At 44.6% G+C, this 72,089-nt stretch overlaps 4 protein-coding genes across 4 annotated transcripts; 2 read left to right on the forward strand and 2 right to left on the reverse strand.

Moving 5' to 3' along the window:
- Positions 1–12,944: 12,944 nt before the first annotated feature.
- On the forward strand, positions 12,945–13,811 carry LOC140123022 (olfactory receptor 2K2-like). Its single transcript, XM_072144273.1, has one exon. The coding sequence runs from the start codon at positions 12,945–12,947 to the stop codon at positions 13,809–13,811; it is 867 nt and encodes a 288-aa protein (XP_072000374.1).
- A 3,438-nt stretch (positions 13,812–17,249) lies between these two features.
- Positions 17,250–29,472, reverse strand: LOC140123023 (vomeronasal type-2 receptor 26-like). The gene is made up of 4 exons (XM_072144274.1): positions 29,381–29,472; positions 27,372–27,516; positions 26,726–26,921; positions 17,250–18,455 (listed from the first exon to the last, which is right to left on the reverse strand). Exons 1-4 carry the CDS (start codon positions 29,470–29,472, stop codon positions 17,548–17,550), a joined length of 1,341 nt encoding a protein of 446 aa, XP_072000375.1. The 3' UTR covers positions 17,250–17,547.
- A 1,376-nt stretch (positions 29,473–30,848) lies between these two features.
- Positions 30,849–41,243, reverse strand: LOC140123024 (uncharacterized). The gene is made up of 5 exons (XM_072144275.1): positions 41,046–41,243; positions 34,540–34,728; positions 32,008–32,235; positions 31,101–31,224; positions 30,849–30,919 (listed from the first exon to the last, which is right to left on the reverse strand). Exons 1-5 carry the CDS (start codon positions 41,052–41,054, stop codon positions 30,849–30,851), a joined length of 621 nt encoding a protein of 206 aa, XP_072000376.1. The 5' UTR covers positions 41,055–41,243.
- Positions 41,244–62,130: 20,887 nt separating this feature from the next.
- LOC140123025 (olfactory receptor 2D2-like) lies at positions 62,131–63,081 on the forward strand. The gene has a single exon (XM_072144276.1). It carries the CDS (start codon positions 62,131–62,133, stop codon positions 63,079–63,081), a length of 951 nt encoding a protein of 316 aa, XP_072000377.1.
- The last annotated feature ends 9,008 nt before the right edge of the window (positions 63,082–72,089 follow it).

The following is a 72,089-nucleotide window of genomic DNA, read 5'->3' on the forward strand; positions in this document are numbered from 1 at the left end:
TCTTTATGGACTTGTAAGAGCTACCGGGTGTCGGAGTTTAGATGTTGTATATATGAAATGAAGAAGTTGTTTCTGGCCCCTGTGAGGGCCGACTTACTCAACCACTAGGGAATATGTCCACAGTTGCAGAGTCTCAAGGCTCGACAATAATGATCCAAGCCGGCTGCTCAGGTTGTAGCTTATTACTGTGATGTTCACAGGGTGACAGCAGGATTGAAACTGTTACCCCGAAACTAATTAACAACCCAATATCTACAGTGATCTTACATAATATTGAATGCACAAAATTATATACAGCAATTCAGTTAGAGAATAAATTATGTGGAATGGCTTGTGAGAGATATTATATTTCTCTACAGATGCCATTTTGTCCAACCAGACACCATCTTGTCTTAGCCGGGGGTCATGCTGACCACTGTCAGCCATGTCATGTTTCAAACATCATGACTAGAGATGAGCGAACATGCTCGTCCGAGCTTGATGCTCGGTCGAGCATTAGGGTACTCGAAACTGCTCGTTACTCGGACGAATACTTCGCCCGCTCGAGAAAATGGCAGCTCCCGCCGTTTTGCTTTTTGGCGGCCAGAAACAGAGCCAATCACAAGCCAGGAGACTCTGCACTCCACCCAGCATGACGTGGTACCCTTACACGTCGATAGCAGTGGTTGGCTGGCCAGATCAGGTGACCCTGGGATAGACTAGCCGCTGGCCGCGCTGCTCGGATCATTCTGTCTCTGGATGCCGCTAGGGAGAGAGCTGCTGCTGCTCAGGGAAAGCATTAGGGTGTTCTATTAGCTTACTGTTAGGCAGGAGTGATTCTCAAAGAACCCAACAGCCCTTCTTAGGGCTACAATAACGTTCTACTTTTTTTATTTTAATTTGCATCTTTTACCATTTTGTGAGGAATTAGCAGGGGGACTTGCTACCGTTGTGTTCTGCGCTTAGTGGCGCACATATCCATAGCAAAGACCGAAGTGGGAAAATTCAGTAGGGGTTGGATTTCTATTAGGCAATAACTCAGTGTCATCTCATCTGGCATAGTAGTGTGCTTCCTTTGATACTTGGCTAGAAAATAGCCATAGGAGAATACAAACAGCTTCTTGAAGCCTACAGTAGCGTTCTATATATTTGATTTCTGGTTGATCTGCTGGTGGCTGTAGTTTCTGCAGTGCATGTACTTGCCAATTCTGAGCAATTTGTAGTGAGACTTGCGACCGCTGTGTTCTGCGCTTAGTGGCGCACATATCCATAGCAAAGGCCGAAGTGGCAAAATTCAGTAGGGGTTGGATTTCTATTAGGCAATAACTCAGTGTCATCTCATCTGGCATAGTACTGTGCTTCCTTTGATACTTGGCTAGAAAATAGCCATAGGAGAATACAAACAGCTTCTTGAAGCCTACAGTAGCGTTCTATATATTTGATTTCTGGTTGATCTGCTGGTGGCTGTAGTTTCTGCAGTGCATGTACTTGCCAATTCTGAGCAATTTGTAGTGGGACTTGCGACCGCTGTGTTCTGCGCTTAGTGGCGCACATATCCATAGCAAAGGCCGAAGTGGCAAAATTCAGTAGGGGTTGGATTTCTATTAGGCAATAACTCAGTGTCATCTCATCCGGCATAGTACTGTGCTTCCTTTGATACTTGGCTAGAAAATAGCCATAGGAGAATACAAACAGCTTCTTGATCTTGAAGCCTACAGTAGCGTTCTATATATTTGATTTCTGGTTGATCTGCTGGTGGCTGTAGTTTCTGCAGTGCATGTACTTGCCAATTCTGAGCAATTTGTAGTGAGACTTGCGACCGCTGTGTTCTGCGCTTAGTGGCGCACATATCCATAGCAAAGGCTGAAGTGGGAAAATTCAGTAGGGGTTGGATTTCTATTAGGCAATAACTCAGTGTCATCTCATCTGGCATAGTACTGTGCTTCCTTTGATACTTGGCTAGAAAATAGCCATAGGAGAATACAAACAGCTTCTTGAAGCCTACAGTAGCGTTCTATATATTTGATTTCTGGTTGATCTGCTGGTGGCTGTAGTTTCTGCAGTGCATGTACTTGCCAATTCTGAGCAATTTGTAGTGAGACTTGCGACTGCTGTGTTCTGCGCTTAGTGGCGCACATATCCATAGCAAAGGCCGAAGTGGCAAAATTCAGTAGGGGTTGGATTTCTATTAGGCAATAACTCAGTGTCATCTCATCTGGCATAGTACTGTGCTTCCTTTGATACTTGGCTAGAAAATAGCCATAGGAGAATACAAACAGCTTCTTGAAGCCTACAGTAGCGTTCTATATATTTGATTTCTGGTTGATCTGCTGGTGGCTGTAGTTTCTGCAGTGCATGTACTTGCCAATTCTGAGCAATTTGTAGTGGGACTTGCGACCGCTGTGTTCTGCGCTTAGTGGCGCACATATCCATAGCAAAGGCCGAAGTGGCAAAATTCAGTAGGGGTTGGATTTCTATTAGGCAATAACTCAGTGTCATCTCATCTGGCATAGTACTGTGCTTCCTTTGATACTTGGCTAGAAAATAGCCATAGGAGAATACAAACAGCTTCTTGATCTTGAAGCCTACAGTAGCGTTCTATATATTTGATTTCTGGTTGATCTGCTGGTGGCTGTAGTTTCTGCAGTGCATGTACTTGCCAATTCTGAGCAATTTGTAGTGGGACTTGCGACCGCTGTGTTCTGCGCTTAGTGGCGCACATATCCATAGCAAAGGCCGAAGTGGCAAAATTCAGTAGGGGTTGGATTTCTATTAGGCAATAACTCAGTGTCATCTCATCTGGCATAGTACTGTGCTTCCTTTGATACTTGGCTAGAAAATAGCCATAGCAATAGGATAGCATTGTTTGGTTTTAAAAACTCAAAAAAAAACAAAAAACACAAAAAAAAAAAAAAACACACAAAAAAAAACAAAAAAAAGTAAAAAAAAAAATAAAGTTATAACTCTCATTTTAAAAATGTTTAACCCGAGGGCTAGGGGTAGAGGACGAGGGCGGGGACGTGGGCGTCCAACTACTGCAGGGGTCAGAGGCCGTGGTCCTGGGCGGGGTGAGACACCACCTGCTGATGAGGGAGCAGGGGAACGCCGCAGAGCTACACTCCCTAGGTTCATGTCTGAAGTTACTGGGACTCGTGGTAGAGCACTGTTGAGGCCAGAACAGTGCGAACAGGTGATGTCGTGGATTGCTGACAATGCTTCGAGCAATTTGTCCACCACCAGTCAGTCTTCCACGCAGTCCACCCATGTCACCGAAATCGCCACTCCTCCAGCTCCTGCACCTCAGCCTCCTCCCCCCCAGTCTGCCCCCTCCCAGGAAAATTTGGCATTTGAACCGGCATACTCTGAGGAACTGTTTTCTGGACCCTTCCCACAGTCACAAACCACTTGTCCGGTTGCTGCTGAGCAATTTTCCGATGCCCAGGTTTTCCACCAGTCACAGTCTGTGGGTGATGATGACCTTCTTGACGTAGTGGAAGTGTGTAAAGAGGTGTCCGACGATGAGGAGACACGGTTGTCAGACAGTGGGGAAGTTGTTGTCAGGGCAGGAAGTCCGAGGGGGGAGCAGACTGAGGGATCGGAGGATGATGAGGTGACAGACCCAAGCTGGGTTGAGAGGCCGGGTGAACACAGTGCTTCTGAGACGGAGGAGAGTCCTCGACCTGAACAGGTTGGAAGAGGCAGTGGTGGGGCCAGACGGAGAGGCAGGGCCAGAGCTGGTGCATCAGCGCCACTGTCAACTAGTGAAGCTCCCGTGGTGAGGGCTCTTGCGGCGAGGGCTAGATCTTCAGAAGTGTGGAGGTTCTTTAAGGAAACACCGGATGACCGACGGACTGTGGTGTGCAACATTTGCCAAACCAGGCTCAGCAGGGGTTCCACCACTACTAGCTTAACTACCACCAGTATGCGCAGGCATATGAATGCTAAGCACCCCACTCAGTGGCAACAAGCCCGTTCACCTCCGGCCGTGCACACCACTGCTCCTTCCCCTGTGTCAGCTGCTAGTCAGCCCCCTGCCCAGGACCCTGCCACAAAAACCCCATCGTCGCCTCCACGATCCTCCACAGCATCCACCAGCGTTCAGCTCTCCATACCCCAGACGCTGGAGCGGAAACGCAAATATAGTGCAACCCACCCGCACGCCCAAGCCCTTAATGTGCACATCTCCAGATTGCTTAGCCTGGAGATGCTGCCCTATAGGCTAGTAGAGACCGAGGCCTTTCGCAACCTCATGGCGGCGGCCGCCCCTCGGTATTCGGTCCCCAGCCGCCACTACTTTTCCCGATGTGCCGTCCCAGCCCTGCACCAGCACGTGTCAGACAACATCATCCGTGCCCTGACCAACGCCGTTTCTGACAAGGTCCACCTGACCACGGACACGTGGACGAGTGCTGCCGGGCAGGGCCACTATATATCGCTGACGGCACATTGGGTTAACTTGGTGGAGGCTGGGACCGAGTCTGACCCTGGGGCTGCTCATATACTGCCGACGCCGAGGATTGCGGGGCCTACCTCGGTCCAGGTGTTTCAGGCCTACTATGCCTCCTCCTCCTCCCACCCCTCCTCCACCTCCTCCTCCGAACTACCATCCGTGGGCACGGCGCCATCAGTCGGTAGCTCTAGGCACAGCAGCAGTGCCGTCGCTAAGCGACAGCAGGCGGTGCTCAAACTGCTGAGCCTAGGCGACAAAAGGCACACCGCCCAAGAGCTATTACAGGGCATCACGGCGCAGACTGATCTGTGGCTGGCACCGCTGAACCTCAAGCCGGGAATGGTTGTGTGTGACAACGGCCGTAACCTGGTGGCGGCTCTGCAACTCGGCAGACTGACACATGTGCCATGCCTGGCCCATGTGTTAAATCTGATAGTGCAGCGTTTCCTCAAGACATACCCCAATCTGTCTGATTTGCTCACGAAGGTGCGCCGCATCTGTGCGCATTTCAGGAAGTCCAGCCCAGATGCTGCCACTCTCAGGGCAGCGCAGCGCCGCCTCCAACTGCCCGCTCACCGACTGTTGTGCGACGTGCCCACGAGGTGGAATTCAACACTGACCATGTTATCCAGAGTTTACCAGCAGCGCAGAGCGATTGTAGACTGCCAGATGTCAACTTCCACCAGAACTGGTAGTCAGGTCAGTCAGCTTCCTCAAGTCTACAATGAGGAGTGGACGTGGATGTCTGATATCTGTCAGGTGCTGAGTAACTTTGAGGAGTCAACACAGATGGTCAGTGGCGATGCCGCCATCATCAGCCTCACCATCCCGCTGCTTGGCCTGTTGAAAAACTCTCTGGTCAGCATGAAGTCGGAAGCTTTGCGCTCGTCACAAGAGACGGGGGAAGAATATTCCCTTGTTGATAGCCAAAGCACCCTGAGGTCTGTTTCTCAGCGCATATCGGAGGAGGTGGAGGTGGAGGAGGATGAGGAGGAAGAGGAGGAGAATGTTGGCGAGACACAAGAGGGGACCATTGTTGAGTCCTTCACTGTTCAGCGTGTATGGGCAGAAGAAGAGGAGTTGGAGGAGTTGGAGGAGGAGGAAATGGACAGTCAGGCCAGTGAGGGGAGTGAATTCTTACGCGTTGGTACTCTGGCGCATATGGCAGATTTCATGCTAGGCTGCCTATCCCGTGACCCTCGCGTTCAAAGAATTTATTCCAGCACCGATTACTGGGTGTTCACTCTCCTGGACCCACGGTACAAGCAAAATCTTCCCACTCTCATCCCTGGAGAGGAAAGGAGTGTGAGAATGCATGAATACCAGCAGGCCCTGGTGCACAAGCTGAAACAGTATTTCCCTTCTGACAGCGCTAGCGGCAGAGTGCGTAGTTCTGCGGGACAAGTAGCGAGGGAGAGTAGGCGAGCAGGCAGCTTGTCCAGCACTGGCAAGGGTACGCTTTACAAGGCTTTTGCCAGCTTTATGTCACCCCAGCAAGACACTGTCACCTGTCCCCAGTCTCGGCAGAGTAGGGCTGATCTTTACAGAAAGATGGTGAGGGAGTACGTAGCTGACCATACCATCGTCCTAAATGATCACACAGCTCCCTACAACTACTGGGTTTCAAAGCTGGACATGTGGCACGAACTGGCGCTGTACGCCTTGGAGGTTCTTGCCTGCCCTGCCGCTAGCGTCTTGTCCGAGCGGGTTTTCAGTGCAGCTGGTGGCATCATCACCGATAAGCGTACACGCCTGTCGACTGACAGCGCTGACAGGCTGACGCTTATTAAAATGAATAAAGCCTGGATTTCTCAGAATTTCCAATCTCCACCAGGTGAAGGAAGCTCAACCTGAATAATTGATCCACTCCTCCTCCTCCTCCTCATTTTCCTCCTTCTCCTCCTCTTTGTACAGTAAAGCAGAGGAAACTGGCTATTTTTTTGACAGGGCCCACTGGCTCTTGCTATAGTACTTCATGCATTTAATTTTTCTGGAGGGCCACCTACCCGGTCCTCTGTTTGAAACAATTTTTGTGAGTGCCACATACAGGCACTCAATCTATTCCATTTTTCTGGAGGGCCACCTACCCGGTCCTCTGTTTTAAAAAATTTTTGGGACTGCCACATACAGGCACTCAATCTATTCCATTTTACTGCAGGGCCACCTACCTGCTCCTCTGGTTTGAACAATTTTTGGGACTGCCACATACAGGCACTCAATCTATCCCATTTTACTGGAGGGCCACCTACCTGCTCCTCTGGTTTGAAACATTTTTGGGACTGCCACATACAGGCACTCAATCTATTCCATTTTACTGCAGGGCCACCTACCTGCTCCTCTGGTTTGAACAATTTTTGGGACTGCCACATACAGGCACTCAATCTATTCCATTTTACTGCAGGGCCACCTACCTGCTCCTCTGGTTTGAACAATTTTTGGGACTGCCACATACAGGCACTCAATCTATTCCATTTTACTGGAGGGCCACCTACCTGCTCCTCTGGTTTGAAACATTTTTGGGACTGCCACATACAGGCACTCAATCTATCCCATTTTACTGGAGGGCCACCTACCTGCTCCTCTGGTTTGAAACATTTTTGGGACTGCCACATACAGGCACTCAATCTATCCCATTTTACTGGAGGGCCACCTACCTGCTCCTCTGGTTTGAAACATTTTTGGGACTGCCACATACAGGCACTCAATCTATTCCATTTTACTGCAGGGCCACCTACCTGCACCTCTGGTTTGAACAATTTTTGGGACTGCCACATACAGGCACTCAATCTATTCCATTTTACTGGAGGGCCACCTACCTGCTCCTCTGGTTTGAAACATTTTTGGGACTGCCACATACAGGCACTCAATCTATCCCATTTTACTGGAGGGCCACCTACCTGCTCCTCTGGTTTGAAACATTTTTGGGACTGCCACATACAGGCACTCAATCTATTCCATTTTACTGCAGGGCCACCTACCTGCTCCTCTGGTTTGAACAATTTTTGGGACTGCCACATACAGGCACTCAATCTATTCCATTTTACTGCAGGGCCACCTACCTGCTCCTCTGGTTTGAACAATTTTTGGGACTGCCACATACAGGCACTCAATCTATTCCATTTTACTGGAGGGCCACCTACCTGCTCCTCTGGTTTGAAACATTTTTGGGACTGCCACATACAGGCACTCAATCTATCCCATTTTACTGGAGGGCCACCTACCTGCTCCTCTGGTTTGAAACATTTTTGGGACTGCCACATACAGGCACTCAATCTATTCCATTTTACTGCAGGGCCACCTACCTGCACCTCTGGTTTGAACAATTTTTGGGACTGCCACATACAGGCACTCAATCTATTCCATTTTACTGCAGGGCCACCTACCTGCTCCTCTGGTTTGAACAATTTTTGGGACTGCCACATACAGGCACTCAATCTATTCCATTTTACTGGAGGGCCACCTACCTGCTCCTCTGGTTTGAAACATTTTTGGGACTGCCACATACAGGCACTCAATCTATCCCATTTTACTGGAGGGCCACCTACCTGCTCCTCTGGTTTGAAAAATGTTTGGGACTGCCACATACAGGCACTATCCAAATTAAATTGTCTCCATAGCAGCCTCCACACGTTGTCTCCATTGCTACCTCCAAAAGTCGTCCATATAGCTGCCTCCATACATCGTCCCTTTATCAAACGAGGTGTGTCAGGCAGAAATTTGGGTTGTTTTCATGGATTCCACATCAAAGTTGTTAACTTTGTCGCCACCCTGCTGTGTTATCCACAAAATATACTGGCAAACTTTTACCATTTAGGGATATTATTTCAGCGCTTCTTGCGCATCTGTTTACATTCCCCTCACCCGGCATATCCTAAACTTATAAGAACGCTACTACACTTGATCTTATACAAAAGGTTCTTAGAAGTGCTGTTTGGGGAGTAGCCTAGAGACAGGGGCTTGGATTGGCGAAAGCTCGCCTGGCAGCGGAACGCCAGCTCCATGCGCATCATGCGCTTCTTGCGCATCTGTTTACATTCACCTCACCCGCCATATCCCAAACTTATAAGAACGCTACTACACTTAACTTGGTGCAGGCTGGGACCGAGTCTGACCCTGGGGCTGGTCATATACTGCCGACGCAGAGAATTGCGGGGCCTACCTCGGTCCAGGTCTCAAAGGCCTACTATACCTCCTCCCACCCCTCCTCCACCTCCTCCTCCTCCGAATTACCATCCGTGGGCATGGCGCCATCAGTCGGTAGCTCTAGGCACAGCAGCAGTGCCGTCGCTAAGCGACAGCAGGCGGTGCTGAAACTGCTGAGCCTAGGCGATAAAAGGCACACCGCCCAAGAGCTATTACAGGGCATTCCACATCAAAGTTGTTAACTTTGTCGCCACCCTGCTGTGTAATCCCCAAAATATACTTGCAAACTTTTACCATTTAGGGATATTATTTCAGCGCTTCTTGCGCATCTGTTTACATTCCCCTCACCCGGCATATCCTAAACTTATAAGAACGCTACTACACTTGATCTTATACAAAAGGTTCTTAGAAGTGCTGTTTGGGGAGTAGCCTAGAGACAGGGGCTTGGATTGGCGAAAGCTCGCCTGGCAGCGGAACGCCAGCTCCATGCGCATCATGCGCTTCTTGCGCATCTGTTTACATTCACCTCACCCGCCATATCCCAAACTTATAAGAACGCTACTACACTTAACTTGGTGCAGGCTGGGACCGAGTCTGACCCTGGGGCTGGTCATATACTGCCGACGCAGAGAATTGCGGGGCCTACCTCGGTCCAGGTCTCAAAGGCCTACTATACCTCCTCCCACCCCTCCTCCACCTCCTCCTCCTCCGAATTACCATCCGTGGGCATGGCGCCATCAGTCGGTAGCTCTAGGCACAGCAGCAGTGCTGTCGCTAAGCGACAGCAGGCGGTGCTGAAACTGCTGAGCCTAGGCGATAAAAGGCACACCGCCCAAGAGCTATTACAGGGCATTCCACATCAAAGTTGTTAACTTTGTCGCCACCCTGCTGTGTAATCCCCAAAATATACTTGCAAACTTTTACCATTTAGGGATATTATTTCAGCGCTTCTTGCGCATCTGTTTACATTCCCCTCACCCGGCATATCCTAAACTTATAAGAACGCTACTACACTTGATCTTATACAAAAGGTTCTTAGAAGTGCTGTTTGGGGAGTAGCCTAGAGACAGGGGCTTGGATTGGCGAAAGCTCGCCTGGCAGCGGAGCGCCAGCTCCATGCCAAGATCCAACTAACATAGTTTTAACTGCAGCACCTTTAATCTACTACTAGTTCACTGCCTCCATACATCGTCCCCTTATCAAACGAGCTGTGTCAGGCAGAATTTTGGGTTGTTTTCATGGCTTCCATGTTAACTTTGTCGCCACCCTGCTGTGTAATCCACAAAATATACTGGCAAACTTTTATCATGTACCGATATTATTTGAGCGCTTCTTGCTCACCTCCTTTGGTTCCTCTCTGCCACCCATTGGTTTGAAGCCTGAGTCCATTTAGGGTATGTCGCCATGACACTCTCTAGCCTGCTGCCGCTGCCTCTGCATGCCGTCCCCTATAGTGTCAGGGTCAATTATTGGATGTTTTAGATGCTATCTAGCTTCATTCTGTCACTCTGTCATGGCCATGCTGTTGCCCATAATTTTGGCATAATGGTGCGATTATGCAGCCTCAGAGGCATCCATGCATGCTGCCCCTGCTGTTTCCTGTCCATTTCCGTGGTGTTTCCATCCTTTTCTGAGGTTCCCAGGTGTTTGGCCAAGCTTCCCTGTGCAGAGCCTTGGTCCCCTTGAAAAATGCTCGAGTCTCCCATTGACTTCAATGGGGTTCGTTATTCGAGACGAGCACTCGAGCATCGGGAAAAGTTCGTCTCGAATAACGAGTACCCGAGCATTTTAGTGTTCGCTCATCTCTAATCATGACATGACAATCGGGCAGATGTCTGAAAGTCTGCCCATGGCAACCAATCATAGGTCAGCTTTCATTTTACCAGTGCTTATGAATATTTTAAAGGGGAGCTGTGATTGGTTGCCATGGGCAACTAGGAATATTCTGACTTTCAGACAGCTTGATGAATCTGCCCCACTGCTCATTGTAATGAATCTTGAAAAACCAGACATCCTCAGCTCATAGCCTTTGTCACAGCAACCGATTGCCGCCCCCCGATGTTGTTTGGGGGAGCGACAATCGGATACAAGATGGCGGTGCCCACCCACTGCCATCAGAAGAGTTAATAGACGCGAGCGGTGCAAACACCAACCGCAGTTATTAGTGTTGGAGGTTTGCTGCAATATGCAAAGAAACCCCACCTGTGTATGAAGAGGACTCAGCCCGTGATCCCTCTTCATACACCCCCCCGCACCTCTGCGCCATACAGCTACAGTGCAGAGCGTCAAGGGGTTAAGGTAAACAACTGGTGGTGTAGAACCATTGTCTATATACTGGGCTGTGTCCTTGGTCTCTGGGTAACAGTTTCCATCCTGCTGTCACCCTGTGAATATCACAGTCATAAACTACAACTGAGCAGACGGCTTGGATCATTATTGTCGAACCTTGAGACTCTGCAACTGTGGACATAATCCCTAGTGGGTAAGTGAGTCGGCCCTCACATATGTTCTTCTTATTTATTTATTGTATTGGAAAACACATTAAAAATTACTGGAGTAAGAAGGTAGACAGGACACAATCCAAGGCTGAAACTTGTAACAGTTCTAGAAAAGAACCAGACACAACTAAATAACAATAAGATGATGATGTTATTGAGGCCTTTGGAGGTAAATGTTACAACTAAAGACCTAGACCAGACCTTGCTTAGGATCAGGACAAGTCAGGACAGCAGATAGGAATAGGCACAGCACAAGGCTAGCCGTTGGAAAAGCTTTAGAAAAGTAAAAGACAAAACAAGATTAGACAAATACACAGCCAATGACTAAGCGCAGATTAAGAAAATGACTGGAGACAACAAGAACTTTAGTTATCTGCATGGACACCGCTGTATTCTGGCCATGTCTTAGGGACCCAGAGTGAATTCTGAAGAAGGTGAAGGTGGATTCCACAATGGACAAATATTAAAGAGCGTATGGAGGGAAACGGAGATAAGGCCTGGGTCCAGATGCCTTCATAACTTTATCTTTCTTACAACAGAGAACAAAAGAGAATTTTATTCGGAGATAGAAATGTTGGATGTTTTTAGCGTCAGCGTCCATTGATCCTCCAAGATCGGTCTAGATATCTTAAATGAATTGAATTATATTATAAGTTATTATTATGATCCAGGGATTTATTCTGATTGCTGGATTTGGCTCCTCCCTTACTCTGGAGCATTCCGTATTTGCCTCGTTGGGTTTTGATTTTCCGTTGTTTGAAGTAACTCAACTTTTTAATATATTTGAATTGAGAGACTTTTGTCAACAAGTGATAACTAAGAACCTGGCAATTCCAAAGAATAACTGCAGGTCCATGAAATAGTGTTACTCCTCCAGAAGTAGAAGTCCAGATCAGATTACACATGTCTTGCGCTAAGTGGTTTTTGGCATTGACCTGGCCGGTGATTTGTAGACTGGTCGACCCAAACTGAAAACTGGAGTGTCTAAAATAAGAAAGTTTAAGAAATTGGAAAAACCTCCAAGGAGCGTCCTATGTGCCAAAAAGATGGCCCATTAGGTCATCGAACATCTCAGAAATCTAAGGGCCTGAGATTCATGTTCGTCTGTAGAGACAGGACAGCAGCAGGACATGTGGTTCCCCTACGCTCTTCTGCATTGATGCCAACATGTATGCTCATCAATGAAGTCAATCAGGGACTTCATGGGTCATATATCCATGGAAGCCTAAAATATACCTCCATAAAGTGCTAATATTCTTAAAACATTAAAATTTGTCTTAAATATTTCTTTGATGAGCCACATGGAAACATTCATAGCTCGGACCTGTGTAGTCTATTCTGACAGCAAGGTTTTCAGTCTCCTAATGAAGGACCCAGCCCCCTCCGCCAGTGACTAGAAGCTGAATGGCTGCGTATAGTGTGTAGTATTATATATCCATCTTCCTTCCAGAAGAACAGTAAAATTATCATTTCAGTCCAAACCTGTCTAAGTCTACACAGCAAAGCCAACCACCCAACTGCTGGGGTAAGGAGTTGTTTGACATGATGACTCAAAATTTGGTGCACCTTTAACATGTAGCGTTCCACACACTTCTGTCAAATTTTGCATGTTAAATCTGACGCACCGTCCCACTGAGCACCGGAACACCCACTTTATGGGCAGAACGTGCAAGGTCCGACTAAAAACTGGCGCAAGGACCAGATAAATGTGTCCCAGTGCCATAAAAAACTTATTTAAATGAAATGCCAGCACAATCAGATGAATCCATCAAATCTTTTTAACTTCTGAAAATAATAAAATGGAAGTTTGGAATCAAACATTTCCGACTGAGTTTATCTTGACTGGATTTCCAGAAAACTTGAAGACATGTATCATGATATTCATCTTTTTCTTACTACTCTACATACTGACCATTCTGGGCAATAGTTTCCTGATTTGTATGGTTGTGGTCAGTCCTCGCTTACACAGTCCTATGTACTTTTTCCTTGTTAATTTATCCTTCTTGGACCTCTGCTATTCATCAAGTTCTCTTCCAAAGGTCTTACTAGCTATTTTTTCTAAAATAAGGAGAATTTCCATCATTGGGTGTTTGGTGCAGATGAACCTTGGACTATTCCTTGGAGAAACTGAATGTATTCTTCTGGCTGTGATGGCCTACGACCGATACATTGCCATCTGCTTCCCTTTGTATTACGCAACCATTATGAACAAGAAGGTCTGTAGGAATGTGGCAGTCGTAATGTGGTCAGGAAGTTTTATCTTTTCAACGCTTCCCACCATTTTGAGGCCCCTTGTGTTCTGCAGAAGAAATAAGTTGGACCATTTTGTGTGTGAGATCTTGGCTCTTCTGGAGCTGGCTTGTGGTGACCTCTCCTTCTACAAGACTATGATATTTTTTGCTAGTTTGTTCACCCTTTTAGCCCCATTTCTTTGTATCACTGCTTCATACATTTGTATAATTTGGGCTATTTTAAAAATTCGGTCCAAAGATGGAAGAGGTAAAATGTTCTCCACATGCGCTTCCCACCTCACTGTGGTTATTATGTTTTACGGGGCGAGTATGACCATGTACATGGGACAGGCAAAGACAAATTCTTATCAGTTGAAATATATTTCGCTCATGTACGGGATCATGACTCCAACCTTAAACCCTTTGATTTACAGCTTGAGGAACAGTGATGTTAAAGAGGCCTTCAAAAAAATAGTGTATCGCTATAGCCTGCCGAGAACTATTTCATGAGAACTTCACTAAAAGAACAAGTCTGAGGCCTCAACAATGTATTTATAGCTAAGAACAGGTAGTTACTACCTAGAGAAACTAAGTTGGGTTATTGGTCACTTTTGTTCCCTTTCTGTTTGGTGGGTTACCCCCTTCAGTCACGCTACTGAGCCTTTTACACTTACGTCTCTACAATAAGGGACCACCCAGTGACAGACAACTACTAGCATAGAAATTACATTTTAAGATTTTTTTAAATTCATTCTATGATTTGAATTTCTAAAATTGCAACTCTGCTCTGCAAAGGGATGAATAAAGCTGAGTTGCAGTATCAGCAGAAACCGGGATCTGATGAGGCAATGTTTTTGAAAGGAAAGCAGACATGTTTTTTCCCCTACGGATAACCCCTACAAAGGATCGACAGCTTGAGAATGTGCTATCTGAACGCAAAGCGGCCCGTCGCCAGGCCAAGCACCTTTCATGTACAGCATCATATCAATAAAGTTCTCTTCACAAGACTATGGTAAGTGCCACTTACTTATCTTCTCCTTGGACCTGTAAATGATATCTAGTATCAAAACGCATCCTCATAAACCAGGGACACTTACCCATGGATCCAGGAACCGGGACTGTGGAATCTTCTTATATTTGTTATCAATGGCCTCCATTCTTCTAAAATCAACTTAAAATTATTCTAATAAGCATGAGGGGTACTTAGCCCCTCTGTGATCTGGCTTTACAGGCTGTTATATGTCTCACCCTCCGCCCTGAAGGTGATACAGACTGCAATGCCAGATCACAGATGGGCTAGGGTAGACTTGATAGAGCTCATTAGAATAATTTTAAAAGTTGATTTTCGATGGAAGTAGGACATGTATAATAAACATAAGATTACCACAGTCTTAGCACAGGATTAGAGATGAGCGAGCACTAAAATGCTCGGGTGCTCGTTACTTGAGTGGAACTTTTCCCGATGCTCGAGTGCTCGTTTCGAATAACGAACCCCATTGAAGTCAATGGAAGACTCGAGCATTTTTCAAGGGGACCAAGGGGACCAATAAAATGTGTCATTTTATCGAGAAATAAGGAAGTCAGTCCTGTTTCTTCATTTTTTTTAATTCAATGGAATATTCATGGAACTTCAAAAAGGAGAATGACCCGTGTTAAACATCTGCAATGTGTTCTTCACACATATTGTTCTTCACATACTATTGTGAAGAACACCTTTCTGCACTAATGTCTTATGATAAGTTATCAGATGTATGGAAACATCTGCAATGTGTTCTTCACTGTGTTCTTCACCTAAATGATCCTGTGTTCACTGTGTTCACTGTTTTCACTGTGTTCTTCACTGTTCTTCACTGTTTCCTTAAGTGAAAGCTCGTTATCGAGCAGACGAAATACTCGTCCGAGCAACAATCCGTTTTGAGTACGCTAATACTCGAACAAGTATCAAGCTCGGACGAGTTTACTCAATCATCTCTACACAGGATCTATTAATAAGTGTCCCTGTCCATCCTAAGCCTCAACAATTTATATCTACTCTGCACAGAACTTCAGCTCTTCATGTCTAGCTAAGAACAGGGAGTTACCAACTAGAGAAACAAATTTTGGTAATTGGTTACCCAAAAAGCCGTAGTCACTTTTGTTCTTTTTTCTCCTTTCTGTTTGCAGTGTTTGCTGGAAATTACAATAATTTTAAAAGTTTATTTTAGAAGGAAGGATGACAAATATAAGAAGATACCGCCGTCCCGATGCCTGGCTCTCTGAGTAATGTCCCTGGTTTATCATGATTGATTATGCGCCTGATATCATCTTGAAAATCCAGATGCGGACGTATCAAAAGTTCACAATTTTGGTGCAAATCATGGTAACAAAGTTACACATAAACTCCAGTCCTTAAGAAACATAACAAAAACTTTAGAAGAGGTCGCAGGAGAGTTTGAGACTTTTGTGCAACTTTTCATTAAAAAGTCCAAAAATCCCCACAGACTTCATTGCCTGATAGATCAACCTCTTAAATAAATCAAACAAGTCCAAAACCAAGAAACTCAAGAAAAGACAAGCACAAAAGTCCTGACTCAGGAAAAATGACTCCAAAATGTATTAACACTTGATAACGGCAAAGAACTGGCTGAAGCGGGAGAAAAAGTAAATTGGCTAGTGTAAATACTAACATACACCTACGCAGTGCTCCAAGTGTGTCCAACATCTACGGAGAAAATGGACGACATTGTAAATAATGTCCATAACCTTCAACTTTGTCCTTCACATCAAAAGCCCAATCTGTGTCACCTCTCCAATCTTAGGAAATATCTCCGAATAGGTGGGGGGGGGGGATGTGTGGCACCAGCCAAAGACCCTCCTATCCACACATCCCTCTCTTATAAAACATAACCTTTATAGTTAAATCGTAAAAGATACATCTATTTATTAAGGTGCAAAGGAAAACATGGGGTGATTAATAAAAACTGGTCTGATGTCTGCTGATCTACAAATAACCCTTGGGGGAGGGGAGGAAAAGAAAGGAAGTGGGGGGCTGTGTGCACTCACCTCCAAGACAGAATTCATTTATTTCTATTGACTCATTGGGGCACATTTACTTACCCGTCCTGTCGCAATCCCCGATCCGGAATATCCAATGAGGGTTCGGAGCTGCCGCGATTCACTACGATCGTCTGTCCAATTTCCTGTATGTGCACCTTCTTCTTCCCGATGCATGTAAGTGCTGATCTTGCGACACAATTTGAATTTTAAATTCTGCGGTTTGTCCGAATCAGTCGGGTGTTCCGACGCCCCCCCCCCCCATTTGTGTTGCATGAAAGCCGATGCGCCACAAACCGATCGCGTGCATCAAAAACCTGGGACAATTCAGCGCAAATCAGAAATAGTCGGGAAACCCAACAGAATCGCGGTCAGCGGATTCTTAGTTAATGTGCCCCATTGGGTTGCTGGTCTGTATCTGCCACTTCTGTAGAAGTCCTCTGTCCATCCTAACTTCCTATAATGTAGGACTGTGGTTACAGCTTAAAACTAGAAGATAAATAAAGATACCAGATTTTCTATAGTCTCTCAGCGAAAACTAAAGTAAAGAAATTCAACCAGACCTGGTATTAGGTCAACTGAGGTCAACTAAGAAGCTGGAGCCTCTGCTTAAATATTGGTACTGGAGCTCTGTGAGAGAGGGTTATATAAAGGTGTAGACACTACTGTCAATTTTGGATTTGAGGCCATGGCCTGCATTTTTAAGCCCTCTAGCCACACCCCAGGGAGATGACGACATATGAGGCTACGGTCACACCTGGTGTAAACAAGTGCAACAACAGCTGAGAAGAGGAAAACACCTTTGTTTGCCCCATGTGTAACCAAACCATTAGAGTTAACCAATACAATGTGCATGCAAAAATGTATAGATTTAATTTAAAAAAAAAACAGCCAAGCTTTTAATGCTGGACAGTGCAAAATTTTAAATATTTAAAGCATGTGAAATAATTCCAATTTACATGTTAAACAGAGTTCATGAAAAGGATTCTTCTGGACCAGTTGCAGATTTGTGCCTAAAAAGTTGCTAAAATAAGCAAAAAAGGTGAAACATAAGTGAAAAGTTGCATTGAACATCTAGAACATAAGGCACAAGGTGCACATGAAAACAACAGCCAAAGTTGCAGTGAAAAGTTACAAAAATTACAAAAATCGCAGAACTGAAAGAAAAATACTAGCGGAAAATAAAGATACTTGTCCCCAATGAATAGGAAAATTAAGAAAAGTTTTTGTTTCTAAATAATGTATCAGATAATTTTCTCCTTCTATAATGTTCTGGATTTTTAAAAATGACATAACACTTAGGAAAGAAAATAAAAGTCAATAGTCCTGCACTAGAGGTCACGATGGCGAAGACCTCCACTGCCACCATGTTCTTCCCCTTCACGCTGAGATACGTGGGGACGAATGCCAGCCACACGCTGCTGAATACCACAATACTGAAGCTTATGTTCTTGGCTTCATTGAACTGGTCTGGGAAATCCTTGGCCACATAGGCCGCCCATAGACAAATCAAAGCCAACATTCCAATGTAGCCGATTTCCAAGAAAGTGGATGACCCTTCATTACACAACAGCAGAATGGTGTCCATGTCAGTGTCTATATCTAGATACGGAGGATAAAACACGATCCATGTAACTGATAACAGTATTTTCCCCATTGAGCAGAAGAAGACCAATGTTATAGAAAGCCTCGTACCCAAGAATCTCTTAATCTTTCCCCCCGGCTGTGTAGCCTTGAAAGCAATGATAACCGTTAGGGTTTTAGCCAAAATGGAAGAGATTGAGACTGTGAAGACAACTCCAAAGGCCGCCTGTCTGAGGAGGCAAAGTACCCGCGATGGCCGACCTATGAACAGCATCGGGCACATGAAGCAGAGAGCGATGGAGACCAGGAGGATGTAGCTGAGGTGCCGGTTGTTGGCTTTTATTATTGGGGTTTCTCGATATTTCCAAAAAATTCCCAAGACCACGCTGGTCATGATAAAGAACAGGAAAGAGAAGCTTGTCAAGATTAACCCTAAATCATCTCCATATGATAGAAAAGTCACTTCTTTGGGGACACAGTCGGTTCTCAGAAGATTTGAGTTTTCAGAAGTGGAACATTTCCAGCAGATTCGGGAATCTGTAGATAGAGAATCGTGTAGTCACTCGGGTCAGAAGGACTGGACAAAGCAATTATTCTATAGTTATGTATAGTCTGATATAAACATATAGAACTACCAGGAGAAGAAGGATTGAGTGGAGGTAGATGAAGAGAATATAACACAGAAGAAAAGGAGGAAGAGAAATGGAAGAAGAAAAGAGGTAATAAGGAGGATGAGAAGAAATTACATGAATAAAAAATGTAATACCTCATCCAGTATTTCATTATTCATATATACACACTACCACACAATGCAGGAGGAATGAAGCTCGGCTCCAGGTCTCAGTAGCCCCGGGGCAGCAGAGCCACTGTTGGGCACCTTTACAGTGAGCATATTTGATGGCAGGAAAAATTTAGATACTAACTAAAATTTTCCCTAGTTAATCATTTCCAAACAGCCCTGTCATGGTTGTACTATATAAAACCCTCCATGGATTTACAATATACAACCCCCATTAACCCCTCACCAGATGCGGCCAGGCTGCTAGGGACAAATACTCGGCCTATCTATCTACCTGTCTCAGTAAAGAGCTGCAGAACTTCAGGTAAAGGGGTGTGGATGACTAAGCACCTGGGGTGTGGATGGCTAAGCACCTGGAGTGTGGATGGCTAACCATCGAGGTGTGGATGGCTAAGCACCTGGGGTGGGGATGGCTAAGCACCTGGGGTGTGGATGGCTAAGCACCTGGGGTGTGGATGGCTAAGCACCGGGGTGTGGATGGCTAAGCACCTGGGGTGTGGATGGCTAAGCACCTGGGGTGTGGATGGCTAAGCACCTGGAGTGTGGATCGCTAACCACTGAGGTGTGGATGGCTAAGCACCGGGGTGTGGATGGCTGAGCACCTGGGTTGTGGATGGCTAAGCACCTGGGGTGTGGATGGCTAAGCACCGGGGTATGGATGGCTAAGCACCTGGGTTGTGGATGGCTAAGCACCTGGGGTGTGGATGGCTAAGCACCGGGGTATGGATGGCTAAGCACCTGGGTTGTGGATGGCTAAGCACCTGGGGTGTGGATGGCTAAGCACCGGGGTGTGGATGGCTAAGCACCTGGGGTGTGGATGGCTAAGCACCTGGAGTGTGGATCGCTAACCACCTGGGGTGTGGATGGCTAAGCACCTGGAGTGTGGATCGCTAACCACTGAGGTGTGGATGGCTAAGCACCGGGGTATGGATGGCTAAGCACCTGGGTTGTGGATGGCTAAGTACCTGGGGTGTGGATGGCTAAGCACCGGGGTATGGATGGCTAAGCACCTGGGTTGTGGATGGCTAAGCACCTGGGGTGTGGATGGCTAAGCACCTGGGTTGTGGATGGCTAAGCACCTGGGGTGTGGATAGCTAAGCACCGGGGTATGGATGGCTAAGCACCTGGGTTGTGGATGGCTAAGCACCTGGGGTGTGGATGGCTAAGCACTGGGGTGTGGATGGCTAAGCACCTGGGGTTTGGATGGCTAAGCACCTGGGGTGTGGATGGCTAAGCACCGGGGTATGGATGGCTAAGCACCTGGGTTGTGGATGGCTAAGCACCTGGGTTGTGGATGGCTAAGCACCTGGGTTGTGGATGGCTAAGCACCTGGGGTATGGATAGCTAAGCACCGGGGTGTGGATGGCTAAGCACCTAGGTTGTGGATGGCTAAGCACCTGGGGTGTGGATGGCTAAGCACCGGGGTATGGATGGCTAAGCACCTGGGTTGTGGATGGCTAAGCACCTGGGGTGTGGATGGCTAAGCACCGGGGTGTGGATGGCTAAGCACCTGGGGTGTGGATGGCTAAGCACCTGGGGTGTGGATGGCTAAGCACCGGGGTATGGATGGCTAAGCACCTGGGTTGTGGATGGCTAAGCACCTGGGGTGTGGATGGCTAAGCACCTGGAGTGTGGATCGCTAACCACTGAGGTGTGGATGGCTAAGCACCGGGGTGTGGATGGCTAAGCACCTGGGTTGTGGATGGCTAAGCACCTGGGGTGTGGATGGCTAAGCACCGGGGTATGGATGGCTAAGCACCTGGGTTGTGGATGGCTAAGCACCTGGGGTGTGGATGGCTAAGCACCTGGGGTGTGGATGGCTAAGCACCTGGAGTGTGGATCGCTAACCACTGAGGTGTGGATGGCTAAGCACCGGGGTTTGGATGGTTAAGCACCTGGTTTGTGGATGGCTAAGCACCTGGGGTGTGGATGGCTAAGCACCAGGGTATGGATGGCTAAGCACCTGGGTTGTGGATGGCTAAGCACCTGGGGTGTGGATGGCTAAGCACCGGGGTGTGGATGGCTAAGCACCTGGGGTGTGGATGGCTAAGCATCTGGAGTGTGGATCGCTAACCACTGAGGTGTGGATGGCTAAGCACCGGGGTATGGATGGCTAAGCACCTGGGTTGTGGATGGCTAAGCACCTGGGGTGTGGATGGCTAAGCACCTGGGTTGTGGATGGCTAAGCACCTGGGGTGTGGATGGCTAAGCACCGGGGTATGGATGGCTAAGCACCTGGGTTGTGGATGGCTAAGCACCTGGAGTGTGGATCGCTAACCACTGAGGTGTGGATGGCTAAGCACCGGGGTGTGGATGGCTAAGCACCTGGGTTGTGGATGGCTAAGCACCTGGGGTGTGGATGGCTAAGCACCGGGGTATGGATGGCTAAGCACCTGGGTTGTGGATGGCTAAGCACCTGGGGTGTGGATGGCTAAGCACCTGGGGTGTGGATGGCTAAGCACCTGGAGTGTGGATCGCTAACCACTGAGGTGTGGATGACTAAGCACCGGGGTGTGGATGGCTTAGCACCTGGGTTGTGGATGGCTAAGCACCTGGGGTGTGGATGGCTAAGCACCGGGGTATGGATAGCTAAGCACCTGGGTTGTGGATGGCTGAACACCTAGGTTGTGGTTGGCTAAGTACCTGGGGTGTGGATGGCTAAGCACCGGGGTGTGGATGGCTAAGCACCTGGGGTGTGGATGGCTAAGCACCTAGGTTGTGGATGGCTAAGCACCTGGGGTGTGGATGGCTAAGCACCTGGGGTGTGGATGGCAAAGCACCTGGGGTGTGGATGGCTAAGCACCTGGGGTGTGGATGGCTAAGCACCTGGGGTGTGGATGGCAAAGCACCTGGGGTGTGGGTGGCTAAGCACCTGGGTTGTGGATGGCTAAGCACCTGGGGTGTGGATGGCTAAGCACCTGGGGTGTGGATGGCTAAGCACCTGGGTTGTGGATGGCTAAGCACCTGGGTTGTGGATGGCTAAGCACCTGGGGTGTGGATGGCTAAGCACCTGGGGTGTGGATGGATAAGCACCTGGGGTGTGGATGGATAAGCACCTGGGGTGTGGATGGTTTTTGCCAGCAAATGACAGAGAGTTAAAGGTGTTGTCAAACAGTAAAAATTTTGTCATGTACGGCTGGGGAAGAGGTTTCGGCCCTTATCTCTGCTCCTCTTCAGCTGCAGCTCCACTATTCCCCGTCGGTGATGCTGCCCATCTACAGCCTTGCGCCTGCTAGTGTCTATAACTCATGCTATAGTAAGCACGAGGCTGTGGTCAGGACGACACCCCCAACCTCCATAGATAAACAGAAGCCTGCAGTGCTGCGTGCTGTACTGTGGATGAACGGGATGAAGGTCAGACACGATGGAGGGCAAAGGTACTTGTACCAAATCCACTTGTTGAATGGTCAATATCTATTATAAAATGGCCAACCCCTTTTATAGATTATGTGCTTATCAATGACGCTGTGCACTGCCCTTTTATAGTTCTTTCCAAACTTGTTTTCAGATTTACATTTCCCAGGATTCTCAGGGAATCAATGGAAAAATCCTTTAAGGCTTATGTCTGAGCTGAATCTCACTATGCATCCTTAAAGGGCAATCATCCAGATGTATCTAAGAACATAAAAGTTTTGTTCAGGTACCCACCCCAACACTCGCCCCTATCGGATCTGAGCTGGCACGGTGCACCCCTAGTTTCCCAATGATCGCCAGTCTCCTTCCTCAGAAAAAAAAGTTTTCACCATCGCTAGCAAATTTAACCATGTCATGGTGGGAGGAGACATTTACGGTGACACCAACCCCTTCATGGATTGCCTGGAGTGGTATGGCAGGTTCATTGATGGCACATCGATTGTCTGGAAAGGACCAGAACCTGCCATACCACTCTTTATGGATTATCTCAATGACAATTCCTGTAATTTGAGGTTTACATCCTTCACACACCCCACTAATATAGTGTTTTTGGATCTCTGTTTCACCATTGATGATAACAATACTGTCAATACCTCTACCTTTCGCAAGCCGACTAGTGGCAATACCATTTTACACGCTAAATCGCAGCACCCTCCACATACAATCAAAAGTATACCAATTGGTGAATTCACCAGAGCAAAAAGAAATTGTAGCACTGAACTGGCATTTGCCCATGAGATCGACAATATCCAGGATAGACTTTCACAAAGGGGTTACCCCAAGTGGACACCGAAATGTGCTGACAGTATTGTAAACAAAAAAGATAGAAACACCTTAATTAACCCCTAGGGAACTCAGCCTATTTTGGCCTTAAGGACGCAGACCCATTTTTCAAATCTGCCCTGTGTCAGTTTATATGGTTATAAAATTGGAACACTTCAACTTATCTATGTGATTTTGAGATTGTTTTTTTGTGACATATTGTACATCATGTTAGTGGTGTTTGTCTGCCAATATGTATTGTAGTTTTTTTTTTAAAAAACCAAAATTTGGCAAAAAATTTGAAAAATTTTCAATTTTCATAGTTTAAAATTTTTGGCTTGCCAAATAAATCATTTTACTTCACAAAAAAGTTTATATCCAACATTTACCATATCTCTAATTTATGTTTTCATCATTTTGACAGAGTTCTTTCACTTTTTTAGGATTTGAGAAGGCTTAAAAATATAACAACAATTTTCCAAAATAAGAGAAAATTTCCAAAACCAAGTTTTTCTGGAACCAGTACATATCTAAAGTGTTTTTTTGAAGGCATATACATTAGAAACCCCATTTATTCACCCCATTTATAAACTGCACCTCTTCAACAACTCAAAACGGGTATAAGGGTGTCTGTTAACCCTTTAAGCACCTCACAGGAATTCAAATAAAAAAGAGGTAAAGTTAAGAAATTATAATATTTTTTCTATAACAGGTTTAATTAGTTCCAAAAAATTTAAATTTACAAGAGTAAAAGAGTAAATGCATCCTAAATTATGTTATGTGATTTCTCCTGAGTAAGAAAATATCCCACATGTAGATGTGAACTGGTTTTTGGGCACATGCCAGGGCACAAAGCAGAAGGAGGGCAGAAGGAGAGCAGCATTTTATGAAAAAGCATTCACGTGTCATGTTGCTTTTGTAGATCCCCTGAGGTGTCAGAACAGTAGAAACCCCTGACAAAATGACTCATTTTGGAAACTACACCCCTCAAGGAATATATCAAGGGGTAAAGTGAATGGCTTGACCCTACAGGCGTTTCACAGAATTTATTAACATAGGACTGTGAAAATGAAAATTTACAATTTTTTCAAGAAAATCTCATTTTAGCCCCCAAAATGTCATTTTTAAAAGCAGTTTGAGGTAGAGAAGCACCCCAAATTTTGTCACACAATTTCTTCTGAATACGGCAATACCCCATATGTGGTTGTAAGTTGCTGTAGGGGTATATGGCAGGAGTTGGAAAGAGAACAAGGCTTTAGGGCTTTTGGAGAGCAGATTTTGATGAAATCATTTTCATGCCCTATGTCAGTGATGGCTAACCTATGGCACTGGTGCCAGAGGTGGCACTCGGAGCCCTTTCTGTGGGCACTCAGGCCATTACCAGAGATGACTCCAGGTATCTTCCTGCAGTCCCAGACAGCCCAGGACTTGCTGTGCACAGAGCTATTTTAAAGTGACAGCTGTACCTGGGACTATTTTCTGCTTTATTGGTGTCCTCAGGGGCTGGTATCAATGAAAACTGTGACAGAGAAGGGAGTATAAATCACAAATTAAATTTCTGTGTTGGCACTTTGCGATAAATAAGCGGGTCTTTGTTGTAGTTTGGGCACTCGGCCTCTAAAAGGTTTGCCATCACTGCCCTATGTCATGTTTGAATAGCTCCTGGAGTACTGTAACAGTGATAAACCCCCAAAGTGACCCCATTTTGGAAACTACACCCCTCAAGGAATATATCAAGGCATTTAGTTAATGGTTTGACTCTACAGGTCAAGTTTTACAGTATTCATTAGCATATGACTGTGGAAATGAAGAATTAGAATTTGTTCAAGCAAATGTCACTTTAGCTCCTGAAATTCCATTTTTACAAGGGGTGAAGTAGCTAAATGTCATTTTTAAAAGCAGTTAAAGGTAGAAAAGAACCCTGAATCATGCCACACAATTTCTCCTGAGTATGGCAATACTCCAAATGTGGTTGTAAATTGCTTTTAGTGAAATAGCAAGGTTCAGAATGGAGGGAATGCTATTTTTGAAGTTTAGTTTTGGCTGAAATATCTCGGAGTCATGTTATTTTTGCACATACCCAAAGGTACAGTGAAAGCCCCCAACATGTGATCCCTTTTTGAAAGTGATAAAATTTGATCTTGGTCACTTATGTAGAATTTAGTGAAAAGCCGAGGTTAAATTTTAGCTTTTCATTTTTCCACAAATGTTAAATTCATAAGACACTTTTTCAGACACTGACCTGCGCATAAAAATGAACCAATACTTTGTAACATTTATCAGGCTGTATCTTATGTGTGGCATCGGATTTGTAATTTTTGGGCAGCACTGGCATAGGCCTATAAATGTGCAGATAACATCATTAGGTATTCATCTAAGGGTATAATGATGCTTTTAGTTTTGTTATAAAAATTAAAAAATGGGCAAAATAAAAAAAATGGGCAAATAACAGAATGGCATTGATGGGATTTTTCCAAATGACACTTCCAGGGCTGTGTGGTAGATTCGGAAGCAATCCTTCATACACAGCCCAGGTTTGGAAGGACATGTGTCACATTGGTATATGGCAGTGATGGCGAACCTTTTAGAGACAGAGTGCCCAAACTTCAACCAAAATCCACTTTTTTACCGTGAAGTGCCAACATGGAATTTTATACAGTAACTTAATGCTCCCTGTTCTTCCACATCTTTCAATTGTATCAACCCCCTAAGGCCAACAGTACAGTTGACAAGAGGAGGGCAAATTCAAACTACCATTGTAGCTTCTCTCCATGGCCTCTCTGTACAGGAAGAATGGTGGGTCCAGCAGGAGGACCTACAAAGATAATGCAGTTCTGTCATCACCTTCTCACTTTTCCCGCAGTTCCAAACAGCCAATAAAGTGTCACTTTAAAATAGCTAGCGCTTAGAGCAGCATCTCTTAAGTTGCCTGGGACTGTAGGAAGATTCAGTGTTTGGTGAACTCTGATGGCCTGAGTGCCTGCAGAAAGGGCACTGAGTGCCACCTCTGGCACCCGTGCCATAGGTTCGCCACCACTGGTATATGGTATCCTTGCGGATACCATTCTTTGTGCACACACGGCATCTTTTTTGGGCGTTTCGCTTTTTCTCTGTTGGTGGCACCACAGACGGAAAATGTTGCCCTGGTACTATTCGGGGAACATTTATAGATGAGGCAGAGCTTTCCCCTTCCCCTTCACCCAGGAGGAGTGATTTGATGATATTCTCCTGGTACTCTAAGTATTTACCCTGGTGGACGGCCTGTCTGAAAAGGACAAAGGAGTTGTACATTGCCATCTGTACAAGGTGGATTGCTAGTTTTTTGTACCAGATTCGGTTTCTTCTAGTCGCTGTGTAGGGCTTCAAAATCTGGTCATTTAAATCAACCCCCCCCCATAAATTTATTATAATCCTGTATACATACAGGCTTCTGGATGGTGGTGGAAGTGCCACGCAGGGTGACAGGGGTACAGCTGGCATCATGAACTGTTGTCAGCATCATCACCTCTTTTTTGCACCCCCTCATTTTGCACTGCTCTGCTTTCGCCAGCTCTCAGCGTTTGACTAACAAAAGTTTTGGGAAGGGGTTTATGATTTTTTCGCACTGTCCCACAGGCCATTGTAATTTTGTCCATGAGGCATTTAAACAGGGGAACGCTTGAATACCAATTGTCGGTATATAAGTGGTACCCCTGATTAAGTAGTGGGAATATAAGGTCCCACACAATTTTTCCATTTGTGCCAATGTGTGGTGGACATTCTGGGGGCTGTATTGTCCTGTCTTTGCCCTCATATACACGGAATGAAAATGTGTATCCTGTCTCTGCCTCACACAATTTATATAATTTTATTCCGTATCTGGCTCGCTTATTAGGCAGATACTGTCGGAATTTAACTCTCCCCTTGAAGCTCATTAGGGACTCATCTACTGAGATTTCCCTTTGAGGGGTGTAGACAGCTGAAAATTTTTCTTCTAAAAATGTTAGAACGGGGCGTATTTTAAAAAGTCGATCATAGTTTGGGTCATCCTGGGGTAGGCATAAGGAATTATCCGCAAAATGAAGAAATTTTTGTATAGCTTCGAATCGGGGCCTGGACATTATTGTGTGGTACAGCGGGCAGTAGTACAGAACATCCGTGGACCAATAGGATCTTATTTTAGGCTTTTTTGTAAGGCCCATATTTAAAACAAGGCCCCAATACTTTAACATTTCCCCACAGTTTGTAGGGTGCCACCTATAAGGCCTGGCATAAAAAGAAGATGGATTTGCCCGTATAAATTCTTCAGCATATATATTGGTTTGTTCTACCATTAATTGGACCAAATTGTCCGTAAAAATTAATTCGAAAAAAACGAGGGCAGAGAGCCCTTCAGTAGGGACCTTAATCCCTGCTACTGCAGTAAATGACGGAATTTGGGGGGTGTAATCTGTTAGGGGTTCCCAATCTAAATCCTCAGGCAGAACCTGAGCACTAACTCTCCTACGACTACGAGGGGGTTCTCCTGAATCGCTGGAGGAGGAATCACAAAAAAACTCAGGTTCTCCCTCACTGGCACTTTCAGTATCTGAGGCAAGCATGGCGTACGCTTCCTCAGCGGAGTACATCCTCACTGCCATTTTACTACGAAACACGACACAACAATTATTTTTTTATTATTTTTTTTTTAACACTAACGCTGACTAACTAATGGACTGACAGAGATTTTGAAAAAAAAAAAAAAAGAAAGAGAACTCTCCCTTATGAATGGGAGGTGAAGGGGTCAGGTGCTGGGGGCACAAAGAAGGGCGATTAGGGGTTTATGGGGTGATTTCACTGTGTGAGGGGCAGACGATTCTCTGACAGGCTCTGATCTCTCCAAATTCTCTCAACCAACAGAGAGATCAGAGCCTGTCAGCACAGATACTGTGCCCGCCTGTGACCCTGCTTCACTGTGATTGGTGGGTTCGATCTGATCCACCAATCACAGTGATAGCCAGCGATGGACCACATCTATTGGTCCATCGCTGGTCACATGTCTGGGGTCAAGAATCTCCGGTGCCCGGTCGCTGTCTATGCAGACAGCGATCCTAGGCACCGGCAATCTGCATGTAACACTGCTGTGACAGGCGGTTCTGTGCAGAACCGCCTGTCACAGCGATCGTCGGCAGTGGACCCACAGCAGCGGTCCATTGCCGGTGACAGGGGAGTGCAGGCTGTCCATGACAGCCAATCTCCCCGTTCCCGGACACTGTCTGTACAGACAGTGAGACCGGGAACCTCCGATGCCGGCTCCGATGCTGTGACAGACGGTTCCGTATAGAACCGGCTGTCACAGCGATCGTGGACAATGGACCAATAGGAACGGTCCATTGTCGGCAAGCTTGGGAGGTCAGCTATACGTCCCAGCTGACCTCCCAGGTCCCGGGCACTGTGTGTAGCTACAGTGCGCTCCGGGAGAGAGGACGTTATAGTGCGTCCTGGTGCGCTAATGAAGCTCTCACCAGGACGTAGTATAACATCTAGGTGCCTCTAGGGGTTAATCCTTGTCCTTCAAACAAATCGAATAACTCTAAAAACAACAAACCAACATTGGTCTTAATATATAGCCCCCAATTTCGTGAGATTTCACATATCATCCAGAAACACCTATTCTAGAAAAGGTTTTGACAGATGGTTGCAGGATTGTGTCCAAATTTTATTTCACCTTCCTTGTATCAATCTACACCTGGGGCACGCACGTGGCTCTCCCATTCGGGCTTCTACAAATGTGGAGCCACACGCTGCATTACATGTGGATATGTACAAAAGAAAACCTCCTTCACAAACAGCGAGGGCACTGAAGAGTTCTCCATTAAAAGTCACATCAATTGCAACTCTAATCATGTTATTTATATTATTCATTGCATTGAGTGCAATTTAATGTACATTGGTCAAACTTCACGGAAACTAAAAATTAGGTTCTTAGAACATCTCAATGACATTAAGAACCCAACAAATAGGAACCTTTCAGGAGCATCAAAGCATTTCTTACAGTTACATTATGCAAAAACGGAATGTCTCCGAGATTATGCGATAGAAAAAATCGCTAAACCATTAAGAGGAGGTAACCTTAATGCTTTATTACATAACCGGGAAGCCTTCTGGATTTTTACACTGGATTCATGTCATCCTTTAGGTCTTAACATAAAAAAAAGAACTTTTGTATCATTATGTAGCATAAATCTACGCAGTCATGTATGCAGCGTTCAAAAATTCACTGCAACACATATGCTTTTTCTTTCCGTTTTTGTTTCAGCTTCTTTATAGTCCACAATGTTTGTTTTTAACCAGGATTGATTGTTTTTAAACAAATTCTTTTTTCAGACTATCCTTACTTACCGTATATACTCGTGTATAAGCCGAGTTTTTCAGCACAAAAAATGTGCTGAAAAACGTCCCCTCGGCTTATACACGAGTCAATGGACTTAAAAAATGGACTTAAAAAATAATAAACTTATATACTCACCGTCCAGTGGCCCCGACGCACAGCGCTACTTCCCCGATGTCATCACGGCTCCTCTTCTGGCTTCCGTGCCTGTCTTCTGTCTTCTGCAACATCTTGCCGGGCGTCACCATGAGAGAACAATGGCGGCGCTCAGCACGATGTTAAAGAAGACAGAAGACGGGCGCGGAAGCCAGAAGAGGACCGGCCCAGACATCGGGGGAGCAGCGCTGCGCATCGGGTCCACCGGAGGATGAGTATATAATTTTTTTTTTTTTTAATTCGGGCCAGGCTGTATACTACTGGGGGCAGGCTGGGCTGGCTGTATACTACTGGGGGCAGGCTGGGCTGGCTGTATACTACTGGGGGCAGGCTGGGCTGGCTGTATACTACTGGGGGCAGGCTGGGCTGGCTGTATACTACTGGGGGCAGGCTGGGGTGGCTGTATACTACTGGGGGCAGGCTGGGGTGGCTGTATACTACTGGGGGCAGGCTGGGGTGGCTGTATACTACTGGGGCAGGCTGCATTTTACTGGGGGCAGGCTGTATACTACTGGGGGCAGGCTGGGGTGGCTGTATACTACTGGGGCAGGCTGCATTTTACTGGGGGCAGGCTGTATACTACTGGGGGCAGGCTGGGCTGGCTGTATACTATAGGGGGCTGGCTGGCTATATACTGGGGGGTCTGTGACCAATGTATTTCCCACCCTCGGCTTATACTTGAGTCAATAGGTTTTCCCAGTTTTTGGTGGTAAAATTAGGGGCTATGGGGCTTCTCGGCTTATACTCGGGTCGGCTTATACTCGAGTATATACGGTACCTTTTGAGTTGTTGGGGCAAACCCGAATACTGCTGCCGTTGCAGATCCCTTCTACATATTTATCATGTGACTATAAAGTCACATGACCACCTATTTCCTCTACAAACGGCAATTACGAGCATTGTATCCCTGACCTCCCAAAAGCAATGAGCTGACATCATTTCCATAATTGTATGCCTTATCTGTTATGTTACATTGTTGCTGACTGGCATACTTCATCAATATTGATTCAGATTATCTCACACTTTTTTAGACTTATGTGAATTTCTATGACAAGTCTTCTAATACTGCTGTGTATTCATTATCTTTATTAATGTGTATCTATTATTGTATTTGACAGCTCAGTTTTCTTCCTCCCCCACTACCAATGTTTTCCGAGGATTCCGGAAATGACACATATTACGTCACCAGGTTGGGGAGTATCTGTCTTTGCATGTGTGCTTTTAAACTTTTGTACTATTCAGTCTTGTGTAGCCATGACTAAGAACGGGTCCACCGTTTGAAACGCGTTGTCCTACAAATGCTTTGGGATTTTAAAAATGATGCCTTAAATAAAGCTGGATATGGAATTCTTTTTCCGCTTGTGCTAGCTGGCACGGTGCACCCCTAGTTTCCCAATGATCGCCAGTCTCTTTCATCGGAAAAATGGCAGCGTGTAAGCGCCTCCAGCATTTAGATGCAGTGTTTAGAAGGTTGTAGGTCAGCCGCTTTTCCAATGGCATTTAAGAACCCAGTGATTGGTCCTGGGTGGACACCAAACCCAAACTTCTGGCTGAACCCACAATGTTCAGCACAGACCCAAACATTGAGGTTAAGGTCCTCTCATCACTATTCACTAGCTCATAATAGTCCATATAGGCGGCTATAAGTGAACAATCTCCATAGTATTAGTGCTGCCTACTATGACCCGTCTGTATTACGCACCTGTCGTATTGGACATTTCCCCCCTGGGGCACAGGACGCAGTGGTAACAGCATGGCGGCTCCCCTTGCCTCTTTGCCCTCCTGTACCCGGGTCTACAAGGCTCCGTGCACAGCGACTGTGGCGCCTGCGAGGAGGAGAAGGTTATCATTATTATTAGTCTTATATCCAACCAACATTATGCACCAAATCCCAGCCCGACCCTGATGTCTCTAAGCTTCTCCTTCCTCATAACCTCTGAACTCCCCAGGTCCGAATATTAAGCCCCATTCTGCTGCTGGGTACTGCGCCACTTACGGCTTCAGCCACTTTTGTCAGACTCCTCTGATCTGATTGGATATCACTAATAGGGCCATCAAAGGGAGATGCCGGAATTATTTGGAATGGGCACATGGGAGGGTCATAAGACTCCATGACGTTCCACCGTAGAAAAAGCTAAAATATAACTACGTTTTACTGAATCTTTCCTCTAAAATCAGCTCTCCCTGCTCTATAACAAACCGTCTGCAGATACTCTAGTACGTTGGTCCAGATCTATCAAAGTTGGTTCTATCTGCCTTAGTGACGTGTTCTCACTAATGCGCAGGTGGTGCCAAATGCTTCTATATTGGCAGTGAATCGTGGCAGCTCCGAATCCTCGTCGGACAACGCACCTCGGGGATCGGGCCGGGGCGAGTAAGTAAATGTGCCCCAATGGCTTTCCGTGGCGTCCATAGAAATCAGGAAACAACGGACGTGAAAAACAACGTCAATGTGAAGTAGCCCTTATACGCTGCATGCACCCTGTTACCTGGAAACCCCTTTAAAGTGATGAAACCTGAGGACATTTAGAACCCAATCATCTTAACATTAAGATTTCTCCTAAGTTTTGTGGGATACACATTGGTAGACATATTTGCTCCCTCCATACCTGCTGGAAGTATGGAGCCCACACCTCAGACTTATCAAGATGATTAAAGGGAAATTCTAAGGTGGATGCTTCATCGTAACTTCCGACCTTCACCTGTTTCATCTTTACTAAAGACTTGAAGATGGTTTTTAGGAAATCCAAATGTGTGGGGACTTGTCTGTTGGATTTGAAGTAGAACGTGTCTCCAGAAGAAGTGTTATAAAGTAATCTCTGGAGGAAGGAGTTCAGCTGGAGAGGACACAGAAGGAACATTTTAGGATGCAGTTTTTGGTACATTGAACATCTCGCTCCAATTTGTTGGACTGAAGCGCGAGATGCTCCTTGTGCTATATCTCCTATATGCACAAGCAATGAGGTTCTTAAATACAAGGCTGCTGGTATGGAAGAGGTTTTCTAGGATATATTATAAATGACCAGGGATTCAGGATCGAGCCCTGGCGGATGTGAGCCTGAACACAAAACTTCTGGCTTAAAGGAAACCTACCATGTGATTTGATGCAAACATATCTTGAGAATGCTGTAGCTACACTGATGCAGAAACATATCTTGGTTAATCCCTGATCTGAGTGGTTTTGCTGATAAAACAGATATAACATTATGATAATGGAGCTCTGCCCCTTCTATGGCTTCTTCAGCGCTTGCTTCCACACTTCTCGTAGCCTGTGAGTTTTTCTCTGCAGGAGATGATGATGATGAAATCACTTTTCTCCCTGCCAGACAGAATAATCAACTGTTGCACCATCCCCAGCTGCTGTGTATGACTGATCCAGCTCAGGTTGCTTAGTCATGCTTGACTAACCGCCTTATGTAATTCCAAGGTCCATGTAATGTGTCAGCCAGCCTGTCCCAGCTTTCCCAAGGTCCTGAATGTTATAATTGTTTGCTCAGTAAAACCACTCAGCTCAGGGATTAACCAAAATATGATCCTGCATCAGTGTAGCTACAGGATTCTCTAGGTATGTTTGCTTCATAATGCATGAAATCAAATGGTAGATTTCTTATAAGTTCAGGTTCGGGACCTGAACCCACAATTTTCAGCACAGACCTGCACGTTGCAGGTTTGGGTCCGCCCAACACTTTTAGTGACCTATCTTTTTTATAGGTTTTCATCATATGATTGGTGGGGGTCAAGACCCCACTAGCCAGCTGAATCCAGCAGTCTCCCTAACTGCAGCTTAGTTCCCTTACTCTTCGATAGGATCTGAGCTGCCGAACTAACTGCAGGCCACTGCGTGGAAACTGCTGTTTTCAACTGATCTGTGGGGTCACGAATGTCAGACCACCATTGTTCTAACATTAATGACCTATCCTATATTACTGTTTATGGAAATGGGTTTTCATAAGAACTACTTGTCAGCCTACCCTCCAATGTTGGAAACCCATCATTAGAGCTGTGTATTTACTGGTGGCGTACATGTCATGTAGAGAGTAGATCAGGGCGTATATTGCAGTATAAAGGGTATAACCAGTCCTGAAAACAAATAAATTAAATAAGGATAAAAACTTGTCATCCAGAGTTTCATTCCCAATACATTTGGGGACAGAATTACTTGTAGGATCTGAGAAGGTGCACACGACTAGACTTTGCCAGATTTCCTTCAATAAGTTGTCATCTGGATAATTTATGGGTTTTATGTTGTAGAAGTAATCCCTAAACCCCGGGATCTCTCCTTGACGAAGAGAAAGTGATAAAGTTCCATTAAAGATTCTCCTCATGTTTAAACGTTGTAATTGAGAGACCCTGGAGAAGAAGGAAGATGCGATCCATATCTGAGGTCTCAACTTCTTTGAGGCAAAGGCGTGAACAAACATCTCCGCAAAATCTACACTTAAGAAAGCCACCGTCACATTGGCTGAGCTTTCATTGATGGCTTCCACCATCTTTGTAGTATATCCAGGCAAGGCAAAGGGGTTCTCCTTAAATAGAATAAAGTAGGCCACGCAACCCCCAGAGCTCACAATCGCCTCCTTCAACGCCTCACCAGCGAGTTGTCCAGTGTCATCATCTGATACAAGGATTCCCACCCATCTCCAACCAAAAAATTTCACCATCCTCACAATGGCTTCAGTTTCCGAAAACTCATTGGATGCTGCCTGGTAGAACGATGGAGATTGATTGGTGGTTCTGAATTCAGAAGTCATGGTGCCATAACTTATCTACCAAGGGAGAGTACAATTCATTTTATCTTCATCACATTGGTCAATCATAAGAGCAAGACACTAGGAATTAGGGATGAACTCTAGGATTTGATTCAGTTTGCCTTCACTAAGAGGAGTTTGGGGTCTAATGGACAAAGGTCTTTCTTATGTAGACCATCATCAGAGAAGAGAGTTCTCTCTTCTGGTTCTCTTATTTACTTTACTTTACACACTTTAAACATCAGTTAAAACAACACAAGAATTTAAATAAGAATATAAAATAAGAATGTAAAATGGAGAGAAAACAGATAAACCACCTTACTCTATGGGGTGGACTCATAGACATTCTAGAAGAACTTGGGATATAACTATACGTGATTGAGTGTTACAGACCTGAGGGTACCTGTAGATCCCTGCTAGCTGGGCTATGGCATGCGATGAGGTGGTACTCAGGTCTCCTATGAATCCCATCACCTTTGTCCTGTTCCAGCATCTATAGTTCGGGAGGACTTGCTCTGTTCCAGACAGGATCCTAAGTGTGCTGTAGAGGGATGTATGGACATTGGCGCAGGAGTCAAATATCTGGTAACCCAGAGATATATTGGGGAGAAATTGAAGATTCTTATTTATCTCTTCAAAGGTGAAAAAGAAAATCAGTAGATGTCGATATAACTGTACAGAAGGCCTGCAGTTCACAGAAATGATTGAAACATTGAGTTAAGGGGATAAAAAGGTTCCAAATCACAGATTAATGTAAAATTCTCTATAATAATAAACTTTGACATCTTACTTGACTTTTCTTAACATTTTTTTTTTCTTATCAGAAAATTTCTTGGTTTCACTGGAGGAAATGCTCCAATGCCTTGTGTTTCGGCAGACAGTCCCCTCCCAGCACTGTCATGCAGCTCCTGAGATACCGGAGATGTCCTTCATAGGTTTTGAACTCATTACTTCTCATGAGGAAGTCAACAACAAAGTGAAATCAGTCAGATGGTAGCGCGAGATGGGAGAATCATCAAGATTTGCCTTGTAAAAGCTTTGTCTTACTTTTCAAAAGATTTGGTTTGGGTTCAAATCACTTCAGTCTGAACCGATGCAGGTCTTTATTTCTTGGGAATAGGTATAACCCCATCTAGTCCTCTAAAACATTTGACCCCTAGGCGCACCAGGACATTATACTACGTGCGCATCGGGACGCACTGTAACATCCAGCTCCTGGGACCGGCTCACGAACTGAGCCGGCACCAGAAGCAGTGGCTGTCAGCTGTCTTTCACAGCAGACCCTGCACTGTAACACCCGCGATCGGAGCCGACTCCAATCACGGGTGTTAACCCCTTAAATGCCGCGGTCACGCGTGAAAGGGTGTTTCTGCTATGGATCGGATCCCCCATGCCACTTACCGGGGGATCCGATCCACTTCTGGGCAGCCCCAAAGTCTGCCGAGTGCTCCGGGGCTGCCCGATCTCCAAGGCAGTCAGACCCCTTCCGGGTCTGACTGTAAATTGTCTGCGCATTGTAGAGCAGTGTAGAGCAGTGTATTGAACTTGAACCAACGATCAGAGCATCGCTGGTTCAAGTTCAACTATGTATAAGTAAAAACATGTAAAAATACTGAACACTACACATTAGAATAAATAAAAAATAAATACATAAAAATATAAGCCCCTAAAATGATACTTTCCCATAAAAACACTTAATAAAGTATAAAAAACACAAACACACAAAAAACCGCCACAAGTTTGATATTGCCGCGTCCATAACAGTCTATATAATAAAACAGAATCATTACGGGACCTGCACGGTAAACGCCAGGGGAAAAAAACGCAAAAAACTTTCCGAAAAAGGATAATTTTTTATTAATACCTTAAAAAAATGCTCTAAAAATTATTACGCACTCTAAAATAAGACCACTAAAAGAACAACTCTTCTTGCAAAAAATAAGCCCCGAACCAGATTTGTCAGCCGGAAATTAAAAATGTTATGCATATGAAAAGATGGTGATGCTAAAATGAATAAAATTGTCTCCAAATTAGTTTTTATTCAGTAAAATTTAATAAAATACACAAACCCCCACCTGTTTGGTACAGATATGTCTGTGATCATTTGCATAATAAAATATAATTGTTATTGGACCCGCAAAGTGAACCCCGTAAAAAACAACCTCAAAAAACTCTCCAAAAAAAAGACGATTTTTAATTATTACCCTTTAAAAAATGTTCTAAAAAGTGATTTTAAAAAGTTACGCACGCTAAAATAAGATCACTAAAAAGAACAAATATTCTCGCAAAAAAAAATACCTTAACCAGATTTGTAAGCCGAAAAATAAAAAAAGTTATGCATATGAAAGTCGGTGATGCTAAAATTTACATTTTTGACTAATTACTTTTTATTCAGTAAAATGGGAAAATTTTCTTTAAAAAACTATATAAATGAGGTCTTTTCGGAATCGTGGAGACCCATAGAATAAAAATAATATAATATTTTTACGGTATGGTAAAAGGCCAAAACAAAATTCCTAAAAATTGATGATTTTCATTTCCTCCACCAACAAAGAGTTAATAAAACCTCACCAATTAGCTATAGAAACCCCAAAATTATGTAACAGAAAAGTGCATCTCATGTGGCAAAAAGAAATGCTCCTATAGGTCCACAATAAAAAAACAAAAAAATTATAGCCTGTACAATGTGACATAGCAAATCTGATCTGGATGGCGCCTCCTGCCCTTCTATGCTCCTCCCCCTGTTCTATGCTCCTCCCCCTGTTCTATGCTCCTTCCCTTCTATGCCCGGCCGTGTGCCCATACAGCAGTCACCACCACATATGGGGGATTGGCTCTGGATGGCTTCTCCCATTCTATGCTCCTCCCCCTGTCCTGTCCCCGGCCGTGGGCCCATACAGCAGTCACCACCACATATGGGGTATCAGTACTCGGGAGAAATTGGGTATCAAACTTTGCGGTGCCTTTTTTCATTTTATCCATTACAAATGTTTAATTTTCCACCCGAAATGAGTGTATTGTGAAAAATTATTACAATTTGTAGACCACACTTCCATTTTGTTTCAACCCCTATAAAACACCTACAGGGTTAACAAACTTCTTATAAGTGCTTTTTCATAAGTTGAGGGGTGTAGTTTCCATAATGGGGTCATTCACAATTCTATCTATTATCTAGACCCCTCACAGTAAATTAAAAGTTGAGCAGGTCCATCTAAATATAGGTTTTGGTGATTTTCCCAAAAATTTTAAAAATGGCCCCAAATTCTGAGCCTCATAACATTCTTGTAAAATATGTGGAATCTTAAAAAACCATCCAACATAAAGCAGATATTTGGGAAATGTAAGTTATGAATTTATTTGGGTGCTATGATTATCTGCATCAAAAATTTAAAATAAAGAACTTTGCCAAATTTTTGCCAAATTTAGTTTTTTTTTCATAACTAAACACAAAAGATGAAATCCAAATTTTTAAACTAATTTGAAGTACAATGTGTCGCGAGAAAACAATCTCAAAATCCCCCGGATATCTCATAGCGTCCCAAAGCTACAACCACTTATAGTGACACAGGGCAGATTTGAAGAATGGGGCTGCGTCCTAAAGGCCAAAAGAGGCGGAGTCCTGAAGGGGTTAATGAACGGTTCATATCAGTTTTTATTTATTATTTAGGGTTTTTTTTTACATTTTCCTACTCCTATCCCCCTCCTTAAACTCTGGGATGAATGACAGTCGCATTTTACTGAAGTAAATCTGAAAGATTCAAATACAATTCAGTGCCTTAAAAATGGCAGATTAGTACCAAACTATGAATAGATTTTCTAATTTTATTACTGGAGTCTTATCCTGAAAGCCTCAATAGGAATCTTCTTCTTATTGAGCACCTGGTAAATAACCAGATCTGATTGATTATATAGGACCTTGAACTGGGTTCATTGAAGGTTGCACCCAACTTGGACTTGACCCGTTACAGCAGCATCACTCCATAGTATGTTTGGTTTATATATACAGTTATATTGGTTTATGCCAGAAAATTTTAAGAAGTTACATACAAGCGTACAACACATTACAAACCCAGGACTCAACTTCCTATGTTGTTGCTTCACTTACAGAAGTCTTGAGTTCAAAACCCAACTGAGACATAAATATCTTCTTGAAACTGAAATCTTCACAGCCGTCCCAGGACTATGTGAGACTATGCCGGACTATGCTGGACTATGCTGGACTATGCTTCACTATGCTGGACTATGCTGGACTATGCCGGACTATGCCGGACTATGCTTCACTATGCTTCACTATGCTGGACTATGCTTCACTATGCCGGACTATGCTTCACTATGCTGGACTATGCTTCACTATGCTGGACTATGCCGGACTATGCCGGACTATGCCGGACTATGCTTCACTATGCTTCACTATGCTGGACTATGCTTCACTATGCTGGACTATGCTTCACTATGCTGGACTATGCTTCACTATGCCGGACAATGCCGGACTATGCTGGACTATGCTGGACTATGCCGGACTATGCCGGACTATGCCGGACTATGCTTCACTATGCTGGACTATGCTTCACTATGCCCGACAATGCTGGACTATGCCGGACTATGCCAGACTATGGCGGCCTATACCAGACTATGCCGGACTATGCCACGACTGCTGGGAGCGGACTGCATGTTGGCACTGAATATGTGGCAAAATAATTCATGTAAAAATTTGTTACATTACGTTAATTAATTTTAGTTTGCAATTAGTTTTATTTGAAAAAGACCTTTAGCCTACAAAGGATTTTCAGTCATCATCCAGTCAGTAATAATTACAGATTGTATGTGGTTTATATACAGGGATGATGAGATGGAAATTATGGGAGAGGTTGCTGACCATATCTGACCATATATGAACCATGCTGGACTATGCTTCACTATGCCGGACTATGCTTCACTATGCTGGACTATGCCGGACTATGCCGGACTATGCCGGACTATGCCGGACTATGCTTCACTATGCTTCACTATGCTGGACTATGCTTCACTATGCCGGACAATGCCGGACTATGCCGGACTATGCTTCACTATGCTGGACTATGCTTCACTATGCCGGACAATGCTGGACTATGCCGGACTATGCCGGACTATGCTTCACTATGCTGGACTATGCCGGACTATGCTTCACTATGCTGGACTATGCCGGACTATGCTGGACAAAGCCGGACTATGCTTCACTATGCTGGACTATGCTGGACTATGCTGGACTATGCCGGACTATGCCAGACTATGGCGGCCTATACCAGACTATGCCGGACTATGCCACGACTGCTGGGAGCGGACTGCATGTTGGCACTGAATATGTGGCAAAATAATTCATGTAAAAATTTGTTACATTACGTTAATTAATTTTAGTTTGCAATTAGTTTTATTTGAAAAAGACCTTTAGCCTACAAAGGATTTTCAGTCATCATCCAGTCAGTAATAATTACAGATTGTATGTGGTTTATATACAGGGATGATGAGATGGAAATTATGGGAGCGGTTGCTGACCATATCTGACCATATATGAACCATGCTGGACTATGCTTCACTATGCCGGACTATGCTTCACTATGCTGGACTATGCCGGACTATGCCGGACTATGCCGGACTATGCTTCACTATGCTGGACTATGCTGGACTATGCTTCACTATGCTGGACTATGCTTCACTATGCCGGACAATGCCGGACTATGCCGGACTATGCTTCACTATGCTGGACTATGCCGGACTATGCTGGACTATGCCGGACTATGCCGGACTATGCCGGACTATGCTTCACTATGCTGGACTATGCCGGACTATGCTGGACAATGCCGGACTATGCTTCACTATGCTGGACTATGCTTCACTATGCCGGACAATGCCGGACTATGCCGGACTATGCTTCACTATGCTGGACTATGCCGGACTATGCTGGACTATGCCGGACTATGCCGGACTATGCCGGACTATGCTTCACTATGCTGGACTATGCTGGACTATGCTGGACTATGCCGGACTATGCCGGACTATGCCAGACTATGGCGGCCTATACCAGACTATGCCGGACTATGCCACGACTGCTGGGAGCGGTTGCTGACCATATCTGACCATATATGAACCAGGGAAGGATATTTTGCTCATGAATAGGGATGAGTGAAACCGAACATTTGAGTTAGAGCAACAATTATGGTTGTTAACTATCTACATGGTTTGCCGGCAGTACTTAAAGGGTTAACTCTTGTGAAACCACAAATCGTGGTTCTGGTACCCAAACCAAATGATTTTTTAAAGGTTTGGCCAGACTTGGCGCTCATCACTTCTCATGTTTTGTTCAGAACAGATCCTGAGCAATCAGGACAATCCTAGGCAGGGAGGGATGAACGGTACCATTGGTGAAGTTTCTGTTTGAGCAGTAGAAATAGTACAGAATGTGTAATAAAGACAGCAGGTGAAAGAACAACTCATTTCTACCTTACTACACCCAAAGCAGCAGGGAAGCAGAAGATACAACCACCACCGTACTTAGTTGGTCTCAAATTTGCATTATGATTTTGGGAAGAGTCAGGGAAGCAGCTGGTGGATCTACATGATCTATGCTCATAACTGGTGCCAACCAGTTCTGATGATACCTGCTTCTTCTTCTATATCGTGTGCCCCTATGATTATGATAATCCCTGTGACTTTGTTTAGATATTGGAACATATTGGCTGTCTCTGTCATGGGATCGCTGTTGTTGACAAGAGTTAAAGTAATAAAAGGATATGTTTTGACCCTCGCAGTCATGGGGCTTGCAATGATTGACATAAAACATTTTGGCTTTGTGCCATTCGGATGTATCTGGAGCAGACAACTGAATAGCATTTCTACAATAGAGCATGGGGTTATTTCCTTACCTTGCACATCTAGGAGGTTTTGGTTGCGACTTGAATGTAAATGGAATCTTTAAATATAAAGTGTTGACCTGTATAACCCCACCGATCACCAGGTCTCCCTCCTTGTAGTAACCATCTAGAACACGTCTTCTCGGTGCACAGGCCACGTCAGAAGAAACTACTGGGAAAAACTGCAGGAATAAGACAAGAACTAGAATCAGCATCTTCTCTACGGTGAGTGGGGTAATAAGACGTGTCCTGGGGCACCAAGCCTGTCGGAAGCATCGAGAGGGACAAAGCAGACGATGACAAGCAGCTGTGCCCGATGTGAGCACTGCCAGGGATGTGCCGACTTTATACAGATTCTGAAGGCTTATTTTAGAGAATTAACAGGTTAGAAACATAATACTGGAAAATCCCAGAGATCTGCAGAATAGAAGCTGCCAATTATAACAACGGCTTAAAAGTGTAAATCTATCTCTAGAAAATGGAGAGTTTCAGTTTTTTTTAAACTGATTTTGTTTATATTTTACCGAAAGTCAAAAAAGAACTAAAGCCAATGAAAAAATAGTAAAAGTTGTAAGAGATGGTTCTAAAAGAAATATAATAATAATAATAATAATAATAATAATAATAATAATAATAAAAGTGCTTATAACAAACTATTAATTATTAATAATCATATATAACCACATCATTTCATAATTTCACATTAATTGTAAAGGTAAAGACAATTTTCTAAGCCTGATAACCTTAGCTATAAATACAATATTTGACTCAATTTCCCTTCTGTAGACGATTCATAGAATAAGAGAAGATTCATATACAATTAACTGCCTAAAAAATGGCAAATTTGCACCAGATCTATGAACCAACTAATCGATTCACTCTATATTTTACTGGAGTCTTAACTTGAAAGCCTCAATAAGAACGTTCTTCCTCACAAACAATTGTTAAATAACTGGTTCTGGTTATTTTGGACATTGAGCCGGTTTCATTGAAGCTTGCATCCAACTTGGACTTGACCCGTTACCACAGCGTCACTCCGTAGTACTTTTTGGTTGGTATATACAGTTATATTGGTTTATGCCAGTACCTTGAAAATGTTAAGACATAAAAGTTACATACACATGTACAATACATTACAAACTCCAGACTCAGACTCAACTCCCTATGTTGTTGCTTTGTTAACAGAAGTCGTAAAAAATTCAAATATTCACAGCCATCACAGGACTGTGCTGTGACTGGTGGGAGGGGACGGCATGTTGGCACAGCATTTGGGGTAAAAAATGAATGTAAAAGTTAGTAACATTACATGTGTTTATCATAGAATCATTCCAAAAGCCTCTGCTTGCCCCGATTGTATGGTGCCTGAGAAAGCCATGTAGCTTCCAAGTAGCCACGAGGAAGACATGTAGCCTCCATGAAGCCATGTGGAAGACATGTAGCCTCCATGTAGTCATGAGGAAGCCATGTAGCTTCCATGTAGCCACAAGGAAGCCATATAGCCTCCACGAAGCCATAAGGAAGCCATGTAGCCTCCATGAAACCATGAGGAAGCCATGTAGCCTCCATGTAGTCATGAGGAAGCCATCTAGATTCCATGTAGCCACAAGGAAGCCACATAGCCTCCACGAAGCCATAAGGAAGCCATGTAGCCTCCATGAAGCCATATGGAAGCCATGCAGCCTCCATGAAGCCATGAGGAAGCCATGTAGCCTCCATGTAGTCATGAGGAAGCCATGTAGATTCCATGTAGCTACCAGGAAGCCATATGGCCTCCATAAAGCCATAAGGAAGCCATGTAGCCTCCATGAAGCCATGTGGAAGCCATGTAGCCTCCATGAAGCCATGTGGAAGCCATGTAGCCTCCATGAAGCCATGTGGAAGCCATGTAGCCTCCATGAAGCCATGTGGAAGCCATGTAGCCTCCATGTAGCTGAAGTGACAGAACTGATGCAGCACTCTTTTGGACAAGGTGCGCTCACACAACTAGGGATTCTCACACAACTAGGTTCAGTACAATGAATGAACCAAGGTGCAAAAGACCCCAAAGAGCCGTATAAGTTTGCAATGCCTACGACCAGGGCCAGAACTGCCCAAGACTTGCCCAAGAAAAACAAAACCTTATATGCCCACATACAATAATGCAGGAAACATTAAAAAAGGAAGCAAGCAGCCCCCCCCCCCTCCCATGTAGATTTTTGTTCCAAGGGCATTACACACTAAAATTAAGCAATTAAAGCTTAGATGGGCTGCATGGAACTACCTACAGAGATGTTAAAATGAATGTGAATGTTTGAAACGCTGTAACATCAAACAGCAGTTAAACACTAAGGGAAACAATTTATAAAGCATTTTCACCAGTGTTATGAAAAAATGTGCATCTAAAGGGGTTGTTACTGCTTAGTCCGTGTTTGCGTCACATTTACTGACGAGCGGCACAATTCTACAGCCTGAACAAAGTGCAGCAAAAAATGGTGCATTCTGCCGAAGCAGTGCGGGGGGCCCCAGATTCATGAAGACCCGGCACCGGTATACACTAATCTGCCACCCCCAGCACAGTCCACAGGACACTGCACATAGTACGGACTGCAACGGTTCTGAGAAATGTGGGCCACTGTATCCACTCTTGCACTGGTGACCCTTTCGCTTCCCCTGTTTCTCCTTGTTTGTGGTAAGTTAAACCCAAAGTCTACAATCCGAAATACAAGTCCAAGAAATGCTTGGGCGTATCCCTTTAAAAATACAGTACAAGTCTCTATGAAACTGGGTACAAACCACCAAATACTGAAAAACTCATCTTTAGAAGAATAAATATTCAATCTTTATTAAATTATATTTTAAAATTCAACACAGTTCCTATATCTTTATTATATATTATTATTGTCATAGGTGACCCTGCGATCCATGCCTTAGATCGCAGGCACACCCAGCCCTGGCCCTCACTTACCTCGCCACGCTCCTGCTCCCATCCTGGCTAGGCTTCGTACGCATCCCCGCTCCCCACCGGCACTCGAAGATTTAAAGGGCCAGTGCACCTCTGATTGGCACTGGCACTACCGGGTTTCCCATAAAGACCAGCTGCTCCCATCAACTCCCGCCGGATCTTTGAGCCAAAAGCCATAGAGAAAGCTTCCTGTTCCTTTTGTTTGTTCCCATTCCGTTCCTGTTCCTGCTCTGCCTTGATATCCAGTTGTAACCCCGGACTTGACCTCTGACCCTGCCTCTCTGCTGCCTGCCTGTGACTGACTCCGAGACTGCCCGATGATTCTGTACTTTGACCTTGGCTGCCCCTGTGGGCTAGTCACACCTGTGGAACGACCTTGAGGCACCCCGCCGCTGCAAGACCATCCCGCTTTGCCATTTAGATTCCAGTCCCAGGCATCGGCTAGTTTCATCTCCCGTGGTGGTCCAGGGGGTTCACTGACCCCGAGTCCTGACAATTATAAACATGGACAATCCTAAATAAAGGGGAGAGACCAAGGGAATTTTATGGGCAGGGATAAAGATTACGTTAATTATTTATATATGTTTAGTACAAACCATCACTACTTGATACATAGTTAAATTCCTACAAGTCCCTATTTATTGCAATTTATAATGAATTTCTATGTTAGCGTTCAGTGTGCCAGTCCTTGACTGCAGAGGAAAGCCTTGGTTCCCCTCGCCCCGGTGTGAGTTTCGCTTAAGCTTCTTCTGCCCTTGTGTCACCCTACTCTTATGCTGTGCTAGTCAAGAATACAGCATAGGCACAGGGTACTGTAATACAGCCAGCGTGCAAAGGAGTAAAGAAAAAAGACTGTCTCGGCTTTGAGTGAGTATGTTTTTGTGTTTTTTCTTCCCAGAGCCGGGAGGGGCACAAGTTTGTCTGTTTGGAGGGGCACTCTGACAGCAATGGGGCACACACGGGCTACTATGGAAGCACTATAGCTCCTAAGGGGGGCACTTTGGATACTATGGGGGAACTGTGGGGGCACTGTAACTATTGGCTACTGTGTAGGCACTGTGACTATTGGTTACTAAACCCTATGTTATACTCTCAATCGATTGAAAAGATGTGTAATGTCACACATATGGGATCTCCTGCCATTACAGGGAAAAAAAACTTTCTGTGAGAGCCATATTTTAGGCTACATTCACACACATGTATGGGGAATGTATATACGGCCGATATACGTCCCCCATACACTTCTATGGGCTCACGGCCCTGTACTGGAGCGGTACGGTACAGCACACGTGCGGCATCGTACCGCTCCGTAGCCCGGGAAAAGATAGGACATGACTAATGCTTTGATTCGATAAAGTGAACAAAATTCTGGATATCAAGAGACTTGGGAGAGGTACATTCTACTTGTTGGACACCACAGGTCCTTGCATTAGAAATATATTTAAGGTACGTGGGCCCTGACTACCATCTATAAGGTCCTATATGGACTAAAACAAAAATCTAAATAATGGATGAATGTCTGATATGCAGGTATTAAAAAAATAGTAAAAATACAAATGATATGGAATATTATGCTTTTAGTCATAATATATGTGTAAGATATGCCATGTATGATGGACTTTGAAAAAATGTCAAGCCGACCTGAAATGCAAAATTCATTAGAAGTTTGGGATCGGAGCTGAGTACGCCTCGCGTCCTCCTGTGCTTAATGCCCACAATCAGTGCTGGCACCGATCAATGGCATTAACTATTTAATGGGCCCTGGCAAAGGCTCCAGAGGGATTTAAATGGCTGCTCTGTGTGTCGGCACTTACATCCCTGCAGTGCTGGGTAGCTCCATTTGGGGGAAGATTTTTGCTCCCCGGTGGCATTGTAAGTGATGACCCTCCCCAAAATGGCGGCACACAGTGCTTCCGGCAGGTTAGTGGCAGCTTAAATGCCACTAGTAATTTGCCAGCATTTAATAAGTTAACTCCTGTATTCGGTGCCAGTACCGACTACAGTTGTACTGGTTGGGGTCCCAATTCGGTACCCGGAGCCGAAGAGGATTTTTAATTTTTAACAGGTTTTTTTATTACTAACTAGTAACATTTTATCCATAAATAGTTACATAATGTAATCGAATATTGTACAGATTGAATATCATTTAGAATCAATTGCTTTCTGGTCCCTTTTAAAATGTTGATTTCTTGTGAGGAGTCTTGGAAGACAGACTCTCTCTGGGGCTTGTGCTGTAGAAGACGATTATCCCTTAGACTCGGCTGCACGCGTGGAGATATAATTATGCGCTGGTGTTTACAGGGTGTGAAGGTTCAGGTGTTACATGATATTATTATCAGTCTCCCATGGCGGCCCGGGCCACAGAGACATCTACAGGGAAACAGATGGCAACAATATTGATGTAGTATCGTCATCTTATAGTTTATTACTAGAGATGAGCGAGTATACTCGTCCGAGCTTGATGCTCGTTCAAGTATTAAGGTACTCGAAACGGCTCGTTGCTTGGACGAGTATTTCCCCTGCTCGAGATCGAGCATTTAATTAAAAAAACACAGTGAAGAACAATGTAGAATAGAATAAAAACAGTGAACACAGGATCATTTAAGTGAAAAACACAGTGAAGAATACAGTGAAGAATAGATTAGATGTTCGGCACATCTGCTTACTTGACAGGAGATACGCGCAAAACGGTGTGAACAAAATAGTATGTGAAGAACACATTGAAGAACACGATGAGCAGGACAGAGACACCGGGGAGCAGCACGGAGACATCGGGGCAGCGGCAGCACGGAGACATCGGGGGCAGCGGCAGCACGGAGACATCGGGGCAGCGGCAGCACGGAGACATCGGGGCAGCGGCAGCACGGAGACATCGGGGGCAGCGGCAGCATGGAGACATCGGGGGCAGCGGCAGCATGGAGACATCGGGGGCAGCGGCAGCACGGAGACATCGGGGGCAGCGGCAGCACGGAGACATCGGGGGCAGCGGCAGCATGGAGACATCGGGGACAGCGGCAGGCACGGAGACATCGGGGAAGCCGCACAGAGACATCGGGGCAGCCGCACAGAGACATCGGGAAGGGCAGAGAGATCGGGGAGACTTCAGTGGAAGAAGAGGAGCGGATCCCGGGACAGCGTATCTCCCGACAAGTAAGCAGATGTGCCGAACATCTGCAATCTATTCTTCACTGTGTTTTTCACTGCGTTTTTCACTTAAATGATCCTGTGTTCACTGTGTTCACTGTTTTTATTCTATTCTTCACTGTTCTTCACATCTGATAACTTGTCGGGAGATAATATACGCGCGCGGAACAGTGAAGAATAGATTGCAGATGTTTGCATACATCTGATAACTTATCAGAAGACATTCTTTTTCAATTAAATAACCCATTTTATTCCCGAACCATGGTCCCTTTGAAAAATGCTCGAGTCTCCCATTGACTTCAATGGGGTTTGTTATTCGAGACGAGCACTCGAGCATCTGGAAAAGTTTGTCTCGAATAACGAGTACCCGAGCATTTTAGTGCCCGCTCATCTCTATTTATTACTGTAGAGTGTCTGCAGATCAGAACGTGTAGAAACCATGTAAAGTGCATGAAGAAACCTTGTGTACGCGCTCAAGAATATGAGCCCAAACCCAAAGAATCACTTCCACATTCGCTTGTTGAATAAAGTAGCTCACTGCAATATCAAAATAAAATTGTGAACCTGGATTTCAAAATGAACGTTCTATGTATAGGAAGGTCTACAATATCACAAAAGTTGGGGGTCCGGTATTGGTATTAAGTCCTCTGTATTTCAGCTCCCTGCATTACCAGATACAACCACAATGAAAAGTATGAGGTTGTTCCTTGCGTCCATTTTTGGATTATATATACTACGCCCCCCACCCCCCCATTCCCAGAGCTGCACACATAACCTGGGTGTGCCATGCACACACCAACTACCAGCAGCAGAGACCAACATATATCATCTCCCCCCACCCATTTATTACGTCCCACCGACTCTCACTATATAACCAATTACATGTACAGATGTCGCGCTGGTTCTTATGTTGTGTTTACTTATTAAGTTACCACACAAATATAATATAATATAACTTAAAACTACAGACTGAGATAGTGGGGTGTATTTATCACGTCACTTATGATAGGCGCAGCCGGATACATCCAATTTTACTCACATGTTACTTTGAGTAATAATTGAGTTAGTTTGCTGCAGTAAATGCTCAAATTTACTGAACAGATCTGAATTGCACTAAAGTCAAATGTATCAAAATATAAAAACGATTGTTATCGGCGGTGAACCTAGCGTCCAGATGTCTCTGCAGTCACACTTTTTCACCATTTTGCAAATACCTAAAAGTTATAGTAAAAATTGATCAAAGTCAAGCAGTCCCCAAAGTAGTAGCCGTGGAAACATCAGCTGCTCCTGCAAAAATGACACCTTATCGTCACTGGCATCAGAATATGGAGAAATTTTTGTAAAAAAAAAATACAAAAAATTCTAATTAAATTTGGTAACACCAAGATCATATTAACCCAAACAATGAAGTGAATGTGATATGTGGAGGAAACAATGAAAGTCGTAAAAACACAAGGAAATGGCACAAATTGGTCCCTTGGAATCTTCCCAGTACAAAACATGGAATATTAAATACAGATACTAGGAACTGCAATTTGTTATCCAGACAGGCCCTCATATAGCTCTGTACACAGAGAAAAGTTACAGATTTTTGAAGGGGCGAAGGCAAAATGCAAACACAAAACTTTTCAAGCACTTTTCTGCAAACCTTTAAATTAAAGGACAAAAAAACACATTTTCCCAACATGAAAACCTCCTTACACAACTCCTTATCATATACCATATTGAATCTCGGACAGTGTTTGAGGGTGCTTGTTCCCCATCTGCTTTGATCAGTGGGACTCTGTCCTTATCATAAAGCCTCATGACTACCTTCCCAGAGAACTGTGTTCCCCCCTACCTATTGAAATGGGAGAGACCCTAACTAGAGATGAGCGAGCACTAAAATGCTCGAGTGTTCGTTATTCGAGTCAAACTTTTCCCGATGCTCGAGTGCTCGTCTCGAATAACGAGCCCCATTGAAGTCAATGGGAGACTCGAGCATTTTTCAAGGGGACCAAGGCTCTGCACAGGGAAGCTTGGCCAAACACCTGGGAACCTCAGAAAAGGATGGAAACACCACGGAAATGGACAGGAAACAGCAGGGGCAGCATGCATGGATGCCTCTGAGGCTGCTTAATCGCACCATTGTGCCAAAATTATTGGCAACAGCATGGCCATGACAGAGTGACCGAGTGAGGCTAGATAGCATCTAAAACACCCAATAATTGACCCTGACACTATAGGGGACGGCATGCGGAGGCAGCGGCAGCAGCGGCAGGCTAGAGAGTGTCATGGCGACAGAGTACCTGTATGTGGCACTCCCAAAAATTGTTTAAAACAGAGGACCGGGTAGGTGGCCCTCCAGAAAATTAAATACATAGAGTACTATAGCTAGAGCCAGTTGGCCCTGGCAAAAAATAGCCAATTGCCTCTGCTTTAGTGTACAAATAGGAGGAGAAGGAGGACAATGAGGAGGAGGAGGAGTGCATAAATTATTCAGGTTCAGCTTCTTTCACCTGGTGGAGAATGGAAATCCTGAGAAATCCAGGCTTTATTCATCTTGATAAGCGTCAGCCTGTCAGCGCTGTCAGTCGACAGGCGTGTACGCTTATCGGTGATGATGCCACCAGCTGCACTGAAAACCCGCTCGGACAAGACGCTAGCGGCAGGGCAGGCAAGAACCTCCAAGGCGTACAGCGCCAGTTCGTGCCACATGTCCAGCTTTGAAACCCAGTAGTTGTAGGGAGCTGTGTGATCATTTAGGACGATGGTATGGTCAGCTACGTACTCCCTCACCATCTTTCTGTAAAGATCAGCCCTACTCTGCCGAGACTGGGGACAGGTGACAGTGTCTTGCTGGGGTGACATAAAACTGGCAAAGGCCTTGTAAAGCGTACCCTTGCCAGTGCTGGACAAGCTGCCTGCTCGCCTACTCTCCCCCGCTACTTGTCCCGCAGAAGTACGCCCTCTGCCGCTAGCGCTGTCAGAAGGGAAATACTGTTTCAGCTTGTGCACCAGGGCCTGCTGGTATTCATGCATTCTCACACTCCTTTCCTCTCCAGGGATGAGAGTGGAAAGATTTTGCTTGTACCGTGGGTCCAGGAGAGTGAATACCCAGTAATCGGTGCTGGAATAAATTCTTTGAACGCGAGGGTCACGGGATAGGCAGCCTAGCATGAAATCTGCCATATGCGCCAGAGTCCCAACGCGCAAGAATTCACTCCACTCACTGGTCGGACTCTCAATTTCCTCCTCCTCTTCCAACTCCTCTTCTTCTGCCCATACACGCTGAACAGTTAAGGACTGAGCAATGGTCCCAGCTTGGGTCTGTCACCTCATCATCCTCCGATCCCTCAGTCTGCTCCCCCCTGGGACTTCCTGCCCTGACAACAACTTCACCACTGTCTGACAACCGTGTCTCCTCATCATCCGACACCTCTTTACACACTTCTTCCACTACGTCAACAATGTCATCATGAGCCACAAGTGGTTTCTGACTCTGGGAAGGGTCCAGAAAACAGTTTGTCAGAGTATGCCAGCTCAAATGCCTGCTCATCAGCAAGGAATGGTGTCTCAACCCGCCCAGGACCACGCCCTCTGACCCCTGCAGTAATTGGATGCCCACGCCCTTTACCCCTCGGCCTCGGGTTCAACATTTTTATAATTAAAGTCTATTTTATAGACAAAACGGAAATATAAACTGTATTTTTTTGGGGGGGGGGGGTTGGGTTTTTTTTAATTTTTTTTAAAAAAATTTTTGTGTGTGTTTTTTTTAATAGAACAAAATGTGTAGAATAAATCAGACAGCAACCACAGAAGATGATGATGATTGCTATGGCTAGTTTCTAACCTACACTGACAGCACACAAAAGGATTTTATGCTGTGCCTGTGACTTTTACTTAAAAAAATAAAAAATAAAAAATCGGCAGACTGTGCCTAATTTAATCAAACCCCTAATAAATTGTCCAGATGGATATGTGTGTCACTAAGAGCTAAATAGAACGTTCGCACGTCTCCCTGCAAATTCGTCACAATATGGTACTAGCTGCACTACTAGTGCCAGCAAGCCCAGCCACAAGCAAATAAAAAAAAAATAACGTTATTGTAGCCCTAACAAGGGCTGTTGGGTTCTTGAAGAATCACTCCTGCCTAACACTATTCTAATAGAACACTCTAACGCTATAAAAAACTCTCGACAGTCCAGCCAAATTCCAGGAAAACTTCAAGACTTTATTTAGTCAAATCCTTACATCCACAGCATTGTTTCCAATATTCCCTTCACAATCCAACCCGTTCGAAACGCGCTGAATTGTGAAGGGAATATTGGAAACAATGCTGTGGATGTAAGGATTTGACTAAATAAAGTCTTGAAGTTTTCCTGGAATTTGGCTGGACTGTCGAGAGTTTTTTATATGCAATTTTGACCTCAACAAATGAGGTAAAGTCCGTGCCGTGTCCGGAGCACATAGAGGCTGGCGGTGAGCTGGAACATCCTTTTTTTTTTGAGAAACCCTAACGCTTTCCCTGACCAGCAGCAGCTCTCTCCCTAGCGGCATCCAGACAGAGAATGATCCGAGCAGCGCGGGCAGGGACTAGTCTATTCCAGGGTCACCTGATCAGGCCAGCCAACCACTGCTATCGACGTGTAAGGGTACCACGTCATGCTGGGTGGAGTGCAGAGTCTCCTGGCTTGTGATTGGCTCTGTTTCTGGCCGGCAAAAATCGAAATGCCACAAGATGCCATTTTCTCGAGCGGGCGAAATACTCGTCCGAGCACCGAGCAGTTGCGAGTATGCTAATGCTCGCTCATCTCTAACCCTAACATCACCCACATCAGGACAAAAAGAGCAGCTTCTGATTTTGTCTCGCCAATCATCACTTAACACCCCCTATCAGGAGACTAATTATAAACTCAATAAGGGGAATTTATTAAGACTGCCTATCAAAAAACTCTTCCTTGCCGGCAGTCAAGAGGGTCCGGCCTCTTAGTGATTACAGGTGCCAGCTCTGACCTGTAGACCATATCAGTACTGTCAGAGTTCTTTGCTGTAGTCTCCTCTGTACTTCCAACTATATTAAATGTGGTGGGCTGGCCGATCACACCCCATCCAGCTCTCTGCCCACCACACTCCCCGTCTGTTCTACCCCTGACACTGCAACCATCTGCTTTGTGCCCTATTAAGAGTAAAGTTAGACTGTGATTAATCTGCCTCCATAACTGCTCTATCCATGTTTGGGTTACTGAATCATATTGAAGGTCAACCCACAAAAAGACTTACAGTATTATCCTGGTCAATAATTCCTAGACTGACTAAGCACATAAGAAAGAGGGACAGATAACAGACAGACAAGCAGACAGAACTGTGTCAAAACCAAAATGGGACAAAGGTATAGAATCGAATCACTAGAGATAATGTCGAGTAAACGTAGTGGAGGTCGGATACAAAGAATAGCAAGTAATTTCACGAGATCACAGGGAACAGGTAAGAGGAGACTGGTAGAATCAGCAAGGAGCAATGGAACAGGATCCCGCCTCCAGCACCTGACTGGATCAGCCGTCCATCACTCTATTAACCTTTGCTGGATAGAGCTCGGCTGCAAAGAGCTGAGTGTAGCTTCATAATTCACAACACAGCAAAAACCTTAGCCTCCAGTCACACACAAACACAGAAGAGAACCAATGCCTTCCAAACTGCCTTCTGCAGACAGAGCACAATGCCGGCATGGATGGTAATACCAAGTTCTGTGCAAAGAGCTAGACGAGCACAGTCTACAGTATGATTCGAGAATTATCTGGGGCGAATCTGGCTATTCAAACAAATGTAAGTGCTTGATCTTGTGACACAATTCTGTTTTCAAATTCCGAGGTTTGTCCGAATCCGTCGGGTTGTCCGACGGCCCGCCCCCAATTTTTGTCACCTGGAAGCCGGCGCCGATGCGCCAAAATCCAATCGTGTGTGACAAAATCCTGGGGCTATTTGGCGCAAAATGGAAATCGCCTGTAAACCCGATGAAATTGCCTCTGACGGACCCTTAGTAAATGAGCCCCAGTGTGTCTGCAAAGTATCTGTAATTAATTCTAGAAGTCCATGAGGGTGAAATAGAATTGCTTGATCTAATTGGGTGCCAAAATTGTGTGGAAACTAGAAATGCGGAAAAAGTGTTGGGGTTCACAAGCTGCTCAAGGTGCAACAAAAAGTGAATAATAAATGCCCCTACATGGGGGTCATTTATCTTATCTCTGTTTGTTCTGTCTTGTTTTTCCATCTGCTTCTTTGGTAATTTATCAATCTCACGTTTTTCTTGTGTTAAATGGGTGATTCTTTAAGATCTCTTTTTGAGACATTTGGTACAAGTGTTGCATAAATGTCGCAAGTAACTTCTTTCCATTTTCCTTAAGTTTTCCTTAAGTATGGTTTAGTCTGGAGTTTTTTGCCCCTCCCTGTGTATTACGATCAAAAATCATAAACAGAACTGTATTTGGCAGGATACAAACCCATAAAGTTTACTAGGAGGAGATGACACCATCATCCCTTATCCCTCATAACAATGCGAGAAACTTAAAAGGAAGCAAAAAGATGAATATAAAATGAATTACTATGGATTAAAAAAAAAAATCTACACAGAATAAAAAGTGAGATCCTCGTGCTACCTGAGCCAATAAGAGCAGAGTATAAGGGGAGGTAAAGAGTTAATGTCTGCTACATTCTGCCCCATCTCCCCGGAGTCTCATTACCCTCCTCCATAACGTGTTAATTACAGGGACTTCATTCTCTTGGGATAAGAAGTAGAACAGTAGGTGTTATGCTACAGAATATGATGCTGGACCTTGAGTATATAGCGGGGGGGGCTGCCGCCATCTCCGGAGCTTTCCTGGAGGAGAGGAAGCTTCTACATGATGTCCACAAATTGCGTCATTAGCTTTGGGAGGACAAGGTCATCTGAAGATGCTGCTGGGGCGATCAGTGGATCCATCCGATTTCTCTGTGCGCAGTATGTAGGGCTGGAGCGCTCTTCTCTTGGGAAATGTTATTCCTTTTACCTATAATATAAATAGTTTAGACATTTCTTATTATTGACACCACAGTTGTCTGTAGCCCCCTCATACACAGCTGCGCTATGGATGGCAGGGAAGGAGTTTTTCCCCCGTTTGCTTGTTGTATTGGTATAGATATTGGTATTGGGTAATCTGAAGAACCTCCTGTCCTCGTACTGTATCCTTAACTAATAAGGTTGTTCTCCTCTGCCCTACTGTAGCTCATCTATGTTCTTCTCACGAGCTCAGTGATGTCCACAATACCGCATGTGTGGCCTGTGTTCTTATGAGGAGCCTCTAAGCCTCCCTTGACCCATCCCGAGACTTCTCCATTCCAGCATGAACATGAGGCAAATTGATGTCGTTTTGCGAAAGTAAATATAGCATAATATAGTCGGAATATGGATAATACGGCCGTGCTATGACCAACCAGTAGATGCTTTTTAAAGGAAGCCTGAAGTATCAGAGGAGCCATGGTAGGTGATGTGGGTGGACCACTCTGATGGCTAGATACACAATGTCTTCATGTTTTTGAGGACTTTCTAGCAGCAGCTGTATCCTAGACCAATGGCAACTATTTGCATCAAGTCCAGGTACAGTGACCAGTATTGGACTGTCCCACCAGAGTACCAGAAGATCCTCCAGTGTCCTCAGGTTCTGATCCTGTACAGGACACCAGAGGTGCAGCAGAAAAAAGCCAAACTTGAAGGATATAGGTTCTATTTCCTTAGGGTTGATTAGGATAGATTCCTCAAGTCCAACACCATTTACTTTAATTAAACCCTTTCTAAAATCAGGGGAATTCATAAAGAAAGGCTTATTAAGGTCAGTCTTAGATTTGCGGTGGAGAAAGCATAATGGATCACCGCCGTGTAATTACATTAACCACAGTCCAACACTGGGCACTTACATGAACCACAGTCCAACACTTTGTACTTACATCATCTCCAGTCCAACACTGTGTACTTACATCATCTGCAGTCCAACACTGGGCACTTACATCATCTCCAGTCCAACACTGTGTACTTACATCATCTCCACTCCAACACTGAGTACTTACATCATCTCCAGTCCAGCACTGTGTACTTACATGATCTCCAGTCCAACACTGTGTACTTACATCATCTCCAGTCCAACACTGTGTACTTACATCATCTCCTGTCCAACACTGGGCACTTACATCATCTCCAGTCCAACACTGTGTACTTACATCATCTCCACTCCAACACTGAGTACTTACATCATCTCCAGTCCAACACTGTACTTACATCATCTCCAGTCCTACACTGTGTACTTACATCATCTCCAGTCCAACACTGTGTACTTACATCATCTCCAGTCCAACACTGTGTACTTACATGAACCCCAGTCCAACACTGTGTACTTACATCATCTCCAGTCCAACACTGTGTACTTACATCATCTCCAGTCCAACACTGTGTACTTACATCATCTCATGTCCAACACTGTGTAATTACATCATCTCCAGTCCAGCACTGTGTACTTACATGATCTCCAGTCCAACACTGTGTACTTACATCATCTCCAGTCCAACACTGTGTACTTACATCATCTCCTGTCCAACACTGGGCACTTACATCATCTCCAGTCCAACACTGTGTACTTACATCATCTCCACTCCAACACTGAGTACTTACATCATCTCCAGTCCAACACTGTACTTACATCATCTCCAGTCCTACACTGTGTACTTACATCATCTCCAGTCCAACACTGTGTACTTACATCATCTCCAGTCCAACACTGTGTACTTACATGAACCCCAGTCCAACACTGTGTACTTACATCATCTCCAGTCCAACACTGTGTACTTACATCATCTCCAGTCCAACACTGTGTACTTACATCATCTCATGTCCAACACTGTGTAATTACATCATCTCCAGTTCAACACTGTGTACTTAAATCATCTCCAGTCCAACACTGTGTACTTACATGATCTCCAGTCCAACACTGTGTACTTACATGATCTCCAGTCCAACACTGTGTACTTACATCATCTCCAGTCCTACACTGTGTACTTACATCATCTCCTGTCCAACACTGGGCACTTACATCATCTCCAGTCCAACACTGTGTACTTACATCATCTCCACTCCAACACTGAGTACTTACATCATCTCCAGTCCAACACTGTACTTACATCATCTCCAGTCCTACACTGTGTACTTACATCATCTCCAGTCCAACACTGTGTACTTACATCATCTCCAGTCCAACACTGTGTACTTACATCATCTCCAGGCCAACATTGTGTACTTACATCATCTCCAGTCCAACACTGTGTAATTACATCATCTCCAGTTCAACACTGTGTACTTACATCATCTCATGTCCAACACTGTGTACTTACATCATCTTCATTCCAACACTGTGTACTTACATCATTTCTAGTCCAACGCTGTGTACTTACATCATCTCCAGTCCATCACTGTGTACTTACATCATCTCCAGTCCAATACTGTGTACTTACATCATCTCCAGTCCAACGCTGTGTACTTACATCATCTCCAGTCCAACACTGTGTACTTACATCATCTCCAGTCCAACACTGTGTACTTACATCATATCCAGTCCAACACTGTGTACTTACATCATCTCCAGTCTAACACTGTGTACTTACATCATCTCCAATCCTACACTGTGTACTTACATCATCTCCAGTCCAACACTGTGTACTTACATCATCTCCAGTCCAACACTGTGTACTTACATCATCTCCAATCCTACACTGTGTACTTACATCATCTCCAGTCCAACACTGTGTACTTACATCATCTCCAGTCCATAACTGTGTACTTACATGATCTCCTGTCCAACACTGTGTACTTACATCATCTCCAGTCCAACACTGTGTACTTACATGATCTCCAGTCCAACACTGTGTACTTACATCATCTCCAGTCCAACACTGTGTACTTACATCATCTCATGTCCAACACTGTGTACTTACATCATCTCCAGTCCAACACTGTGTACTTACATCATCTCCAATCCTACACTGTGTACTTACATCATCTCCAGTCCAACACTGTGTACTTACATCATCTCCAGTCCAACACTGTGTACTTACATCATCTCCAATCCTACACTGTGTACTTACATCATCTCCAGTCCAGCACTGTGTACTTACATGATCTCCAGTCCAACACTGTTTACTTACATCATCTCCAGTCCAACACTGTGTACTTACATCATCTCCAGTCCAACACTGTGTACTTACATCATCTCATGTCCAACACTGTGTACTTACATCATCTCCAGTCCAACACTGTGTACTTACATCATCTCCAATCCTACACTGTGTAATTACATCATCTCCAGTCCAACACTGTGTACTTACATCATCTCATGTCCAACACTGTGTACTTACATCATCTCCAGTCCAACACTGTGTACTTACATCATCTCCAGTCCAACACTGTGTACTTACATCATCTCCAGTCCAACACTGTGTACTTACATCATCTCCAGTCCAACACTGTGTACTTACATCATCTCTAGTCCAACACTGTGTACTTACATCATCTCCAGTCCAACACTGTGTACTTACATCATCTCCAGTCCAACACTGTGTACTTACATCATCTCCAGTCCAACGCTGTGTACTTACATCATCTCCAGTCCGACATTGTACTAATACATGAACTGAAGCCAAACACTCTTCAACCCCCATGTTTCACAGTCTAACATTGCACTAACACGGGCCCTAGTCTAGAGCTGTTTATGTGTACAATATGCATTGTACTAGTAGTGGGGTTTGTTTTAGTATAAATGGCATATTAATTGGTAGGGTAAGTATTATACTGCATGTTCTTTATTTTATCTTCTTTTATTTGATGGCAAAATCTCATGGATTGTCTTCCACTCACCTCGTACCTTCATTTGTATAAATATTCCAGTTATTTCCAATGAGTTTGGATCTATCTACCAACATCTCATAGTCACATGGACCCAGGACATGAAGTACGTCATATACTAGGGAAGCCCTCAAACCTGTCACTAGCAATATATTTGCTCCTCCAGATGGTTCAAAACCACAACTCCCAGCATTCTCTAATACCTAAAGGTAGGTGGAGAGGGATATAACGCAAATCACTAATGTTGACCTCCATATTGCTGAGTAGACACAACATGCAAAACAATACTATGAGGAAGAATTTTATGGTCTGTGTGATGAGAAATTATGTGACCCCATAGAAAGCTTCACCTGACCCCACACACACATTCTTTCCTTACATAGGACTGCTGACCCTCCCTCCATGTAAAGCAGACAGTCCTCACAGCCCCTCCAAATTATACATAAATGCTGCGCCCCTGCCTACAGTCCAGGAAGGTGTCCTCAGGAACACATTACATTTTATACTTTTACCTTTGTTTACACTGACAAAAACTCATTGTAATAATGTCATAATAGAAACGTGCAAATCATAATTCTTGAGAATAAATTTACTCTTTATGGGGTCTTGTCCAGACTAAGTGCCCAGCGCAACGTGAGTTGTACATACAGTAGCCAAGCCTTCTCATTCAAAGAGTTTTCTGTATTTACATGACACTGAAGGCATCAAAACTATGAATTATCACATGTGAAATTATATCGTTGCCAAAAAAGTGTGAAACCATTGACAATCTGTCTTATATTCTCGGTTCCTTTTGTTTTGATTACTTCTTTGCACAGTTTTGGCTTCTCTTGATGAGATTCAAGAGGTAGTCACCTGAAAAGGTCTTCACATCACAGGTTTGAGGAGTCCAAATTTGAGATCTTTGGTTCCAACCACTGTGTCTTTGTGCGATGCAGACACTGTTGGGTGTGATAGTGTGGGGGGCTTTGTTTGTGACACCTTTGGGTTTGATGGTGTGGGGCGCTCTGCTGGTGACACTATTGGGGATTACACTGGACCAGCAGGGTCACCACAGCATCTTGCAGCGGCTGCTATTACATCCATTTTGCATTTAGTTGGACCATCATTTATTTTTCAACAAGACAATGAACCCAAACACTTCCAGGCTGTGTAAGGTATATGTGACCAAGAATGAGAGTGATGGGGTTACACCAGATGACCTGGTCTCCACCTGAACCCAATCCAGATGGTTTGGGGTGAACTGGACTGCAGAGTGAAGGCAAAAAGGCCGACAAGTGCTAAGCATTTCTGGGAACTCCTTCAAGACTGTTGAAAGACCATTTCGGGTCACTACCTCTTGAAGCCCATCAAGAGAAGGCCAAGAGTGTGCAGAGCAGTAATCACAGCACAAGGACCTATAATATAAGACAGATTTTCAGTTGTTTCACGCTTAAGTCTATAATTCCACATGTGATTAATCATAGTTTTGATGCCTTCAATGTGAATTTACAGTTTTTAAAGTCATGAAAATACAGAAAACTCTTTGAATGAGAAGGTGTTTACTGTACATTTCACGGTTGACAAGGAAGCAGAAAATGGTGTAGAGAGAGCAGCAAGAACTAGTGAAATGGGGAAGAGAAAAGTGTCCCTTACTCTAAGGTTTAGCTAGTCCTTGCCTGGGGGTGATGGCCAGCTTCCCCGGACCCGACAACTTCTCTCTCTGAACACGAAGACCTTTCCAGAAAGTAGGGAAAAGGACTACAGGATACTAGGGTCTGGTGTACTGAATTTGGGTTCCCCTAATGCAGTGATGGTGAACCTTTTAGAGACCGAGTGCCCAAACTACAACCAAAATCCACTTATTTACCGTGAAGTGCCAACATGGCATTTTTAGCAGTAACTTATTGCTACCTGTTCTCCCACATCTTTCAATTGTATCGGGCTCCCTGAAGCTGCCAATACAGTTGAAAGAAGCAGGGCAAATTCAGACTCTCATTGTAGCTTCTCTTTAGGGTCTCTCTTTACAGGAAGAATGGTGGGTCCAGCAAAATGAGCTCCAAACATATTGCAGTCTACACCTTCTAATTTTACCTGCAGTTCCGAATACAATGAAGTGTTGCTTTAAAATAGCACGGAGAGCAGCATCTCTTAAGTTGCCCGGGACAGCAGGAAGATTTGGTCCTGTTTGGTGAACTCTGTCCTGAGGCGATGACCTGAGTGCCCACAGAAATGGCTCCGAGTGCCACCTCTGGCACCAGTGTCATAGGTTTGCCACCACTGCCCTAATGAAATGATTGCTGCAAGAAAAAACTTGGCAAACTATCAATCCCAGCATGCAAACAAACACACAACCAAGACTGAATACAGGAAGGAGGGCAGAAGGGAGGACAGGAAGAATAGGTAACAACCAGAATAAGTCCACAAAGTACTCACTATTAAAAAAACACAGACAAAGTGGAACCAACGGGAAAGTGGTGAGTGACTACAAGAGAACAGACAAACTTCAGAATCTCTCACCACAGACAAAGTAACAAACTACTTGAAAGTATAGATGTTCCTACAGGACAGAGCCAGGGATAAGCTGCAGAGCAAATACTGAATGACCCAACCAGCCTTAGGCTGCATTCACACGATGTATGCCCGTCGTACCGTAGCACAGCGGGTATAAATCAGTGCCGGGGAGAGGAGGAGGGGTTGAGCGCCGCTCACCCCGCCCCTCTCCGTAGAGTAACATAGGGCCTGGCGCCATATTCTGTAGAAAGATAGGACATGTTCTATCTTTCTACGGGCTACGGTGATACACGTGTGCTGCAACGTACCCCCGCTCCCATAATGCACCGTGTGGCCATTTTGGTGTATGGGGGACGTATATATGCTATATAAACGTCGGCTGTAAATACGTCCCCCTTACATGTGTGTGAATGTAGCCTTTAACGGAGCTCGGTCATTCCTGACAGGATAATACTAATTACCACAGCTGAGATCTAAAAACCCCAGAAGGTAATGCAGAAACACCAATAATAAAAAGACAGGTACAAACAATCAGGCAACATAGCACAGCGGTGGAGAACTGAATAGAAAGGCTGGATCAAATCCTGGCAATACAACGTTTTATACATTCAGTGACTCCATTTAATTTATATTGAAAAATTCCCCCACACAAATAAATAGAACAACTTACCTTCTCATTCTCAAAAGTCTCACTCCTTGCCTCCTCCATGACGTCTTTCCTGCAGCTTCCGGTGAATGAAAATCACTGTGACGCTCACTGAACCAAGTATCCAGAGATTTCCACAAGCGTCCTCTGATACAGCGACCACCCCAAAAAAAATTCAGAAAGCCGACTTAATCCTATCAATCTTATTAATTTAACCTACACAATAAATTAAGACCAAATCCTTAAATTTAAACAAAAGCAAAAAGCAGATGTGATGGCAGAACAAATCAAATTTTATTAATTTACAAGAAAGATTTAAAAACAATTAAAAGACCCCCCCTCCCCCACAACAGGGGGGTTAAGCACGACCGGTCCCCCACCCCACACATTGTACAAAAGTGTCAAAACACATGAAACCAAACAAAGACCCCGGTCCAGACCCAGAATAACTATAGAGCCTTGTATACAATAAGGTCAATAAGGAGCAAAGACTCCCACATAAATAAAGAACATAGACCAGACCCAAGAATAACAAGACGCCAGGTCATATCCGAAAATAAAAATAGAGACCATGTAAAACCTCAGACCAGACTCTTAGGATGAAAATCCACCTGCAGAATACATACAGACTTCACGCTTAATGACTACAGACCCAGTACCAGAGTCCTGGATAATTACACAGATTCGTCTGGAACCCCCATTAAATTCTGACTTTCATTCTTATCTTTCCCTGATATCTGCCATTGGAGAAGACACAGAAGTCTCCATACACATAAGATGTAATGTGCATGTCATCCTTTAGACTTGTTCTCCGATCTATTACAATAGTGTTTCATCCAATCTAGAGGTTTTTAAGGTCTATGTCTCCTAGGATGAATATGATGTGTTACGCGTTCTTCTCCTTCGCAGATACAATACGTTTTACAGTATCTCATGTTTATCATGGTCTAAGACAACCTCGACCTTACCCATGATGGGAAGAGGAAACTACAGCCAAGTGATGGAATTCACTCTCCTGGGATTTTCCACACCCCCCATGGTGGAGGTTGTGCTCTTCCAGGTCTTCCTGATTCTGTATATGAGCACAGTGGCCGGGAACCTTCTGCTTATATTGGCTGTAGGATGTAGTCATCATCTTCACACTTCTATGTATATACTCCTGGCGAATCTCTCCTTTTTGGACATCTGCTTCACTACCATTACCATTCCCAAGATGCTCAGCAACTTCTTGATGGAAAAGAAGAGTATTTCCTTTGCAAGCTGCCTGATTCAGGTCTATGCATTTCTTGTCCTCGGTGAGACCGAGTGTGTTCTTTTGGCCTTCATGGCTTATGATCGATACGTTGCCATCAGTAACCCCTTGCGTTACAGTACCATTATGAGGACCACGACTTGTGTTAGGATGATCGGCTGTTCATGGTTGATTGGTGGCCTTATTTCATCAGTGGACATGTACTATTTGTATAGGCTTAGATATTGTGGTGTCACCACGATTGACCACTTTTTTTGTGAAGCCCCATCATTAATGAGGCTTTCCTGCTGTGACCATTCCATACTAGATGTGATCAAGCTAATTGGAAGCACCATCTTGCTCCTGGTCCCTCTCTTGTGTATCCTTTACTCCTACACTCACATCATACTGGCAGTCCTGAAGGTCAACTCTAGAAGATACAAGGCTTTCTCCACCTGCTTGTCCCACCTCATTGTAGTCATGTTCTTCTATGGTTCAGCCATCATCATGTATATGAAACCTGAGCACTCAGGGCACATGCTGGATAAACTCTTATCAGTTTTTTATACAATAGTCACTCCAATGTTGAACCCCATTATCTATAGCTTGAGAAATAAGGATGTCCAAGGAGCAATCACCGATTTATGGAGATCAACAATTATGTCCAAGTCTCAAGTATTATGCTCAGTATAACATCCCTAAAAGTCATTAAGAGCCTTTCCTTACATTGTGACCCCTCTCCTCCTCCCCCTCACATTGTAAACCCTCTTCTCCTTCCCCTTACATTGTGACCCCCCTCCTCCTTCCCCTCACATTGTAAACCCTCTTCTCCTTCTCCTTACATTGTGACCCCCCTCCTCCTTTCCCTCACATTGTGACCCCTCTAATCCTCCCCCTCACATTGTGACCCCTCTTCTCCTCCCCCTCACATTGTGACCCCTCTTCTCCTCCCCCTCACATTGTGACCCCTCTTCTCCTTTCCATCACATTGTGACCCCTCTCCTCCTCCCCCTCACATTGTAACCCCTCTTCTCCTTTCCATCACATTGTTACCCCTCTCCTCCGTCCTCTCACATTGTGACCCCTCTCCCACTTCCCTTCAAATTGTGACCCCCTCTCTTACTTCCCCTCACATTGTGAACCCTCTCCTCTTCCTCTCACCTTGTGACTCCACTTCTCTTCCACCTCACATTGTGACCCCTCTCCCCCTCACATTGTGACCTCGCTCCTTCTCCCCCTCACATTGTGACCCCTCTCCTCCTCCCCCTCACATTGTGGCCCTTCTCCTTCTCCCCCTCATATTGTGACCCCTCTCATCCTCCTCCTCACATTGTGACCCCTCTAATCTTCCCCTCACATTGTGACCCCTCTCCTCTCCCCCTCACATTGTGACCCCTCTCCTCTCCCCCTCACATTGTGACCTCTCTCCTCCACCCTCTCACATTGTGACCTCTCTCCTCCACCCTCTCACATTGTGACCCCTCTCCCACTTCCCCTCACATTATGACCCCTCTTGTCCTCCACCTCAAATTGTGACCCCTCTTGTCCTCCCCCTCACATTGTGACCCCTCTCATCCTCCTCCTCACATTGTGACCCCTCTAATCTTCCCCTCACATTGTGACCCCTCTCCTCTTCCCCTCACATTGTGACCTCTCTCCTCCTCCCTCTCTCATTGTGACTCCTCTCCCACTTCCCCTCACATTATGACCCCTCTTGTCCTCCACCTCAAATTGTGACCCCTCTCCTCCTTCTCCTTACATTGTGACCCCTCTCCTCCTTCCCTTCACATTGTAACCCCTCATCTCTCTCACATTGTGACCAACATCCAGAGGGCCGTTTGTAACTAGGGGTCGTCTGTAAGTCGGGTGTTCTTAAGTAGGGGACTGCCTGTATCTGGTGCTGGCTTTACTCAGATGATGTCTACTAACTAATTTGTGGAGAGATTTCAGCATCTGCATTAGCAATCTCTTCTTGGAGTGAGCTTTTACTAAGGACAGTCTTGTTTAGTCTCCAGGTATAATGTTTGGGAGGTAAGGAAGTGATAAAGAGGGACAAGTGGACATGGGTATGGTCAGAGCAGTGGTGGCCAGAGAAGCAGATGTAATACTCTCCAAGGGGTATATTTATCAGGACATGGCGTGGTGCAGAGGCCCTGAAGTAATCGCAAATTCTAGCTTATTGCTAGCACTTGCGACTATTTTACCCTCTGCCGGGGGTGCGGCCAGCAGATCAGAGGGAGCGGCCGGCTGGTTGGTATATAATAAACGCCGCACAGCCTCCGGCCCCGATACATCAAGAGGCAGAAGCCTCTTGATGTATCCCACTGCGAATATGCAGCGGGGGGGTCAATCATACCCCCCTAAGTGTCTATTACGGAAGTGGATGCAAGGGATAGAAGTGCTGTAGAGTTTTCTTATGGAATGTGTGGAGGACCTGAAAAGAGGAAACTAGTAAGCGCTCTAGAACGATATTGAGATCACCTCCTAGGATGTATATACCATCTGTAAAGTCTGTATAGAAATGAGTTTGTTCAAAAGCCAAGGGAATTGGTTGTTGTTAGATGCATACATGGAAAATATGGGACACATTTTATGAAGAGGAATCTACCCTTTGAATAAATTAGTAAGGGTAAATTCCCATCTTTGGTTTGCCAGTACCCTTCAATCCTACAGTCTGTAGAGTTAATAGTGCTATGTGTCCCAAAAGTACCAGGTAGGCAAAGGATTGTTTGGTCTTGCAGGTCTGGGACATTCTACTGCTGAAGTAAGGTCAAGTCACTGTCACATCTGGGGCCATGTAGGCACTGCCCGTTCCAGGATTTGCAGATCTTTGTTGAAGGAGAAACTCCTGTGGGGTTTCCAGAGCCTGATGTGGCAATTATGAAAGAGTATGGGGCTCTCCAGGCAGGGGGTGGGTGTTAGAAGATATGGCCTGGCCTATATGGGCTTGAGAACCGGATGCAACAGTAAATCAAGGCTGGTGCTTTGGTGTGCAAGTACGTCTTTGATGGTTACATAGTTGTTGTTGTGGCTCCAAAATTGGAGGTGGTGGGCCCAGAGGGTCAATGGAAAGTAGCCTAATTCTATAGGGGTAAGAATGGCACTAAGTGGAGATTTAAGTTGGCTGGGAAAACCAGAGGGCTGGACCCAAACTAAAATGTATAAAATTTTTCAGTGTACCCCAAAATGGTACCCCCAACACCTGGACCCCCTGGACCACTGCGACACAAGCCAACACCTGGGACTGGAATCTAAGTGGCATCCGGTCTTCACCAGAGCTCTCCGCAAAGCAGGATGGTCTTGCTGTGGCATGGTACCAAATTCAGAGGAGACGGGTCACAATATAAGGGAAGGAGGAGAGGGGTCACAATGTAAGGAGAAGGAAGAGAGGGGTCACAATGTGAGAGGAAGGAGAAGAGGGGTCACAATGTGAGAGGAAGGAGAAGAGGGGTCCAGTGTAAGGAGAAGGAGAAGAGGGGTCACAATGTGAGAGGAAGGAGAAGAGGGGTCACAATGTGAGAGGAAGGAGAAGAGGGGTCACAATGTGAGAGGAAGGAGAAGAGGGGTACGTGCACAGGGGGGACCCCTTATCATTGGTGTAGCTTATGAAATGGAATAAAGTTTTTGTACTATTTATCTATTGTAATACAGTTATTTAATCTCATACTGAACACATTGAATATTATTGAGTCAATTGTATTGCAGAAAGTTGATTTCTCGTGAGGAGTCTCGGAGGGCAGAATCTCTATGGGGCGTTTTCTGTTATTAGAAGATGGTAATTCCATAGACTCGGCTGCGCGCATGGAGATATAATTATGCGCTCGTGTTTACAGCATGTGAAGACTCAGGTGTTAAATGATTTTATTATTAAACTCCCATGGAGCTCGGTGCCGCAACAACATCTACCGGGAAACAGATGACAACAATGTACAATTGTGGATTCTGTATCAGTGATGTCTAATAGTTTATTAATGTAGAGTAAGAAAGATGGACGATAAGAAAGTTTAAAGTGCATGAAAAAGTCTCTTGTACATATTGAAAATGATGTGCCCAACCCCAACACCTCCCCATGTAGATGGCCCTTACCAGAGCTCACCAAGTCCAGTGTGGAAATTGTCAGTAAATCTTGACTACTTCTCACATTCAGGCCGCTGACTCTCTAATTATTGGCTGAACACCTACAGTCATTGATTGGCCACATAAGGTGGACCAATTTTACAGACTCAAAGGAATAGCAAATTGGGTAGATAGGACCCAAAAAATATTGAAACTCAGCTACAACGGAAGGGTTCGAGGGATCGCTTAGCACTACTTATTCTTACATGTAACATTTTTTTTTATCATGCCGGAGACAATGGGGGTCATTTATCTTTAGTGAGGAGGTTTGTGCTGGTCTTTTTTTGGTTATCGTTTTTTGGTTATTATTTGGTTTTGAATTTGATTGTTCTTAGTGGTTGATATATCAGGCAGCTGAGTCTGTGGGTTTTTGCGACCTTTTTAACCATGATTTGCGTCCATGAAATTCCTCCATTTTTATACCTCCAAATCTGGATTTTCAAGATAAATCAGGAGCAGCAATGACCCATTCTTATTCATATAACTTTGCATGGTGAGTGGAAAAATCACAAATGTGGGACAATTATGCAAAAAAGTCACAAATATGAGACAAAAAAAAGAGAAGCCTAAAATAAATGACCCCCATAGTCTTCATATTGAGACTATTGTCATCGCTTTCTAGAAAGGCATTGCCCCTCCTTTAACCCTTTTTGCAATTTCCTTGAGAGAATTTCAGTTCTGCTGACGAGAGAGTCCTCCTGTATTTCTCACGGCCTGCGCCCAAGTTGGGATTCCAATCCCATGTTTCGCCCCTTCAATATTTTATCACTTTCCAGCCCCCTCCATCTTTCCTTCTTCTTTCCTCCCCCTCCATTACCCTCTCTCCTGGTCTTTATCTACACCACGTCCTATGGTCTCTTCCCCTCAACCCTTATCGGCTTATGACACATTATTAATCTTTTTTGTACAAACAAGTTACATTGCAGAGGCCCAGACCTGAGGTGGGGCCGGAGGAGAGTAATACAATGTTCTGACACTTCTCGCTCTCATAACATCATAACCAGCCAATAAGTATTGCCGCAGCAATGAATGACACTAAACTTACCCCCGCCCTTACAATCATTCCTTCCTTTCATTCCGGCTGAAAAGTAATCCCTTCTATTGGACCATTACTTCTGGGGTCACCTTTATTGTACACATGCTGGACCGATCCCCATCCATATAGCAAGTAACGTCCATGTGTGGGGTGGCTCTGTATTTGGGAGACAACCAAAAATTTTAAATGTGTTTATTATTTTGTGAATGTTAAAATTTTAAGGCTAAATAAATACATTACCAACAGAATTAGGTCATTCTAAATTTCACCTTCATTTAGAGTTAATGAAGATCTCAAAGGATTAACAATTGTCCTAAAACCTGTTTTTAATAGTTTGAGGGATAAAGAATTTAAAAGGGGATGATTCATAGAGGGTTCCTAATAGTATATATCTCAAAGCTCATTAAAACAAAAATGATCCCCAAACAATTTTAAAATCGATTTTCGATTGATTTTCGATCGGTTTTCGATTTATAAGCCGTGGGAAATTTTAAAAATTTTGAAAACATAAAGCAGACATATGGGATATGTTAGTTAGTAAATCATTTGGTTGGTAAAGCTACAGATCTGACATGGAGATCATTTTGAATATTGAAAATGGATGATTTTTCCAACATGTATCCATATTTAATTTTTTGAATAAATAAACATGAAACGTATCAACCAACATTTACCACTGACATAAAGTACAATACATGACAAAAAAAAAACATTCTCAGAACCACCGATTCCGGCACCTGCATGAGCGGCTGAATGCTCTAGCTAATACATAAAAGCCTGCGGCCTGTACCTCCTCTTCATAACCCCATACATCTTCCGGTTCTCGTACTGGAACTGGAGAAGGTGGATGGATCGATTCCTCTATAGGATGGGACCGCGGACCTGTACTAAAGCCCTAGAGAAAATGACACATGGTGCAACAGTAAATATGGCGGCCACTGAAAAAAGTCAGGCACCTAGCTCTCAGCAATCCTCCCCGATCCTGCAAGTAGCAAATTCAGGGCTTTGGCTATTGCAGTTGCCAAGCAGTTGGCCCCTGAAATTCAGGAGACCCTTGCAGCCATCGTTTAGGAGTGTCATGCACTCTTTAGATAACTATTTGCTCCGGAGTTTACTGTTGTTGCGGGCGGCGGGGTGTATCTCACAGGTGCCACTTGCATTGGGACTGATCTAGTGAAAACCTCAAGCTTAAAAACTAATATTCGCTTTATGTCCTACAATGTGAAGGGTCTTATCTCCCCCAAGAAACATCTCATGATATTGCGCCATCTGAAACGTCTGCATGCTGAGTAGCGCTATTGCAGGAAACTCATTTGCAGGAAGCAGATTTCCCCTGTGTGAGGGCTTTCCACTCAGCGCAAAAACATAAGGTGGGAGTGCTGATACTGGTTAAGCGGAATCTTCAATACACAATCCAACAGATAGAATGAAAATTCCAGTCCATGACTGGTGTTTTTATACTTTACAACATAATGAGCCACATAGAGAGTTTTTTGTTTACCTTACCACCCAGCTACTTGATACCACATGCTCCTCCAAGATATTGGGAGGTGATCTTAAGTCACAGCTACGGCTGAGGATAAGTGTAGCACAGTTGTACCCCCTCCCCACTATAATACAGGGAATACAATTTTAAGAGACTTCATAATTGACATGGACCTTCTTGATGTATGGCCTTCTAGGAATCCGGAAAGAAGAGCATATACTCATTATTCCCACTCACGGCCCTCATGATCCAGAATTGACTACTTCCTGGTGTTGCCAACAGAACTACACAGTCTGAGATTTTGGACCTAGTTATTTCTGTCCATGCCCCTATTTCTCTACACATACATGACAGAATCCAAACGGCATTAGACTATTTATGGCATTTCCCATCTAACTTGGTGCAAGATTAAAGTTTTCATATATTACCTAAGGGTTGGTGGCTGGAATATATTTCTACTAATGCTGTTCCCATGGAACAACCTCAGCTGTTCTGGGATTTATGTCACACACCATCTTCACTAAGGGGGAAACAACCAGAATAATGGTAGAATATGGTGAGGCGCTACATAAGGACTACCCAGAATACCAGTCTTTACCATCCCTAGGCACCAAGGAAGCATGACAACAAGCTAAGAACAAGTGCAGGCAGTGGCTGGAGAAGAGGGAGGTGTTGTACCCCATACAGGTGGGTCAAAAGTCCTGGAGCGTAGGGATAAAGCCGGGAAACTTCTACCGTGCTTGGCGAAAGCTACCCCTCCTTCTGCTCCTATCATGGCTCTTAGAGACTCAACTGGAATCATTCAACATCTCCTTCATAAACTCTAGAAATGTTATGTACATACTATAAATAATTATTCCCCCCAAGTCAACAATCTTCTGTACCCGACTGGCTGCAATCTTTAGATCTTCCCATTCTCACTGATGCTGAACGGCAGCAACTTAATTCCTCAGTCACCAGTGAAGAAATCTCATGTGTGATTGGGCAGTTAAAACCCTTCGAAGCACCTGGAGGGGTTCACCAGCGAATTTTATAAAATATTTCACTCCTAAGCCTCTGAATCTTTGACCCCTTTATAGAATAGCTTTTTTGCAGAAACGGCTATTCCTTCAGACTCGAACATGCCCTATATGAAACTACGACCAAAGGAGGGAAAGGATCCTTTGTCTCATGTGTCCTATAGGGCTATAACCTTAATTAATGCCTTTGACATTAGGGCCCACCCTGATAATCACCCATAATGACGCTGAAATAGCCTTCGTCTTCGTAAGCTAGAGTTAGTTGAATAATGTCTTAAACCATGGGTTTCTCTGGAGCCTTTCGGGGATGTCCTGTATATCACACCATGGCAAGCCTACTGGGGTTTCTTTCCCAGCCTTTCGAGTTACATAAGGGAACTAGACAACACTGCCCTATGCCCCCTTTATTATTCAATTTAGCAATTGAGCACCTATTACACCTGCTCCTCCAATCTAAGAAGTTTGAGGTGATAACAATTGGTCTCCAACAAGTAAAGGTGATGTTATTTGCAGATGATCGATTGATTGTCTTGGCTCATCCCGGCAGGGATCTCCCCTTGATAATTGATCTCTTTGGTCGATTTGGTTCTTATTCCAGATTTAAGGTGAACATTTCTAAGGATTGTAAACCAAGCACACTGAAATTTCTGGTGTGTGCCCCCTCCAGCAGGATCCACTATTCTTCAAACTTCTTATACCCTTGTTTTAAAGAATAAAAGGCTTTAAAAATGATGCAGGGTAGCCCAAGGGTGTCCAAGGCTTTTTTCAATTTCTTTTCTCTAAAAATCATAGAATAAGAAGCAAAAAAAGAGCAGAACCTGGCAGAGGGGTCACACGCCAGTATGTTGGTGCTTGGTTTACAATCCTTGATTATGGTGATAGATACTTTAAGCTACAAAATGGCTACAAAAGAGTTTAACTAAAGCATAAATAATCATTGTGTTTTTGGAGTATTAGAAGCTTCTACCTGGAGACTCTTGACCCTTTAATTTGGGGAAATTACACCCGCACTTATCTCCATTTCTATAAGGTAATTTTTTTTTAAAATGCACTAAGAAGAAGTAGAAAAAATTCAAGAGACAACAATGTGACAATGTGTCTTCCATGTTACTTGATGGTGTTACTGTCTCTCCCAAAATCTCCCAGAAATCACTTTACTTTTCATCTATTCATAAATCCCCATAAAGCACCATTTAATTTATATTGGTACCTACCTGTAAGGGTAATATGACCGTGCAGGAGAGTAGGTTATATTCACATTCTGACTATACTTTTTAGTGAGTTTTGGATGATTTCTTGCTACATTTTGTCAGGCTTCAAGGGTAGTGGACCCCCTGGACCACTGCAGATTATGACGTAAGCTGACACCTGGGACCAAAGTCTAAGTGGTACCCGGTCTCCACCAGAGCCCGCCGCAAAGCGGGTTGGACTTGCTGCGGTGTGGTACCAACAGGTCGTTCCAAAGGTGCGACTTTGTCCATGGAGGCAGCGAAGGCGAGGTACAGAGTCAGAAGGCAAGTTTATGGTCAGGGAGAGGCAGGAGATTGAGACATGTGGCAACGGTTCAGGGTCAGGGGCAGAACAGAAGGTCTGGCGGGCTGGCAGAACAGGATAAGAGTCAAATGCAGAACTGGGGTCACAGCGGGAAATCCAAACATTAGTGCAAGGCAGGGCAAAAGCTTTCTCAACAGCATGAGCACGAAGATCCTGCGGGGAATGCTGGGAGAGACTGGATCTTATCTAAATCCGGGAAATGCTGATTGGCGCTGGCCCTTTAAATCTACGTCTGCCAGCATGCACGTGCTCTAGGAGGCGGGGACACAGTTGCTGGGAAGCCGGGACAGAAGTTTCATAGTTTATAGTTTATACGGTTGAAAAAAGACACTTGTCCATCAAGTTCAACCGAGGAAGGGTAGGGATTGGATGAGGAAGGGATTTAGGGGAAACAATCCTATATAGCATAACAATCAATGTTATATAGGTGTAAAAAGGCATCTAGACCCTTCTTGAAGCTCTCCGCTGTCCCTGCTGTGACCAGCACCTG

The sequence above is a fragment of the Engystomops pustulosus genome, chromosome 3, assembly GCF_040894005.1.
Source record: "Engystomops pustulosus chromosome 3, aEngPut4.maternal, whole genome shotgun sequence".
Lineage (NCBI taxonomy): Eukaryota > Metazoa > Chordata > Amphibia > Anura > Leptodactylidae > Engystomops > Engystomops pustulosus.

Excerpts from the sequence above, each read along its gene's own strand:
- LOC140123024 (XM_072144275.1), bottom strand. Across the intron at positions 31,225-32,007 it reads GGGCTCCATACTTCCAGCAG|GCGCCACAGTCGCTGTGCAC; the intron begins GTATGGAGGGAG and ends TCCTCCTCGCAG. Across the intron at positions 30,920-31,100 it reads GGAAATGTCCAATACGACAG|GACCAATCACTGGGTTCTTA; the intron begins GTGCGTAATACA and ends GTGTCCACCCAG.
- LOC140123025 (XM_072144276.1), top strand. The coding sequence starts at position 62,131 with ATGGGAAGAGGAAACTACAGCCAAGTGATGGAATTCACTCTCCTGGGA.
- LOC140123022 (XM_072144273.1), top strand. The coding sequence starts at position 12,945 with ATGATATTCATCTTTTTCTTACTACTCTACATACTGACCATTCTGGGC.
- LOC140123023 (XM_072144274.1), bottom strand. The coding sequence starts at position 29,472 with ATGTTGCAGAAGACAGAAGACAGGCACGGAAGCCAGAAGAGGAGCCGT. Across the intron at positions 26,922-27,371 it reads CCCCTCGTAGTCGTAGGAGA|GATGACCCAAACTATGATCG; the intron begins GTTAGTGCTCAG and ends TGCCTACCCCAG. Across the intron at positions 18,456-26,725 it reads AATAAAATTATATAAATTGT|ATTCCCGAATCTGCTGGAAA; the intron begins GTGAGGCAGAGA and ends CTCTATCTACAG.